Below are 72,089 nucleotides of genomic sequence, written 5' to 3'. Positions count from 1 at the left end.
GTTTGGGTATCGTTCTTTCATCGAGCTCTCGGTCTCCCAAGTAGCTTCCTCGATCCCGTGTTTGAGCCATAACACCTTTACTAGCGGAACTCTTTTGTTTCGCAACTCCTTCACTTCACGAGCTAGGATACGCATCGGTTCTTCTTCATAGCTCATGTCGACTTGAATTTCAACCTCTGATGGGCTAATTATGTGCGATGGATCAGATCGATAGCGTCGAAGCATCGAAACATGAAAGACGTCATGAATCTTTTCAAGCTCCGGGGGCAAAATCAATCTATACGCAACCGGACCAACTCGTTCGGAGATTTCGTACGGCCCAATGAATCTTGGGCTCAACTTGCCCTTACGGCTGAACCTGAGTATCTTTTTCCAAGGTGAAACCTTAAGGAACACTTTGTCTCCCACCTGATACTCGATGTCTTTTCGTTTCAAATCTGCGTACGACTTCTGACGATCCGTGGCTACCTTTAGACTTTCACGGATTACCTTTACTTTCTGTTCAGCATCTTTAATCAAATCAACTCCGAAAATTTTACTTTCACCGAGCTCGGTCCAAAACAATGGTGTACGGCATTTGCGACCGTACAAAGCCTCGTAAGGTGCCATCTTAACACTTGATTGAAAACTATTGTTGTAAGCGAATTCAATCAAAGGTAAATACCGTTCCCATGAACTACTGAACTCGAGGATGCAACATCTCAACATATCCTCAAGTATCTGAATTATCCGCTCGGATTGACCATCGGTTTGGGGGTGAAAAGCAGTGCTAAAATGCAGCTTGGTACCCAGAGCTTCTTGCAATTTCTTCCAAAATCGTGAGGTGAATCTCGGATCTCTATCCGACACGATAGAAACAGGTACCCCGTGTAATCTCACAATTTGATAAACGTACAATTCAGCTAGTTTATCCAATGAAAAATTCGTACGTACGGGGATGAAATGAGCCGACTTAGTCAGTCTATCAACAACAACCCATATCGCATCCTTCTTACTTGCTGACAAGGGCAGTCCGGACACAAAGTCCATTGTGACTCGATCCCATTTCCACTCGGGTATCATGATCGGCTGGAGTAATCCTGAAGGCACTTGATGTTCCGCTTTCACTTGTTGACATATCAAACATCTCGAAACAAAGTCGGAGATGTCCCGTTTCATACCATGCCACCAAAATTGACGTTTCAAATCGTTGTACATTTTCGTACTCCCCGGGTGAATTGACATTCGGCTACAATGGGCTTCGTTCAGAATCATCGAAATGAGTTTCGAATTCCTTGGAACACACAAACGATTTCTGAACCTCAAACAATCATCATCATCAATTTGAAACTCCGATTCCTCGTTCGGAAAACACTTAGCCCGTTTTGCAACCAATTCATCATTGACTTTCTGAGCTTCACGAATTTGGTGAGTCAATAATGGTTTAGCTTTTAATTCAGCTACTAACACACTGTCTGGTAGAACAGACAAATGCACGTTCATCGCTCGTAAAGCAAACAATGACTTCCGGCTTAAGGCGTCCGCAACCACGTTAGCCTTTCCCGGGTGATAATCAATGACAAGCTCGTAATCTTTCAACCACTCAAGCCAACGTCTTTGTCGCAGATTCAAGTCTCGTTGAGTCATCAAATATTTGAGACTTTTGTGATCCGAAAATACATGGCACTTCTCACCAAACAGATAATGTCGCCATATTTTTAAAGCAAACACGATGGCAGCTAGTTCGAGATCATGGGTCGGATAATTCCTCTCGTGAGGCTTCAATTGTCTCGACGCATAGGCCACGACTCGACCTTCTTGCATCAATACGCAACCCAACCCAAGTAGGGATGCGTCACTATAAATGACAAACTCTTTACCTGATTCGGGTTGCACCAAAATTGGAGCTTCAGTCAAATGAGTTTTCAGTTGGTCGAAACTTTTCTGACATTTCTCCGTCCACTCGAACTTAACATCCTTTTGAAGTAGCTTCGTCATTGGTGTGGCTATCATCGAGAAACCTTTGACAAATCGTCGGTAATAACCGGCGAGCCCCAAAAAGCTCCGAACTTCAGTAACATTTCTCGGAGGTTTCCAGTCAAGTATGGCTGAAATTTGTTCGGGTCAACTCGAATACCCGACGCGGATACCACATGACCCAAGAAGCTAACCTCTCTTAACCAGAACTCACACTTACTGAACTTAGCATATAACTGCTTATCCCGCAAAATTTGCAGCACTAGCCTCAGATGCTCAGCATGTTCGGTCTCGTCTCTTGAATAGACCAAAATGTCATCAATGAACACCACTACGAACCGATCCAAATACGGTCTGAAGATCCGATTCATCAAATCCATAAATACTGCAGGGGCATTAGTGAGCCCAAACGGCATCACTAAGAATTCGTAGTGACCATATCTCGTTCTGAAGGCAGTTTTGGGAATATCTGAATCTCGGATTCGCAACTGATAATAGCCCGATCTCAAATCTATTTTTGAGAACACTGAGGCTCCCTTCAGTTGGTCGAACAAATCATCGATGCGCGGCAACGGATATTTGTTCTTTATCGTCACTTTATTCAGCTGACGATAGTCAATGCACAACCTCATGGTTCCATCCTTCTTTTTCACGAACAATACTGGTGCACCCCAAGGTGAGAAACTTGGTCGAGCGAAACCTCTATCCGTCAGTTCTTGCAACTGAGCTTTCAACTCCTTTAACTCGGTTGGTGCCATACGATACGGAGCTATCGAAATCGGCGTAGTCCCAGGTACAAGCTCAATACCAAACTCTACCTCCCGAACAGGTGGTAAACCCGGTAATTCTTCCGGAAAAACATCCGGGTATTCACAAACCACCGGCACAGATTCGGGTTTCTTTTCTAATTCTTTGTCACCAAGTACATACGCAAGGTATGCTTCGCACCCTTTTCTTACATATTTCTGTGCCAACATTGCTGATATTACAGCTGGCATCCCCTCCAAGTCCGCAGACTCAATTCGGACTACTTCGTTATTTGCGCACCTCAAATCAATAGTCTTGCTCTTGCAATTCACAATCGCATTATGCGCGATCAACCAATCCAAACCAAGGATAACATCAAATTCATCAAACGGCAAAAGCATCAAGTCCGCCGGAAAACAGGAACCTCGAATTTCCAGGGGACATTTCTTACACACTTTGTCGACAAGCACGTAACGACCCAAGGGATTTGACACCCGAATTACGAACTCAGTAGACTCAATAGGTAAAGTCTTACTGGATGCTAAGGTTTCACATATGTAAGAATGAGTAGAACCGGGGTCAATCAAAGCAATTACATTAGTATCAAAGAGAGTGAATGTACCGGTAATAACATCAGGCGAAGAAGCATCCTCGCGGGCACGTATAGCATAAGCTCTAGCAGGCGCACGGGCTTCGGATCTGGTTATATCATCTCTAGATCCTCTCTGACCACCACTAGCATTGCCCATATTTCCAGATGGTCTACCTCGAGCAGTGGTAGCACCCGGTCTCCCACTCTGATTTGCATTCTGTCCCGACAACCTCGGGCAATCTTTAATGAAGTGGTCAACTGATCCGCATTTGTAACAGGAGCGGTCAGGAAATCTACAACTCCCCGAATGCCATTTACCGCAATATCGGCATTTCGTCCTGTCTCGACGTTCATTCCCAACACTGGCGACCGAAGTGCCTCGTGTACCCACAGGGGGTCGATCACGATCTCGTCCAAAAAGGCCCGAAGTGCCTCTAAACTGGCCCGCATCATCTCGAAATCTCTTCGATGTCTGTTGAAGAGACCTTCCCGAGGATCTTTTACGAAACTCTCCAGTTCCCTCATCAACTCTTTGCTTTTCTTTTCTAAGCTCTTCGGCTTTACAAGCTCGTTCAACAAGTACCACGAACTCTCGTATTTCAAGAACGCCAACGAACATTTTTATATCTTCATTCAGCCCATCCTCGAAGCGTTTACACATAATAGCTTCGGACGAAACACATTCCCGAGCGTATTTGCTAAGTCTAACAAATTTTCGCTCGTAATCAGTAACCGACATGGAGCCTTGCTTAAGCTCAAGAAATTCCTTCCGTTTTTGAGCAACAAATCTCTGACTGATATACTTTTTCCGAAACTCAGTTTGGAAAAACTCCCAAGTTACTTGCTCTCGGGGCACAATAGAAGTCAGAGTACTCCACCAATAGTAGGCAGAATCACGTAGCAAGGAGATAGCACACTTTAGGCATTCATCGGGTGTACAAGATAGCTCATCGAGTACCCGGATAGTGTTGTCCAGCCAAAATTCAGCTTGCTCGGCATCATCGCTATCCATAGCCTTAAATTCAGTAGCCCCATGTTTTCGGATTCTGTCAACTGGGGGCTTATTTGACCTTATTTGGTCCGTTACCGGTGGTATTGTAGGTGCGGGGGTAGTATTTGTCGGGAATGGAGGTTGTGGAACAGCCATATTAGTTCGAATGTATTGGTTAAACCAATCATTCATCACGCTATAGAATGCTTGTCTAGCTTCATCATTCGGATTACTAGCATTAGGTTGAGAGTCTGCCGGCACTGTCCCTTGTGCGGGAGCAGGCGCTACACTCTCAAGATCATCAGCTACCTCTCGGTCACGATCGGGATCCATTACTATAAATAAACACATTTACAATTGTCAAAAATCACCACACTATCAAGTAATCACATAAAATGGCATGTATAGCTAGACCCAAAACATTACGGTAGTCCTAGAATCGACTAAACCGTAGCTCTGATACCAATAAAATGTAACACCCCGAACCCGAGACCGACACCGGAGTCGGACACGAGATGTTAACAAACTTTGAAAAATTTCCTTCCAGACACTGCCCAGTCTGAGTACTAGTCGCTTCAAAAATCATATCTTGAGTTTCACAACTCGAAAATCAGTTTGGTGATTTTTCCCTGAAACTAGACTCATGTCCCCACCTATGTATTTTTTTCTAGAATTTTTGGTCAGGCCAATTAGTACAGTTTATTAGTCAAAGTCTCCCATGTTACAGGGGTCGACTACACTGACCTTTTCCCATTACGACTTGGATATCTCTCTGCACAGAGCTTCAATACTGATGCCGTTTGTTTCTATGGAAACTAGACTCAGAAAGGAATCCATACATATATGGTATGACCCCTAATTATCTCTGATCAATTTATAGTGAATTTCCAAAGGCGGAACAGGGAATCCAGAAACTGTTCTGGCCCTGTTCCACAAGAACCCGAATATCTCTTACTGTACTGTCCATATGATTGTTTCGTTACTTTCCTATGAAAGTAGATTCTTCAAGGTTTGTTTACATAATTTATTCACTATTTAATTCCATTCCTACTATTTTTAGTGATTTTCCAAATCTACGTCACTGCTGCTGTCAGCATCTACCTTTAAGGTAGGCTTTACCTATTTCATGGTTCAACTAGCCCTTTTTGCATACATAGCACAATTTATGAAAGTGATTAACCATCCCCGTGGCCAATCCTTGTCAAGCATATCCACACTAAATGATTATAACATTATACTTAAACACATATAAGCCATTTTCACATGGCTATCCAAAACTTATACATCACATAAAGTACTCGAAAAACAACAATGGGTCGTCCTATACATGCCATATCAAAATTCAACCAAAAGAGTACCCATAAGAGCCTTTGATAGTGTGGGCGACTTCGACGTCAAGATCCCGAGTCCGATAGCTGGAGAACCAAAAAATCTATAAAACAGAGGAGCAATGGAACGAAGTAAGCAATTTATGCTTAGTAAGTTTTGAGCAAGAAATTCCAGCATAAACAAAGAATAACACACATTTAGCTAAATGGAATATTTCATAATACGCAATTTACCGATATCAAACTTGCTTCACAACATTCACAACCCTTATGTACATACACAATAGACTAACTTAGCCGAAGGCCGGTAGCTCGTTTATCAACTGAGCGAACATTTATTTGTAAGGGCTCGATTAAATTCAACACATACGTAACATATCCCCATATTGGGATGTTTTTCGAGTATTCGCTGGAATTTTACAGCAAGCTCATTCATTACCAAATCACGTACCTTCGGGATTTAACCGGATATAGCTCCTCGTTCAAATGCCTTCGGGACATAGCCCGGTTTTAGTAACTCACACAATGCCTTCGGGACATAACCCGGATTTAACAACTCGCACGAATGCCTTCGGGACTTAACCCGGATTTAATAACTCGCACGAATGCCTTCGGGACTTAACCCGGATTTAGTATCTCGCACAAAGGCCTTCGGATCTTAGTCCGGATATATTCACTTAGCACAAAGCCTTCGGGACTTAGCCCGGACAGCATTCAATTAATCATGCACATCTAACAATAATTCATGGCACATTCATATTTCATTTTCATTTGCGAAACTCAAACACAAGGCACATATCGTCCTTGCACATTCGGCTCAATAGCCACACATAGAGCATGATTTAATCACATCGTAATTTAAGCTCTCTTACTCAAGAACTTACCCCGGGTGTTGTCGAACGATTCCGCTAGCTATTCAACCACTTTTTCCTTCCCTTTATCGGATTTATTTCCCCTTTGCTCTTGAGCTTAATCAAACAAATAAATTGATTTCATCAATTAGGCATCAAAAAGATGAACACAAGGCACTTAGCCCATATTTATACATTAGACATTAAAGTCTCATACATGCAAAAATCATGCATCAACACAACATATTAGCTAATTTCTTTCCCCTTGGCCGAATATGCATGTCTATTTTTGGGGTCGATCTCAACACTTAATACACACATATACACACACTAGTAAAGCATCCTCCCCCTTTTCATCGATTTAACACATGCATTGCTCATCAACATGCAAAGTTACATTCGGCCTTAGCACACATCTTGCTAGCCGATTCTTCTCCATTTAGCAACCAATGCACATATGTGCTCACACAAAAATGCTAAAAAGGAGGTTCAAGAATCATCAAGCCATCATCACATGCATCATTAACAAGCCTCATATTTTGCATGCAATGGCATTAACACAACCTCCACCTAGGCCGAATCTTAACTCATCCTCATGCCTCATCACCACAACATCAAACACCAACCAAGAATGATGCATCCATGGTCAAGTGCCAATTCCATCACATAGCAAGATTTAGACCATGGGCCAAGTAGAACTCAAGCTAACAACTAAAACATGCATGCATCTCATGGAACATCATCAAACATACCTTAGCCTAGCTACATGCATGGCCGAATCTCTTCACCTTTCTTCTTCTTTCCTCCTTAAAATTTTTGGCCAAGGATGAACCAAAGGATGAGAAAATTTTTCTTTGTTTTTTCTTTCTAGTTTCGGCAAGCATGAAGATGAGAAAAGGATGAACAAAATTCTCTCCTTTCTCTTCTTTAGCTCACGGCAATGGGGGGGACAAACAACTACACACACATTTTTTTTTGTATTCTCCATACTCCTTTTTATTATTTTATTTGTTTTATCCCAACATTTTATGACACAAATTAACATATCTTATTTGTGCCATACTCATGCCATAATTTCCATAAAATAAATTGCACACTTGTGCATCATGCCCATCATGGCCGGCCACTACTAGTAGGGGGGAAATTTGACATGCAAGTCCCCCCTTTGTCCACATGCACTAATAGGTCCTCACACATTGACCTATCACATTTTTAGAATTTTCTCACATAAGTCCTATTAACTAAATTCACATGAAATCAACCAAATTGAAGCTTGAAATTTTCACACATTCATAATTACATATTCTAGACAATAAGTATCACATTCAAACATTTTGGTGACTCGGTTTAGCGGTCCCGAAACCACTTCCCGACTAGGGTCAACTTTGGGCTGTCACATGTGTGCTCTGCTTTTGTGATTAGGGTTGGGAGTTTGAGTCGCGTTGTTAATAGCTTTAGTATTTTTTTTTAAAAAAATAACCCTTTTCCAAGTGTTATGTAGTTAATTTCAATTTAGTGTAAACCTATGACAAGAATGAGCCTATTGGTTCACTGGTTAAGCATCTGCCTGTATTTTTTTAGTTCCAAGTTTGAATCCCAGGATATGCGATAGGGAACATTCTTTTTGCTAAGTGCTAGTATCTATGTAATAACCCAATTTGCCCGAGCCCGATTTAAATATAAAAACCAAGAAAAATAAATAATAAACGTCCATTCCATTTACAATAAAAGTAAGCCCAAACCTAATACAGTCTGAAACAACAAACGACCCAACACCAAGCCCAAATTACAAAACCCAAACCCCATACTCAATCTAAAAACAGTGGCCCAATTACAATGTGGTCCAAATGCCCAAAACAGTTTCCAGAAACCCTAGGGCAGCAACAGTAGCATCTAGCACCGCAGCCAAGCCCCTCCGCACGATCCGAGTCTCCACGCGCGCAACTTCTCCAAGCCTGTACCTGCATAACAAGAAAGGCAACAAACAATATAGGCAACAAAATGGCATGAAAATAAAAAAAAAATCGCAAATCAAGCAGATAATAGAATGATTTTCTCTTTATTTTCCTGTTTCATTACGGGTATAAAAAGCCACTGAAAATCTGTAAAAAGGAATTCAGAAATCAATAAAAAAAATATTTCATAACACCAGTCAGAAAAAAGAAAGAGAAAAATAAAAATTAAATGTAACAATCGATTTTGTTCATTTCTTCTTTTCTTCGATTTGACTTATTTTTTTAGTACAAAAAGTAAAGGGAAAGAAGAGGAAATTACCTTTGCCTTCAAATCTGTGTGACAAAAGAGCCAAAAAGCCCTCTAGGGTGAGGTTCCGACCACCGTTCACGGTGGGATCATGGCGGAGGCGCGATGGCATAGAAGCTAAGCCGAAACCCTAGCAGAGAAATATTGACATTTTTTTTTAATTTTTTAGGGCTGCAAATGTTATTTTTTGGGGAAAAATTGATCTGAATAGTGGTACCATACGGTACCGTTTTGAGCAGGGGCTATAGGCACTGAAACGACATCGTATTGGCCTTGACTAACGCGACCTGACCCGATCTGAAAGGGATCCAAGTGTTTTTGAGGCCTAAATGGGAAATTTATGGTTTTAGTCCCCTCACTTCTATAACATATACAATTTGATTTTTTTTAATTTTAATTTTGAACCTTCAGTTGTTTTTTGTTTCATTTTGACCCAGATTGCAGCGCCGCGTTTTGGAGGATAAGGGAATGTTTCCCACTAAGTCCCCCATGTTATTCGCGTGCTGCATTTTGGCCCTCAGTTTTATTTTATTTACATATTTTCCTTTTAATTTGGTTTCAAATTCGATTTAATCCTTATTTCAATTTACTCATTTTTTTAAAAAAATTTTAAATACTTTATTCTATTATTTTTAATACATTTAGTTTTAGAACTAATATTATTATAATAATTAAACTTATTATTATAAATTTATTATTGTATTATTATTTTAAAAGTTTTTTTTATATATTTTAGGTTTTTCATGTATTATTATTTTTAGTTTATTATCATAATTACTCTAAATTTATTATTAATATTATTTTAAATTTTCACACACTATCATTTTAATTGTTCATGTTTTATTACTTAAATTTAACACATACTATTTTTACATTTATGTCAATTTGATATAATTAGTGTATTTTTTTTAGTTTTATAATATTTCTCTGCTATATCTTTATATATAAAAAATCTATATGACAATATTTTATACTATACTATTATATGTGTATATATAAATTTTTATCAAATTATTTTGTTTTTTTATATGTATTATTTGTTTTAAATATTTTATACATGTATTTTGTTGTTGATATTGATGTTTTAGATTTCCTTTCTATTAGGATACTTATTAAGTTTGCTATATTTTATTTGCGTAATTTGCTTAAGTATTTCATTCAAATTTTTTACTCACTTGCTTTTGAATGTTAATTTTAGTATTCATATAATATATGATGTATAATTACCATTCTTACATGTTTCGTATTGCTTATCCGTATTTATTATTTTTTTAAATCATTCTATTGCATTTATGTCATTTAAGAGATTGCATATAACCAAAATATTGAAATCATTTTCATTCAAAGGTTTTCAAAACAACATATATTCGGTATTTAAAGTTCTCGAGAGAATGGAGCCTTAACTTACTGGGCTTCGATTTTCTTTGTTGAGTTTAAGAAACCAAGTATTTCTTTTTCAATTCAAACGTAAAATTTTCAAATCAAAATTTATTTTGATAGTTTGAAACATTATGTCCTAACGCATTGGATATGACATTTCGAAATTTCAAAACGATTTTTTTAAATAAAAGTAAATTTGTATATCGTCTTTGAAACTTTAAGGAATTGTTCCCTAAGTTATGGGGTTTCAATTTCCTCATTGAATCGGGATGATCAAACATTTTTACACAAAGTTTCAATAAAAAGGGAATTGTTTTTAAACTTTTTCAAAATTTTCGGCATTTGACTTTAAGACATTAATTAATCAATTAGGTACCGATTTTTGGGTGTTATGAGGGTGCTAATCCTTCCTCGTGCGTAACCGACTCCCGAGCCCATTTTCTCGAATTTTCTAGACCAAAATCATTATTTTTAATAAATCAAAATGTTTTATTAAAATGATTAATCTCAAGCTAACCTGATCACACCTCAAAAAAAGGATTGGTGGCGACTCCATTTTTGTTTTAAAAGTGTGCCCCGTTTTTTCAAAAAATTGGTTTTGACAATCTAATTGGAAGTTATTAGGAATTAAATTTTCGTTATCTTCCATTCGTTCTTTTTTTTTGTCATTGTTCTTTTATTTTCCCTTTTTTCTTGCTTCCCTTTTTCTTTTCTTTTCGATTCTTTAATTTTCTTCTTCATTTTGATCACGGTCGTAACTAAGTACAGGTATAGACAAAGTCATATGCTTTTAATTACATTGATCGAAAGGTTAGTAAGCAAGTTTCACTATCAATTTGTTAAATTTCGAGACTTATATTCTGAATTGGGTATCTAGAACGTATTGTGTAATCTCTAATAATTAGTCACTTTGTTTCCTCTTCGGCGGGGGTGTCGGGAGTAGAAAACCCAAACTCGACAAATCGAGTGACCGTTGTTGACTTTCTAGTAAGTTTGATTTCGTTGAAGGTTTGTGCCGAAATCTTCGACGTAAAGTATTCTGTGTAAAATATGAGTTATTGTCGATAAAGTTGGTTGATTGAGTTTATTGGATATTTGTTTTAGGCTTTGAAGACTCTCCTCGTTGTTGTTGCTTTGAAATCTCTTCAGGTGCGTGCCGAAAACCTTAAATTTTGCAAGTTTCTATTGCTGAAAAATATGGCCGTCGACGTCACACGGCCATATGCTAGGCCGTGGGGTTGGCCGTGTAACTCACTGTTTATCGATTTGGGGCCACACGGGTAAGGCACATGGACGTGTATCTAGGCCGTGTGTAGCCATATTAGTGTAGGGTTCACACGGGTAACGAACACGGGCGTGTGTAAGTCACTGTTTATGCTTTAGAAACGCACAGGCAGAGTACATAGACGTGTGACTAGGCCATGTGGCATGTTATTGGGGCCCGAAACCTATTTTTGAGGCCGTAAGTGTTGCTTAACACTGATACTAGCCTCTCCAATGTATGAATGATTGAATTTGATTATATGAGAACTGTTTGATAATCTAAGACTGATGTGTGAAGAGCATAATTGTATGTGTACTATGATACTTATTGTGATGTTGAAATGTCTTATCTATTTGTGAAACGATTTAGAATGGCTGAATACATGCTATGGATATTTGTAGTCTACATTTGCATGGGTTGGGATATTGTGAAGAAAGAAGTAATCTATTCTGAATTAGTGGCTAAGTCACAATGCGTATAAATTTGATTTTGGTGATTCGTCGCATTTTGATCTAGTACCTAAGTTTCATATTTGTAAAAGTGTCAAACGGACACTCTAAGGTTTGTAGGGTTGGTTGGGCATTGAATGTCCTTAACGGTGTGTTGGGATGGCCGAAGACGGTGTGTAGCAGATAGGGGTAGGAATATTGCATCTGAATCTAGTCTATATCGTTTATGAAATTGGAAATTTCTTATATATATAACTGATCTATTCTAAATCTGAACTGAAATTACTTCTGTACCAAACTGAATCTTTGAATTAAAAACTATTTTATAAATAAGCTCTAGTTGAACAAACTTACTTTATGCACTAAGTTCACAACTCATTTTTTTATTGATTGGATTTCAGATGATACTCAAACTTGAATAGGATGGCACCATGGGAGCTCAATCAAGCTTTTATCCTTCTTTAAATTATTACTAGTAGAAAATTTAATATTTTGTGGTATTGTGATGTTTGGAAAGACTTTATGCTTAGTTAATTATTGTGTGGATATTACATGATGAATGGGTCATTTTGACTACGTTATAAATGTGATGTCTTTAGTGTCCTTGATGTAATCCTCTGGACTTGGTCTGGACATCTAGCTTGGGTTTAGGGTGTTACATTTAGTGGTATCAAAGTCAGGTTTGTCAACACTCAGACTGTGTTTGGGCTCATAATGTGTGATACAAGTAATTAGGTGGTAAGTTAGTATTTGAATTAATCTAGAAACTGAGACTTTAATGAATGACTAAGCCTCCGACGCTGATCCTATAAGTATTTTTTTTCTATTTAATGATTGTATTACCTGAACTGTTGTCTGGTTAATTTTTTTGATGTGAATTAGTGAAATCATCCCATTGGATGTCTGAACTGATTTGTGCACTCTGACATTGTAGCTAGATTGGCATAATGAGTTCGCGTGGTAATGATGGATGCGGTATTTGGGGGCGTTGAGGACACCGAGTAGGAACTCGAGCGGAGTCATCCTCTATTGGTAGTATGCCTAACTTGGAGACCAAAGAAATAGTTGGCACTCCCACTATTGGGATGGAGTCCCTGGCTCAGACGGTTTAGGACAATTTACTATCCGAAGCCATGATTTGAGCACTGGAGAGGGTCGCAAAGACTCAATCAGAATTGAAAGGCTGAAGGTCGGTTACTGAATAACTCCGATCGAATGGGGTTGAATTGTTCAGGGGTGTCATAAGAGTTGCTCCTACTATTGTTGAATATTGGCTCGAGGCTAGTGAGCATATTATGACTGATCTTGACTGCACTCCCACTCAAAAATTGAGGGCTACTGTGTCCTTACTTTGGGACGAAGCTTATCAATGATGGCTGATAGTTGAGCAAGGTTCTCAGCCCGAACAGGTGAACTGGGATTATTTCAAGAATGCCTTCCAGGGTAAGTATGTGGGGGTGAGTTATGTTGAGGCTAGCGATGCGAGTTTATGAGCTTAGTTCAGGGCGACCGATCTGTGACTGAATATGAAGCCAAGTTTCTACAACTGAGTTGGTATGCACGGACTTTGGTAGCGTCTGACTACGACAAGTACGTGAGGTTTGAGGAGGGATTGAGATATGATCTATGGGTTCTGATAGCTACTCAGAGGGAGCGAGTTTTTCCGGTCCTAGTTGACAAAGCAAATATAGTGGAAGAAGTCAAGTGCACTGAGTGCGAATGGTGTGATCGTGAGAAGGATCAAAGCAAGATTAAAAAGGATTCGGCTCCCTCTGGTTTTGGGCAGCGCCCTAAGAAGCGCGCGAGATTTGAGAGGCCCCCGAGGGCTGAGGCACCAGTTGTAGTGACTGAGACTTAGCTGTGTAGTGATTGTGGGAAACGCTATCAGGGTGAATGCTGGAAGAAGTTAGGGGCCTGCCTCCGTTGTAGGTCGATGGAGCACCGAGTTAGGGATTGCCTTCATCGACCAGATCAAGAGCCAGCTGCAGCACAGACTCTGACTCTGGATTCTATTCAGCCTCTAAGAGTGGTTCGACAACCATCAAGAAGTCGTAGTATTGGTAGGGGTGGTAATGGATCTGGGAGAAGACAGAGAGTACTGGATAGAGGTGCAGGTTAGACTAAGGCTCGTTAGCTGACTCTAGTATATACGGCGCAACGCCGCGAGGACAGCGATGATGCTGATGTCATTGTATCTTTTTTCTTTATTCATTCTGTAATGTACTATGTTCTTAATGATATTGGCTCTACTCATTCATATATAACTAGTGTCGTTTCTACAAATCGAGGTTTAATTGCTGAAAATACTGCTAGAGAGTTTTCTGTAATTAGTCTTTTAGGATAGTCAATGCAGGTTGATATAGTATACAGGTGAGTACCTTTAGAGCTCCAAGGTATGGTATTTCTAGCTGATCTGATGGAGTTATCCTTTGATGAGTTTGATTTGATTATGGGAATTGGCTCGTAGAATATCAGGTCAATCTAGATTGTGCAACCAATAGAGTTACTCTGAGAACGGTTGAGAATGACAAGGTAGCCAGGGTTGGTAAGCGTCAAGATTACCTCTCTAATGTAATCTCTGCTCTTGTAGTAGATAAAGTAGTCCAAAAGGGGTGCGAGGCATACCCTGTCTAAATATTCGATTTTGTTCTCACAAAGCTTTCTGTGGGAGATATTCGCACCGTGAGGTTATTCCTAGATGTCTTTCCTAAAGAATTGTGCTGGGTACCTCCGGATCAAGAGGTGGAATTTGGTCTTAATCTGTTACCAGGTACGGCTCCAGTGTCTATTGCACCCTATCGCATAGCACCGAAAGAGATGACCGAGCTAAAAGCGCAGCTTCAAGAACTTCTCAACAGAGGGTTTATCCGGCCGAGCGTGTCTCCGTGGGGGGCACCTGTACTATTTGTTAAAAAGAAAGACGGGTCGATGAGAATGTGCATAGACTATAGACAGTTGAACAAGTTGACAATCAAGAATAAGTACCTGTTACCGAGGATTGACGACTTGTTTGATCAGTTTCGAGGAGCATCTGTCTTCTCCAAAATCAATCTACACTCTGGTTACCATCAGCTTAAGGTCAAAGAGACTGATGTGTACAAAACTGCCTTCAGGAATCGTTATGGGCATTAAGAGTTCCAAGTGATGCCTTTCAATTTGACGAATACCTCAACGACGTTTATGGATTTAATGAATCAGGTGTTTCAACCATACTTGAACCAATTTGTAGTGGGTTTTATCGATGATATCCTGATCTACGTTAAAACTAAAACTGAGCATGATAATCATCTTTGCATTGTACTTCATATACTCTGAGAAAAACAGTTGTATGCCAAGTTCATCATGTGCGAGTTTTGGTTACAGGAAGTTAATTTTCTGGGTCATGTGGTAATTGTGGAAGGATCCAAGTTGATCCCAAGAAAATAGAAGCTACTGTTGAGTGGAAACAACTGAAAAATGTATCTGAGCTTCGTAGCTTCCTGGGTTTAAGTTACAACCGAAGGTTCGTCGAAGGATTTTCTCTGATTGCGTTTCCTCTAACGAAGCTACTACGTAAGAATGCTCCGTTCATTTGGTCTGAGGCACAATAGTCTAGTTTTGATAAGTTCAAGTTCGTTCTAAAACAAGCTGTTGTCTTAGTTCAATCGAAATTGGGTCAGAAGTTTGTGGAATAAAGTGATGCGTCTCATGTCGGGTTAGGACATGTTCTGATGCAAGGCGATAAAGTGGTTGCTTATGCATCACTACAGCTTAAGACACACGAAGGTAACTACCCTACTCAGGATCTTGAGCTTGTTGCGGTAGTGTTTTCTCTGAAGATCTAGAAACATTACCTATATCTGTTAAATTAAAAAGAGTTAAATCTTCGATAACGCAGGTGGGTTGAATTTCTTAAAGATTATTATTGTAAGATAGAGTACCATCCGGGTAAGGCTAATGTGGTAGTTGATGCCCTTAGCCGTAGAGCGGTGACTGATTTGAGAGCAATATTAGCTCGTCTGAGTTTAGTTAAGGATAGTGGGCTATTAGCGGAAGTACGGGTGAAACCAATTTGGATTGAGCAGATTCGGGCTAAACAGATGAACGATAAATCCTTAGTTCAACGATTGCAACATGTTGGTTTGAATGAGACTTCCGATCTCAGCTTGAATAGCGATGATGTGTTGTGTTTTAAAGGTCAGATTTGCGTACCTAGTGATAAAAAGTTGAGACAGTCGATTTTACAAGAAGTGCATAGTAATCCCTATGCTATGCATCCTAGTGGGAACAAAATGTATCGGGACCTTTGAGAACTCTATTGGTGGACCGAATTGAAGTGGGAGGTAGTCGCTTTTGTGTCCCACTGTCTGACGTGCCAAAAGGTTAAGCCCGAACATCAGTTACCTTCTGGTCTACTTCAACCACTTAAAATTCCTCAGTTTGAAGTGGGAGTGGTTAATGATAGATTTTGTTAGTGGGTTGCCTTTAACCCCCATCAAGAAAGATTCGATTTGGGTCATCGTTGATCGGTTGACCAAATCCATCCACTTCATACCCATCCGGACAGATTACTCCTTATAGAAGTTAGCTAAACTGTACATCGCTGAAATTGTGAGATTACATGGAATCCCAGTCTCAATCATCTTTGATAGAAATCCGTAATTCACATTTCAGTTTTAGAAGAAACTCCATGACGCCTTAGGCACCTGACTTAATTTCAACACTACGTATTACCCTCAGACCGCCGAACAGTCTAAGCGAGTTATTCAGATCCTAAAGGATATGCTTTGGGGTTGTGTGATAGACTTCAAGGGTAGTTGGGAGGAGTACCTACCGTTGGCAGAGTTTGCATACAATAACACCTTTCAGTCTAGTATTCAGATGGCACCATCCGAGGCCTTGTAAGGTCGTAAGTGCCGTACTCTATTATGTTGGACAAAATTAAGTGAATGTCGAGTTCTAGGTCCTGTGATAGTTTCTGAAACTGAAAATACTGTAAAAGTAATTCGGGATCATCTGAAAGTCGCATCTGATCGACATAAGTCTTATGTTGATTTGAAAAGAAAGGACATCGAGTTTTCTGTAGGTGATCAGGTATTCCTGACGGTATCACCGTGGAAAAAGTCTTCCGATTTAGACGCAAAGGCAATCTGAGCCCGGAGTTCATTGGGCCTTACCGTATCTTGATGCGTGTCGAACAAGTTGTATACCAGTTAGAATTACCGCTGGAGCTGAAATGAATTCATGATGTGTTTTATGTCTCAATGCTAAGAAGGTATCGGTTGGATCCGTTGCATATTGTTCCTATTGATGAGATTGAATTACGATCGGATTTAACATTCGAAGAGAAACCTGTCTAGATTTTGGAACGTGATGTTAAGGTACCGAGGAAGAAAATTGTTCCTCTAGTAAAAGTTTGATGGCGGAACCATGGTACTAAGGAGGCCACGTGGGAGCTTGAAGAATTGATCCGATGGCAGTATTTGTATCTGTTTGAGTCAGGTAAATTTCGAGGTCGAAATTTCTTTTAGGGGGAGAGAGTTGTAATGCCCCAAAATTTTTAGAATTTAATTGTGAGAATTTGTCGTAATTAAGTCTTTGTATCTGTGTTTGTGTGCTCTGCTTTTGTGATTAGGGTTAGGAGTTTGAGTCGCGTTGTTAATAGTTTTAGTATTTTTTTTTAGAAAAAACAACCCTTTTCCAAGTGTTATGTAGTTAAGTTCAATCCAGTGTAAACTTGTGACAAGAATGAGCTTGTTGGTTCACTGGGTAAGCATCTGTCTATATTTTGTTTGGTTCCGAGTTCGAATCCCAGGATATATGATAGGGAAAATTCTTTTTGCTAAGTGCTAGTATCTAACCGGAAGTTATTAAGAACTAAAATTTTCGTCATCTTCCATTCGTTCTTTTTTTTTCGCCATTGTTCTTTTATTTTTCCTTTTTCCTGCTTCCCTTTTCTTTTCTATTCGATTCTTTAATTTTCTTCTTTATTTTGATCACGGTCGTAAGTAAGTATGGGTCTAGACGAAGTCGTATGCCATTAAGTGTATTGATCGAAAGGTTAGTAAGTAAGTTTCACTCTCAATTCGTTAAATTTTTGGGTTTATATTTTGAATTGGGCATCTCGAGCGTATTGTGTAATCTCTGATAATTACTCCCTTGGTTTCCTCTTAGGCAAGGGTGTCAGGAGTAGCAAACCCCAACTCGACAAATCAAGTGACCGTTGTTGACTTTTCGGTAAGTTTGATTTCGTTGAAGGTTCATGTCGAAATCTTCGACACAAAGTATTCTGTGTAAAATGTGTGTTATTGTCAATAAATTTTGTTGGTTGAGTTATTGGATGGTCGTTTAGGCTTCGGAGACTCTCCTCGTTGTTGTTCCTTTGAAATTTCTCTAGGAGCGTGCCTAAAACCATAAATTTTGCAAGTTTCTGTTGCAGAAAATGTGGCGGTTGACGCCACACGGCCAGGTACAAGGGCGTGTGTCCCGGCCATGTGAGCCACACAACTATGTGCCAGGCCGTGGGGTTGGTCGTGTAACTCACTGTTTATTGATTTGGGGCCACACAGGTAAGGAACACGGGTTTGTGTCCAGACCATGTGTGGCCATATTAGTGTAAGGTTCACACGAGCAATGGACATAGATGTGTGTCTGGGCAGTGTAACTCACTGTTTGTGGCTCGAGACCACACGGCCAGGGACACGGGCGTGTGCCCAGGCCGCGTGAGTTACACGGACAGGGGCACGGGCGTGTGTCCAAGCCGTGTAACTCACTATTTATGCTTTAGAACCGCACGGGCATAGGACACGGGCGTGTGACCAATCCGTGTGGCATGTTATTGGGGCCTGAAACCTGTTTTTCAGGCTGTGAGTGGTTCTTAACACTAATACTGGCCTGCCCAATGTATGGATGATTGAATTTGATTATATGAGAACTGTCTGATACTCTAAGACTGATGTGTGAATAATATAATTGTATGTGTACTATGATACTTATTCTGATGTTGAAATGTCTTATCTATTTGTGAAACGATTTAGAATGATTGAATACATGCTATGGATATTTGTACTCTGCATTTCCATGGGTTGGGATATTGTGAATAAAGAAGTAATCTGTTATGAATTAGTGGCTAAGCCACAATGCGTATAAATCTGATTCTGGCGCTTTGTCGCATTCTGATCTAGTAGCTAAGTTGCGTCTCTATAAAAGTATCAAACGGACACTTTAAGGTGTGTAGGGTTGGTTAGGTATTGAATGTCCTTAACGGTGTGTTGGTATGGCCGAAGACGATGTGTAGCGGATGGGGGTAGGAATATTGCATTTGAATCTGGTCTGTATCGTAAATGGAACTGAAAATTGCTTATATATAAATAATTTGTTCTGAATCTGAACTGAAATTACTTCTGTACCAAACCGAATCTTTGAATTCGGAACTATTTTATAAATGAGCTCTAGTTGAACAAACTTCTTTTATGCACTGAGTTCACAACTCATTTTGTTATTGATTAGATTTCTGGTGGTACTCAAACTTGAATGGGACGGCGCCGCAGGAGTTCGGTCAAGCTTTTATCCTTCTTTAAATTACTACTAGTAGGAAATTCGGTGTTCTGTGGTATTGTGATGTTTGGAAAGACTTCATGCTTAGTTAATTGTTGTGTGGATATTACATGATGAATGGTTCACTTTGACTGCATTATAAATCTGGTGTCTTTAGCGTCCTTGATGTAAACCTCTGGACTTGGTCTGGACGTCTAGGCCAGGTTTAGGGTGTTATATCATCATTCAGTGATGATGATTAAAATTTAAATACTAACAATGCACCAAATATTATTCCTTTCTAGAACGCTTCGAAAAAGAAAATCCTTGTTTGAGTTTTTCATTTCTTGCCAGCCATCCATTATATTTAGCAATTAAAGAGTGTTGAATAATTAACACGTTTCTTTAACATATCTATAACAAGCATCGACCGGTTGAGAAAATAACTAGGTTTTATCTAATAATAACAAATACCCTAAAAGAAAAAGAATTGCACCCTCAAAATAGCATATAAAATTAGCTTAAATAGTAAAAAGAATTAATCTGAAACCCCATCTTGGTCCCTTTCCTTCTACTGGACAAGTTTAAACGATTCTCATACATTTATTTTCATTTTTGTCTTTTCTCAAGTTTTCGAAATGGGGTCCAAGGTCCGGCATATGTTCCTTCTCTTTGCCTTGGCAATGGTGGCTGAATGCACCAAATTTGACGAGGTCAATTCGGGTATTCACCATCGGGACAACAACAGTCGAGATTCGTGCATTGGCGAGCACTGTAACATTAAAGATGAAATATTCATGGACTCCGAGACAAATATTCGACTACTTGCTGCAAGAAGATACATTTCATATGAAGCACTTAAGAGAAACAATGTCCCGTGCTCCCACCAAGGACGATCTTACTACGAATGTTCCACTGGGAAACCGGTCAACCCTTACACTCGTGGTTGCACTTACACAACACGTTGCAGAAGGTACACTGCTTAGTTAAAAATATATCCTATCACTGATAATCAAATTTGTAAACATAATATATAAATATATATATAAATATAAAAGGATATGGAGTTGTAAAGCTTCCAATAGTTCTTATCTATATCTCCTTCGATTTCTTATTAATTTCTTTCGATCGAATATGTAAACTTATATTTGATAAATTTTCAATTCAAATATATATATATCAATGTTTTACTGTATTAGATCATGATATCATATCTTTAAAATTAGCTATGTATTATACAATTATATATACACTCTCAATATATTAAATATAAATTCATATTTTATATCTGTCTATTAGGATTGGTGCAAAAGAGCGTCAAGATGTTAATTTTGTATATGGCTCGAATCCATAGTCCTTCCAGCAAACTGTAACCATTAAAGGTTTAACTTCTGCTACTAGTTGACGCTTAATTGGTCTAATAGGTAAAATTTTAATAAGCAATTAATTTATTTATCCACAAAAATATTATTGATCAGTAAGATAATTTGGATTTTTATATCCCATATGAAATAAAGGAGAATAATAATGCACAAACAGAGTAAAAATATATTAAAAATATAACTTACTTGATGTGTCACGGAACTAACTAAAAATATAACAAAGAAAAGTACATCTATCGATAAATAGTACAGTTACGGTAAGTACAGATATCGTATCCACGAGGACTAAAAGTATTAGTAATTATCGTTTTCCTATTATTTAACCGACAACTTGGAGTGATTGATTTAAGCTAAAATTACTAAATTCATTTAACTAAAGAACTCAATAGAGAATAAATCAAAAACATAATTGAATAATAACCAAAAAGCGAAACAATACCCAGGAAAGAATTCACCTAGACTTCATCTATCATTATGAATCTGAATTAAACGATTTATTCACTTGGTATCTTGATCCATAGAAATCCTTAATTTATGCTAATATCTCTTTCGAGAGTAAGAGCAACTAACTCTAGGTTGATTAATTGAAATTTCTTTCTAATTAAAACCCCTATTGTCTGACTAACTCGATCTATGGATTCCTTTATTAGATTTGATTCTAACCCAGTAGATTTATGTCGTCCTATTTCTAGGATTGCATGCAACTCCACTCAACTATGCTAGATCTACTCTTAAACAAAGATTTTTCCTCCTCTGACTTAAGCACATTAAACATGAATTAATATCCTGAGAATATTAAAACAAAAGATAAGCACATATAACTGAGAACAAGAATAAAGTATTTATCATATAAGACAGAAATCAAATAATAGAATTCATCATAGGGTTCATCTCCCCTAGGTATCTAGGAAGTTAGTTCATAATTGTAAATAAAAACATCTTAAAGACAAAATAACCACAGGAAATAAAGAAACTCATAAAAACATCAAAAGAAATTAAAAGAAGGTCTTCGATCTTGATGGAAATTTGCTTCAGAGTTGGCTCCAATGGTGTTCTTCGAGTTATTTTCTTCAATACTCTCTGATGGCTCCCTCTTCCCTTATTCTATTTGGTATTTATAGACTATAGAATGCACAGAAAGCTTAAAAATTGTGTTTTTCCACGTATTTGGGATGTGAATCGTGAAATCGAAACAGTCTCGCACATGGCTATGTGTCCAGCCCGTGTTTAAGGTGTCTCCCCTTATTTAAGTAATTACCTTTAATTCAAAATCAATAAGAATTTACATCATCACTATGAAAATCATACGAAAATCATACGATGAGAAAATTGATTTTTAGTGAATAAAGGTCAGAACCGTCAGGTAGTAAAACAGGGGAGACTTTAATGAATAAACTGTAGTAATTGGCTAATCCAAAAATTCTAAATATTTTATGGTAAGATAATATATGAGTCTAGTTTCAGGCAAAACTTATAGATCTAAATTTTGAGTTTTGTAACTTGAGTTATAATTAAATTAGTGACTGCTGCGCAGGTGCATAGTATTATGGTGAACAGTGAAAGAAATTTTAAAAGCAAATTTTTATGCTCTGAATTGGTAAGTTAAATCAGATAACGCCTCGTGCTCGACTCCAGCAACAGTCTCAGGTAAGAGGTGTTACATTTATTGGTATCAGAGCCAAGGTTTAGCTGATTTTTAGAATACTCAGTATGAATAAAAGTCTAGCTATACATGCCATACTTGTATTTTGATAGTGTGACGACTCCTGATGATTTTAAAATGTTTTCTTTTATAGCTATGGATCCCGAACGAGCTGGTACAGATGATGTAGAGAGTAATGCGCCTGCTCCTGCAGAACGGATAGTGCCACAAGATGTTAGTGAAAGGCACATTACAGTTAGTCAGGGAGGAGGTGCTCGAGAAGCCTTCTTCCAAGCTATGAATGAATGGTTTAACGAGTTCGTTCATACGAATCTGGCTGTTAGACCTCCACCTCCTCATGATTGTCAGATCCCTCATGTAGCTCCCCCAGTTACAGGTACAGGTACAGTTATAAGAGAAAGGATACCAGTTGATAAGATTAGAAAACAAGGGGCTAAAGAGTATCGGGCTACTAAAGATGATGATGCAGAGAGAGCAGAATTTTGGCTCGAGAATACTATTAGAGTCTTTGATCAGTTATCTTGTACACCTGAGGAATGCATGAAGTGTGTAGTTTCACTTCTCAAAGATTCGGCCTATCATTGGTGGAAGACTTTTGTATCAGTTGTACCGAGTTAGAGAGTTACTTGGGATTTCTTTCAAGAGGAGTTCCGTAAAAAGTATATCAGTTAGAGGTTTATTGACCAGAAAAGAAAAGAATTCCTTGAGTTAAAGGTTGTTACTGAGTATGAACGTGAATTTGTCAAACTCATCAAGTATGCTCGAGAGTGTGTATCTACAGAAGCTATTATGTGCAAAAGATTTGAAGATGGGCTCAATGATAATATCCGACTGTCAGTTGGTGTTCTAGAGATAAAAGAGTTTTTTGTTCTAGTTGAGAGAGCCTGTAAGGCAGAGGAGTTGCTAAAAGAAAAAGAAAAGGGCAAAGCTAAAATTGAAGTTCAAAACATGAAGAAAAGGTAGATGAGCAGATCATTTTAGTCTACATCCAAGAGGCCTAGAGAGTTCTCTAATAGATCAAATTTTTCAGTCGGGTATCCTAGCCGAAACAGAGGTAGAGGATTTGTGGGTTCAAAAGCTCAGATTACTATAGTTGCAAGTGTGGGTAGTACTCGACCATCTAAACCAGAGTGTGCTTAGTGTGGTAGACGTCATCTCGGTGAGTGCCAAGCAAATGAAAATGTCTGTTTTAGATATGGTGCACTAGATCATTTTATTCAGGATTGTCTCGAAACAGGTAAAAGAGAAGTAATATCGACTGCAAGATCGGGAAATGCTCCCATTAGAGGAAGGCCACAGAGGAATCTGGGAGTTGGAGTAAGTAACAGGGGTATGTCCAGAGACTCAGTAGCTAGATCAGATGTTAGAACACCCGCAAGGACTTCTGCTATTTGCGCTCGCGAAGAGGCATCCTCCCTAGATGTGATTACGGGTACATTTTCTCTCTATGATACTAGTGTTATTACTTTGATTGATCCGGGTTTGACCCATTCCTATGTTTGTATGAGATTGATGCCTAGTATGAACATGCCCATAGAATCTACCAAATTTGTGATTAAAGTATTGAATCCATTAGGCCAGTATGTGTTAGTAGACAAAGTATGTAAAAATTGCCCTTTTATGATTAGAGGTCACTATTTTTCGGCTAATCTCATGCTATTGCCATTTGATGAGTTTGATGTGATTCTTGGTATGGATTGGTTGACTACCCATGATGTGATAGTGAATTGTGGAAAGAAATACATTGAGTTGAAATGAAAAAAATGGTGATATTATTCAGGTTAATTCAGAAGAGTTAGATAGTTCTCTCACCGTAATTTCTGTTATGTTTGCTCAGAAATGTTTGAGAAAAGGGTATGAAACTTACCTTGCTTTTTTATTGAATACTAAAGATATAGAGTTGAAAATTGAACCAGTGCCAGTAGTTTGTGAGTTTTTCGATGTGTTTCCGAAAGAATTTCCAGGTTTGCCTCCTATTAGAGAAGTTGAGTTTGGTATTGAGTTGATTCCAGGTACCACTCCTATTTCTATTGCTCCTTATAGAATAACCCCATTGGAATTGAAAGAATTGAAAGCTTAATTGTAGGAATTAACTGATAAAGGTTTATAACAAAATGACATGGCATAGAGAGGAAATAGAATGCTGTTAGACATGGTATGTTCAATGTTAAGTTATTCAAAGCTTCTAATCTCGTTTTGGGGATACACTGTACAAATGGCTTGCTACATTCTGAATGATGTGCCAACTAAGGCATCACCAAAAATCCATACAAATTGTGCAATTGTAGGAAGCTGAATCTTAATCATTTTAGGATTTAGGGATATCTGACCCACGTATTGGATAAAGATGCAAGGAAGTTGCAGTTTTACGAACTTTTCTAGGGGCCATTGATAAAGACCCAATAGAATGAGAACGTCTTGGTCTCCTCAAAGTCTTGGACAAAAAAATTAATACGGACTATAAAGCCCCTAACCTTAACGAGCACGTCCTCAAGTACACCTTTGGGGTGTATGAGAGACCTATCGGCTAATTGCAAAGTAATTTTCATATTTTTTAACTCCCCCAATCTGAGTTGCAAATACGTGGATAAGAGCATCAAATTTATGTTGGCCCTTAAGTCACAAAGGGCCTTGCTAACATCATTATTCCCTATCCCCACAGGTATTGTAAAACTTCCCAAATTTTTTAGCTTCGGGAGTAGTTTACAAGAAATTATTGCAGTACTAGAAGCGTCAAGTTTTATTTGCTCACATTTCTTCAGTCTTTTATGCCTAGGCATAATTTATTTTAAGTATTTGACATATCTCAAATAGTGAAAAATTTTTACTAAGGGATTTAAAAAGGTCTAGAAAACATACAAATTCTTCCTCATCCCTTTGTTGTTTCTCTTCGAACCTCAATGGAAATGATACGTTCTTTTTTACTAGCTCCAAGTGTGGAGTCATTTTTGGATCAGCCACCGATTCAAATCTTTTCTCTGTTTGGACCTCATCATTCTCTTTTTTAGAAGGCTTTTCCAAGTTTACAATTTGTTTACTCGAAGGGACTGCGAGTTCATTGTCAAGTCCTTGATCAATTGACAAGCTCGCTCATCTTTGTTCTTCATGAAAGCCCCGACTGATTAAGCTCCCATCCAATCCATTATAAAAAATTACAATTGAAGGCAGTCTTGCATACCATGGTGTGGGCACTTCCTAAGCAGCGACATGAAGCGTTCCCAAGCTTCATATAAATTATCGTCTTCAAATTGCTTAAAATTAGCAATATCACACCTTAATTGGATGGTTTGACTTATCAGGGAAGCTTTTAGGAATCAAGCCATTCATAAGCGTTGTCACAAAGTGAGAACGGAACCAATCAGAGACGAACCGCGTAATTGGTCATTCTGTTATATTTAAATGTTTCACACAAATGTAGGAATCTCTTTAAGTGCCAGTTTGAGTCTTCCATCATATTTCCCCGAAATTGCAATTTTTTTTGTATCATTTGAATGCTGGCTGTCTTAATTTCAAAATTTTTTACATTTATCGCAGGCCTCTCGATACTACCTTATACAACGTCTAAAGTAGGAAGCGTGTACTTGCCCAATGTCCTATTTTGTTTAGTCATCAGTGGCTCCTTTCATACTGATGCAGACAGATCGATGTTCTCCACAAACAATAGATTTCCTCACGGGAAGTTAGCCACTACAATTGGATTGTTTTGCATTTGCTGATGGCCTTACCTTAAAATTCTTCGCGGTTCAGGATCTGGCTCGATAGGAAGAGTTCCACTCCAAGTCATACTCTGAATCAAAAAGAAGTTAAAATCAATTAAAATGAAATAAAGTAATATAATAACAAAAATAAAAGTCTGCATCTATAACTCTAAATGTTATTATTTATCCTATCAAATGTAAAAAATTAACTTCAAGTCTAACGTCGAAACCTCCCCGAAAACGGCACCAACAACTTGACCGCTACCAGACATGCGAATGCTTGGACTGGAAATACTGCATCAAAATAGATAATTAATTAAACACCAATGTCCGCAAGTATATAGGTCAAATTTTAATATAGAAGAATGTTACAATGAAACACTCCGGGAAGTATTTCGAGGATGTACCCAAAGGCGATCGAATTAAACCAAAATTAATTCTCTCCACTAATTAGTCTAAATAGTACCAATTTAAAATTATATTATGAAAAATCAAAGAAACATCAATTTATCTAATCAACCTAAAAATTAATTAAACTAAAAATTAACTAATTTAAAAATTGAAAATAAACCAATAAAACAAGAAGGAGCTTAACCCACTCTAGTGATCCTAATTAACTTCAGAACTCGGTTTTTATTGAGTTGGCTATTAATTAACTAGTTAATACCACTAAGCTTCTGACTAATTAACTAATTGACCCATACAACCTTATCTGTTAGCCCCACTTTCTTGACCGGGATAAATTATGGGGTACTCTATATACTTATATCTCGATCTTCTTTATCCTAAATTACTTCCTAAGGGCGCTACTCCATAGGGTTTAATTGCACATAATTTAAACCAACTTACTTAGATTTCAACCCTCATTCATTCATTAAACTCCCTAAGGAAATTAGTCACGCATGGATTGAAATAAAATAATTCCTAAACTCATATTTAACATGCAAAAAATTAAATAAAAGCAAGAAGTATAGAAAGAAATTTCTTTTCGATATCGGTTGAAGCTTGAAAGTGAAATCTCCTTTAATAGTCTCGAAGATCACCTCAATTGGCATTGGAATCAATAACAAAATAATGAATAATTAATTTAGTAAAGCCTTGGATCAAAATCGAATCCAAGTTAAAAATAGTACAAAAAGTATAAAAAACACTAAACTAAAAATAAAATAAAACTAGACTAAAAATCCTAAAATACTAAAACGATTCACTTGGCCAAGCCTCCCCAAAGTGAGACTTAACATGCCTATTTATAGAGTTTATGCTCAGACCTAATTAGGGTTGCTAAAAAGCCAAAAATTTTGATTAAAATACATTCTGTGGATTAAAATACCCTTAATTAAGAATTCTTATCCATCACTTGGTGTCACGACACCCTTGCCTTCTAAGCCCGAAAATAGTGTCCTACATACTAGGTAGAATCATTAGATCATCCCTAGGCCCAGAATGGCCCATTAGGTAATAACTTAACTTGAAATTGCATAAAAACACTTATTTTGCATAAATTAAACACAAAACGATAAAAACTAAAAATAAAATAAAAACATATAAAAATACTAGAAAACAATCTCGTTAAGTACTAGAAAGTCCTTAATTTACCATAATGAATTCTGGCAAATCAATAGATGGCACTGGTAGAGCTATACACACAACTTTTAGATATTGTTACTCTACCAAAAAATAGAGAGAATTTATTCTCAACTATTAAATATATTTTTCCGGAATAACGAATATATCATTTTCTATTTGAGAAGAGAATTTTTCTTTCCACATAAAAGAGAAGAATTTCTACTTCTATGTTTTAATTCAATTGTATCAAGCCCACACTCGAAGCAGTTCATAGTAGGAGAATAGTGGAGAAGATCATATGGTTGAAACTCAAGAATAATAAGGGTCCATCTATCTGAAACACAGATATGATTTCGGTCTAGGGTCTATTGCTATAAATATCACAAACATGTTTGATTTTCAAAATTTTTATTATTCCGCTATGCAAGAAAACCATTTTCAAGGTGGATTTTTTTTCAAATAGGAAGACAAATATATTTTTTGGGAATCATTGTAACACCCATAACCGCTTCTATCGCTGGAATAGGGTTACGGAGTACCATTATACATTTCAAAACAATCAGTAACAATAGCATCTAGTTCACTAGAATAATTAACAATATTTTTTCTAAAAAAATAATAATTCAGATCGAAGCAAACATACACTTTTGGACCCTATATCCGGCCTATGAGGCCTTAAAATTAGTTTGGGAACAATCAGGGACCAATTTGAAACAAATCAAAAAATTTAGGGAAAATTTATAAATTTCTAAGATGGGACAATCAATAGCTTAAATGCAAATTTTTCAGCTTTTAATCTTTTAGCTTTCTCACTTCAAACATTGTTTTCTTGGCATTCGTCAATGTTTCGCCTTCCACTTGCAGCTTGAAGCCTATCTCAACAATTGACTAATACTTTTTTGATTGTAGAAATTCTCTATCAGCATACTCCAATTATCACAATGACCATTAAAACGAAGAATGATTGCTTGAACAAAGCCACTCTCTAATGCCATGGGTGATAACAAAAGAACAAATCAAAGTTATGGTTTTTTTGGGGGGATATTTGGATATAACATGTCTCTTGATGCTATTAATATGAAGCAGTTATGGTAATTGCATTCCCGCTCCACCTTGCTCCATTATATGAACTTACCATTTTACCCTTATATATAACTGTTATAAGGGCACAATTATAATAATGTGTTATAAAAAACCCATATCTTTTATGTCTACATATTGTTTTTTAAGAATTATGTTTAAATATCTACTTGACTTTTAAAAATTTGAATATATAAAATAACTAGTAAAAAAGAAATTAAAGTGGAGTGGGGTAGGGTAGGGTGAGTATAGATGCATCCAACATCCATTGAGGTGGTAGTATTTTTCAATATTACACATTCATAGAGGAGCAATGGACTAGTGATAGTGTATTTGGCAAGATCCATCTCCGCCTCGCTCCATCATGATCCCTAAGTAAAATAACTGCTTCTACATGTGCAAAACGAGTTAGATATCCAACAATATCATACTAATTTTATTAACACTTAATAAAATACTAGATTATGACATGCCCACAATATGAGTGAAAAATTATGTTGAAAATATATTTGTAAAAAATCTATATAAAAATTCAAATGAAGATTTGATTAAAAATCATAAAGTTAAAGATTTGGAATTCATAGAACACTGGACTCAAATCTGATTGTGTGTAGAGCTTTTATTGATTATATATAAAATATAAAAGGGTAATAAAAATTATCTATATAATAATATAATTTACTTTGTAAAAAAGAATTATTCAACCAAAATAAAATTAAGTTGATTTATTATACTAAATTAAGGATTTAATATAGAAGTTTAAATACAACATATTAAAATTCTTTTTCATGAAATATTAATCAAAAGTGATATCTAAAGTTAAAACCAAGGACATATAGCAGATCATACGTCAGTAAACTCGAGAACTTACCAATTCACAAATTTCTCTTCAAACTTTGCGGCGGAAACAAATCATTCAAAATGAAATGAATTTATATATCAACATTGATTATTCTCGTTAAGACAATTCGCTTAACATGTATTTCATAAATTATTAAAATATTTATTTTTTATTCTTTTATTTCTGTTTGATAATTATATTAATTTTTTATTTAATATATTTTAAAAAGAAAAAAAGAAAGTGTTGAATATGTAGATACTTCATTATCTCAAAAATATTAAATTGATTTTATTTTTTGAAATTTTATTTTTAAAATAAATGGCTTTCTAATTTTATTAAAAATTAAAATATTCAAATTTTTATCTTTAATTTTTATCCCAAACCATTCAAAATAAAATAAACAATAGTATATTAATAAGATTAAAATAAATCTTCAAAAGTCAAGATTAAATATTTTTAAACAAAATTATTATATTTTGTGCATAATTTTTTATTAATATATCAAACAATTTTATAATATATATTCAATATTAAAAATTCAAACTTAAATTTTTTTAATTTATCAAATATATCCTAAATATTATTTGCATTTATTTTTCTAAAAGAAATTAATGAAATATTTCAAAGAGAAATTATATGTTCAGCTAGATTAGAAAATAAGAAGATTGGAATCCACGCATTATTTAAGGCGAATGTATGAAATGCAATCCCAACTAAAATATTGACATAAATTTCAAAGAAGATGGTAGGATTTGATTCAATAATTGAGACCGTGTGAAAAGCAAGGTATGCTTGCTGTCTTCCTTGTTTGCAATTCCCTTTCAAAATGTTTATACAAGCCTTATCTGTTTGTCAACTCGTAATGACCCTAGATGTTATCTATGTTTTATTTTCTCTCAAAGCCTTTAGAAGGAAAGCACTAAGAATCCTTGCAAGTAATGATATGATAAATTAGTCATTATTATATTCTTCTGTCACATGAAATGTGTCAGTAGTATAAATAATATTGATCTTTCTGTTGACTCTACTTAAAAGGACATTTTGTCAAACCATCCACCATAATCAAGAGTGTACTAACCTTCTACTCTCTCTAGAAAGGTTAGACATCCACTTTTATGTGTGAACACTTTTCAAGTGTGAATACATTCTCGAGACCATTGGAGTCCACTTAGATATAACAATATTATATTAATTGAATAAATAACAGAATAAGACTTATCATGAATATCCTTTACACACTTGGTGAGACTGAGTATTTATCCTACCACATCACATTAGTGGATAATAGGACCTCTCCTATTAATACCTTCCCAACTATAAAAAATAGATCAATTTTCTAGCCTTTAAAGTTATTCTAAGTAGTTATCCTTTCTTCCAATAATCAACTTGCCTTATTAGGTAATCCATCTCCATAAAACTATCACTTACTCCTTCCTACTATCCTCCTTTCTTGTACGAGAGTTTGGACTGAAAAATTAATAGAGCCAAAGAGATTGAAATAATGCAATGCCTGATCATGTTTGTGAGAATTTAGATTACCTGATAATAGATGTTAATGTTATTTTTTCAAATTGATTTGGGATTAAGTTGTAAAATTGCAACAGTGTGGTCTACAAAAACAGAAATAAAAGAAGACAAGAAAAAACAAAAATAAGAGATGACCCCCAAAACCATTCAACATCAGGAGTCCCACTTTCTTCTTTTCCGCCTGCGTTTTCGCATGTCTCCATTCACTAAATTTTGGACGTTGGACTGTTTGGAGTCAAAAAGTGGGGACCCAAAACAATGTTTTAAGTGCAAGGTTCACTGTGATGAAACTGCCTTTGCATGATTACTTTTCCAAACTTTTCCTCTATATTGAAGTATCCTCTTGCTCAGGCTACTCAAAAGAAAAGAAACAAAATGGGGATCATTGTTTTCTCTTTCCATTCATTATCTCCTAATAAAATATCCTTCTATGGATGAAAGTGAATAATATACTATTTATATAAAATATTAAAATAAAACAAAATGTTTAAACTAAATTTATTTTTTTAAACAAATAACTAAATCTAAACCAATATAATTCATAAAAATACTAAGCAAAATATTTTATTCTTTATTAAAGTAAATATTAATATCATCTTCTCATTTTAAGTAAATTTCCACCACATAAAACCTTAATTACGAAAATTTAATTTTGATTTCCTTTAAGTTTTCTTTCAAAAACTTCCCATTTTATAAACAAAATTTCACTCGCTAAATCAAGCAAGAAAATAAATTTTAAAAATTTTAGACATAAATAGATTTCAATTTCTTTTTAAAAAAAGTTTTTAAGATTTTTAAAAATTGTTAGAAATTTTGAGTTAAAATTTGTAATTTGCTCTCAAATCTCCTCTAAAAATTCTCAAAAATTGAGATTTAATTTAACTTTTCACATAAAAATTATATTATCTTTTGAAGTTGATGATTTAAAAAAAATCATCTATCAGATTTTCATAAATTAAATTATCATTTATCACGGTGCTCATTCCACAATAATACATAGGTTTATAATTTAGGCATCAAATTAACATTTTCAAACTACAAATACCATGTTAGATTTTTTTTTTTTCATAACTAAAGCATCCAATAATAATGATCAATTCTATCGTCATGAATTCTCTTTAAAGAGATAAACAATTGATCGATCTTACGAACGTGAATCTCAATAACATCGTTAAAGTTAAAGGAAGAAATAAACAACCACCGCATCACATCAGAACTCATGTAAAGCATTTAATGAAACTAATAATACACAAACGGATCATTTAAATACCGCACTAAATATTTTCAAAATACAAATTCCACCTTATAACATCATCCAAAAGAAAATTAAGAAAAACTAGTAATAGTCACTCTTTTTTTTTTCCTTGGCCATTAATAGTCACTCATTGATTCCAATTCAAATCAGTCATTTCTCAATTTACCAAAATTTAAATTCCTCATTTGACTAAGATAAATCAATTGTTTTTAACTAAAATCAATTGTTTAAAATTTCCCAGCATCCAAGCATCGCAGAAGAAGTAAAAAAGCAAAGATTTCCTCTTGAAGTATCCAAGATTACAAATCATTTCTCGGCCCTTTTTTTAACATTCCTCATCTTCAGTGCCCAACAATATATAAAAAAAATCTTACAACAACATCAAAAGAAGCAAAAATAAAAATGATTTGTTTTTCTTAGTTTGAAGAAGTAGAAGAACCTGAAACTCTAGGTGAAGTAACTGGAAAAAGAGGGAGAAGCCTAGGCTCAGTATCTCGTGGCGTAGAGGCCGGCGATGGATGCAAATAAAAACCCTTTTCTTTAATTGCTTTCTCTTCAGCTTCCTTGTCTAAGTTGGTGATATTATTAATACAATCGGCGTGGTTTCCAGGTCCAGATCGATCAAAGGGGTCGGATATCAAGGGAGTAACCGGGCTAAGAGTCAAAGACGGGAAGTCAAGAATGCTAGGGGAGAGTATTTCGGGTTTTCGGGGCGAAAATCCTGAATTGCTAGAGTTGAAAACCGGGTTCAAGGGGTTGATCTTGAGGTTCTTGAGAGAGCTCCGTCGCTCGTAAAGTCTAAACCCAGAGTTTTGCTTGTTTTTGGGGATGGACTTGATCGGCGGGATGTGGGTTTTGAGGTTGGGATCGGAGTGAGGGGAGGAAGTTGAGTTAATGGAAGAAGCAAGCTTGGCGGTCTCGGAAGATCCGGTGAGCATCTGGACGACTTGCTTGAAAGACGAAGTGTCGGCTTGGACGAAAGTTGTCGGGTAAGGATTGGCGGATTCGGATCTGGTGATGAGTTTGGGTTGCTGAGGCGGCGGAGTCGGGGGTGTTGGGGCGGTGGTGTTGCTGCTGATGCTGCTGTCGGGACTGTGGGTTTTGGGAGAAGGAAGGAAATTGGGGTTTGGGCTCAGCCATGTAGAGGTTTCCATTTAGGGCTACCTTTTCTTTTGTGTTGATTTTCTGGCTTCTGTTTGGATGCTTGGGAAAAGGCGGAAAAAGGTTAGACAGTGATAGAGGTTTTGGTTTGGTAAGAAATGTTTTGGTGGATTGCGAGCTTTTGGGGTTCGGCTGTCGTTTTTGTTTTGTCTAAACCGTGTATTTATTTAATTATCAAGGTAGTATTTGGAAAGTAATCTGCATATAGATGTAAATATTTGAATAATATGATTGGGTAATTATTGGAATTTGTGGGTTTTATTGAATTGTAATTTATATTATAAGCATGAGCATGGATTGAATGTTTATAGTCAAAGGTTTATAATATTATAAATCCTAAAAAATGTATCTTAAAAATAATCTATAAATCTATAACAAAAATATATTATTTAAATTTTAAAAATTTAAAATTATGATAAAAATTTTATTATAAAAAATCATTTATATGTTATAAAAGTGTTATAATATATTTATTCATTTTTTATTATAACATTTGTAAAAAGATAACTTTCTAAAATCATGGGAAAAATATTTACTTATAAAAAATGTTACAAAAGTTATCAGACACTTCATAAAAGAATTTTTTATAGGGGTTATATATTATAAATTTTATATTATTTTGACTTACTTTACATATTATAAGAAAATGTTATAATTTAGCATAATTCTATTTTCAAATTAAGTTTATATAAGATTTTATTATTAAGGCTAAAGACTATTTGCATTGTAAACTTAAATATTTTATGATAAATGTTACAAATACAAAAAGTTTTCTTATATCATATTGCAGGGTATGATATCATTTCAGAAAATGGAGCATAAAAAAAAAAGATGGATCGTACTAACATGTTGCATAGTTTATAGCGTCACTCATAGGTGGATTTATAATGATCCATACTTCAAATAATATATAGAATAAAGAGATTTTGATCATCTTAATTATACAAATTCAAAATCAGATGATGATAAAGTCGATCAATGACCAACATTTGATGAAAAGGAGCATATGTTAAATATTAAAATGAGAATAACCTAACAAATATGGAACACTAGAACAATTATATAAAATTATATATAATGTTTATTTTTCTTGTTATTTTTATTAAAAATCGTATTCTAAATTACTTTTTTGGACTAACATAATACACATGATGATTTAATTTGAACTTTTGTTACTTTTTTAGAAATTCTTTTTATCATGCCAATATTTTTTATCGTAATTATTATATTTTAAAAAATATAAGTTATATAATTGTGTAATTATAATTTATACTGTTAAATGTGACATAGAGAATTACAATGCAATTGCACTATATCAACCAAACAGATCTAAAGAATTACAATAAAATAAGTTAAAATTTACTATTAGAAGAGTATTACAATTTGTACCATTTAAAGTATGGATGATCTCAAATTCACTTATAACTGAAGCTATGAAGTATGCAACATGTTAGTACGATCCAATCTTTTATTTTGTATGCTCCATTTTCTTCAATGATATCATACCTCACAATATGTTGTAAGAAAACTTTTTGCATTTGTATCATTAACATCTACCATATAATATTTGGGTTTACAATACAAATGGTTTGTAGCCTTAATCATAAAAACTGAAATGATCCATACACACCTAAAGAATTACAATTTATACTTCATAGCTTTATTCATATTATTATTGTAGCGACCTAAAATTTTTTGCACGGGCGATAGTCGAAGTGATTATTGAAAATTTGAAAATGGAGTTTTGATTTTATTTAAAAAAGGAGTCGTCACCGATCTTTTTTGTAGGTGTGATCGGACACCTAATAAAATTCTCTTTTTAGAAGAAAAATTTATTTTAAAACTTTTCTAAAAAAAAGGTAATTTTAGGTCTACGTTAAAATCCAGAGAAAATTAGGGTTCGGGAGTCGATTACGCCGAGGAAGGTATTAGCACCCTCGCGACGCCCAAAATTGGTATCTCGTTAAACGCACGTTGTCTTAATTTTCAAAAATCCGAGTTCAAATTAACATTTAATCGTGATCCGATTAAAATACGAGAATTTTTTTTAAACATGAAGATTTTTGAAACAATTATTTTTTGAAAACACGAAAATTTTTAAAACACAAGAAGTTTAGAAACACAAAATATTTTAAAATGAAAATTTTGAAACACGAGAATCTTTGGAAACACGAATTTTTTTGAAACACGGAAATTTATGATGCACGGAAATTTTTGAAACACGAAAAATTTAAAAAAAAAATTTTAGAACTCCAGAATTGTTGAAAACACGAGGATTTTTGAAACACGAAAAATTTTAAAAACAAGGAAGCTTTTGAAACACGGGGAATTTTTGAAAATATGAAAATTTTTGAAAACACGAAAATTTTTAAACACGAGAAATTTTTTTTGAAAAGAAGAAAATTTTTGAAAACACGAAAATTTGAAAACTTTTGAAACACGAGAAATTTTTGAAAACACGAAAATTTGAAACACGGAAATTGTTTTTTTTAAAAACACGAATATATTTTTTTGAAACATGGGAAATTTTTTATTATTTTTTTGAAACACGAGAAAATTTTTTGAAACACGATTATTTTTTTTAAAAAAAGTACCGTATTTGACACGAATCAACGATATTCACCCCTACATGGCGATGAAACCGTCGAATTAGTGTCAAATCGATAGATTTAATCGGGATTCTAATAAAACACGAGAATTTTTATTAAAGTACGATGAATTTTGAATATTTTCGATTTTTAGAAGGGCGTCCCGTATTTAACACGAGCCATCGATATTCACCCAACATAGCGATGAAATCAACGGCTCGATGCTAAACCGATTCGTTGCCTTATGCGTTAAAATGATTTATTTATTTATTTATTTTAAACATGCAAATAAATCATAATAATATTTCTAAAAAAAACTATTTTTAAAATACTAATTTAATTTAAATGAAACAATATTTAAATAAATGGATTAAATTAAAAAGATTAAGAAATTACCAAAAGCCCAAAGTTGTGGGCCCTTTTCTTTTTTCCTTTTTTTCTTTCTCTTTTTTTTTGCTGGGTGTTGGCCTAGGCCTGCTGGACAGTCAGCTGGGCCGAATCTGCTGCTGGTCTGCTGGGTCAACTGCTGTTGGGCTGGGCAGTGGCCTGCTGCGCAACTGGGCTGCACAAAGTGGGCCTGCTGGGTCTGGTTGCTGGACAGGCCTACTGTGGCCTGCTTCTATTTTTTCTTCTTTGCTCCCTTTTTGCTGCTTTGTTTTTTTTTGTTTTTTTTTGGGCTGCTCTTTGGGCTTGGGTCTGGAACGGCCTGTTGGGTGATGCTGGGTTGGGTCACTTTTGCGGGTCGGGTCAGTTGGGTCGGTTTGACCCGAGTGTAAGATATTTTTTTCTTTCTTTTTTCCTTTTTCTTTTTTCTTTTTTCTTTCTCTTTTTCTTCTCTCTTTTTTCTTCTCTTTTTTTCCTTTCTTTTTCTTCTTCTTCTTCGGGGTCGAATCCTAGCCCTTTTGCGCCGTCAACGATGCTCCCTCCCCCCGGCTGTGTGGTGGCCGGCGCACCTCCCTTCTCTTCCTCTCTCTCTTTTTCTTTTTTCTCTTCCTTCTTTTTGGCTGCTGTTTTCTGCTTTGCTTGTTGTTTTTATATTCTTTGCTTGTTGCTTTGTTTGTTTGTGTAGGTGCGACGGTGGTGGTGGTGTCACGGTGGCGGTACGACGATGGTGGTTGCGGGATCGACGGCGGGGTTGGCTTTTTCGCTGGCTACTGTTTGATTTTTGTTTCTCTGTTTTTCCCTCTTTTTTTGTGTTGCCCCCCTTTTTCTCTCATTTGCTTCTTTTTAATCTCATTGTTTTGTCCTCTTCTTCTTTGTTTTCAGGTGGCAGCAGAGAAGGGAGGCCATACATTGGGGGTGCCAGGCGTGGAAGGCGGTGCACGCAAGAACGCAGATTGGGGGCGGTCTTGTCATGCCCAGAAGGACCAAAATGTAACGGGTACAAAGTTTCTGGGGCAAAAATGTAATATTAAGAAAAATATGGGGCCAAAATGTAATTTATATAAAGTTTAGGGGCCCAAATGTAATTTACAAAATATTAGGGGTCAAGATGAAAATTTAGAAAATGTTAGGGGTCAAAATGTAAATTTGAAAAAGTTTAGGGCCAAAATATAATTTATATTTTTTTGTATTTTTCAAAATTTTAATATTACTATTTAATTAATATTTAAAACTATTATGAAAACAAAAAAATAAAATAAAAATAAAAATAAAAATAAAAATAAAAATAAAAATGGGCTAAAGCCCAAACAAGCTTAAAATCTAATTACTTAAAACCCAATTATCCAACCCCCACATGCCCAACCATTAGGCCCACATAGAGCAAGCCCAAAAAACAAAATTTTTAAATATATATATAAAATAAATAAAATAAAATACGAAAAATGGACCGGACAAAATTCAGTAATTACAGCTGCCCCTCTTTGCTCATCGCTAGGAAACAGTGATAGAGCAAAGACTTAAAAACACTGAATTTTGTTCGATTGTCCAATTTTTTGAAAAATCAAAATTGAAAATAGCTCAATATGCGATCCGAAACTCAACTCACCTCTCGGATTATGATTTGACTTTTGAAGAATAGAAATTGAAAAATACCTCGACGTGTGACCAGAGGCTCAACTCACTTCTCGCAATATGAGTTGATTTTTTAAAAAAAGACAGAAATTAAAAATACCTCAGCGTGACCCGAGGCTCAACTCACCTCTCGTATTATGAGTTGATTTTTTTTTAAAAAAAAGACAGAAATTAAAAATACTTCAGCGTGACCCGAGGCTCAACTCACCTCTCGTATTATGAGTTGATTTAAAAAAGGACAAAAATTAAAAATACCTCAGCGTGACCCGAGGCTCAACTCACCTCTCGTATTATGAGTTGACTTTAAAAAAAACATAAATTAAAAATACCTCAGCGTGACCCGAGGCTCAACTCACCTCTTGTATTATGAGTTGATTTTTGAAAAAACAGAAATTAAAAAATACCTCAGCGTGACCCGAGGCTTAACTCACCTTTCGTATTATGAGTTGATTTTTGAAAAACAAAAATTGAAAAATATAATTCTTGAAAGAAACAGGGTTTCAAAAAGATCAGGTGAAACTAAAAGCCTTCTTCTTCATTGATTCTGTGCAGCTTTCTCCCAAAATTCCTCGCTCTATTGGTATACCTGTATATGTCATGTATGATGTTATTATGGTATGCACATGTTCGCTCTAAATGCTTTTAAGCCTACATAATCATGCTATGCACTCTGGGTTGTTTGTCACATGCCCTATTTTTCGTGAGGGACTGTATTTATTGCTTCAATCTTTGACTTTCTCTCAGGTTTTGTACTCATCTTCAAGGTTTGCGAGTAATCCACATTTCTTCGTATATCACTCTCTTGCCCCCTATTGAAATTTGCTCTGCTTTGGGGCCCGCGTACTTATTAAATTCTCATCCAGGTAATGCTCAACATTCCTTTTGTTTAGAACATGTTATCCTACTATTTATCATTTAAATGAACAAGCACGAGATGCATGAAAAATGACAAAGTAGGCATGAAAGAAATACCTCATATTTTTAAAAGCAACAAAGAAAATTGACAAGGAATAGTTCAATAAAGAAAGCATCACAAAGAAAATAAAGTGAATCCAATGGCCACAAATGCTTTAGATATCCAACGCATGAACTTCTCCACGTTTCTTCGTCCTGGTTCTTTTCCGAGCACAGCTTCTCGTGTAAAAGATTTCGAGCTTCTGAGAATGCTTCAAATATTGCAACCTCGTCATTCAACTCCCTGTTCAAGTCACTTTGCTCTTACAAGCCTGAGTCCGCTTCATTAGGACGCGCTTTCGGGTTTTCATCCTAATCTTTTTGTTTATCAAGACGCCCTTTTCGGGTTTTCATATTGATTTTTTTCTTTTTTTTTGTTTTTTTTTGTTTTTTAGGCATAATATTTCTTCACAGCATCTGAATTCACTGGATTAGGTAATTCTTTCCTATCCATCTCAGTGAGAATCAAAGCCCCTCCTGAGAATGCCTTCTTTACAACGTATGGCCCTTCCCAATTTGGCGACCATTTTCCTCGAAAGTCTTTTTGTATCGGGAGGATCTTTCTTAGTACCAGTTCCCCTTCGCGGAATTCTCTTGGCCGCACCCTTTTATCATGGGCCGTGATCATTCTTTTCTGATACATCTGTCCATGACAAATTGCCTTCAAGCGTTTCCCTTCAATAAGGTTTAGCTGATCATATCGAGCTCGAACCCACTCTGATTCTTCTGACCTAGTCTCCATCAAGACGCGTAGGGATGGGATCTCTACTTCGATAGACAGAACGACTTCCATCCCGTAAACCAGAGAAAAAGGGGTTGCCCTCGTAGACGTCCGTACAGAGGTGCGATATGCGTACAAAGCGAATGGTAGCTTCTCATGCCAATCTTTATATGTCTCAGTCATCTTCCCAATAATCCTCTTAATATTCTTATTAGCCGCTTCTACTGCTCCGTTCATCTTCGGGCGATAGGGTGAAGAATTATGATGCTTTATCTGAAATTGCTCACATACTTCTTTCATCATCTTGTTGTTCAAATTTAAAGCATTATCTGAAATGATTCTTTCAGGCAGACCATATCGACATATGATCTCCTTTTTTAAGAACCTACAGACTGCAGCCTTCGTCACATTAGCAAACGAAGTGGTTTCTACCCATTTTGTGAAGTAATCTATAACCACAAAGATGAATCGATGTCCATTGGAAGCTTTCGGGGAAATTGGCTCTATAACATCCACGCCCCAGATAGAAATGGCCACGGAGAAATCATAACATGAAAGGGCGACGGAGCTACATGAATTTTATCGCCATAAATTTGACATTTGTGGCACTTTCGTGCGTAGTCAATGCAATCCCTTTCCATCGTCAGCCAATAATAACCAAGTCTCATAATCTACCTGGCCATGGTGAAACCACTAGCATGCGTTCCACAAATTCCTTCATGAACCTCCTCAAGTATCTTTCTAGCTTCAACAGCGTCCACGCACCTCAGGAGCACTTGATCTTTTCCTTTTGTATAGAATATCCCTGTCAAGAACAAACCCAATCGCCATTCTTCTGATTGTTCTTTTGTCATTCTCGTCTGCTTGCTCAGGGTACCTTTGATTCTTGATGTACTCTAGGATATCATGGAACCATGGTCGTCCATCTGACTCCCCCTCAATGCTAAAACAGTGTGCGGGGGTCTCATATATGCTCATTTGGATAGACATTATTTCAGTTTCTCTGTTTGCTTTGAACATTGAAGCCAGGGTGGCCAGAGCGTCAGCCAATTGGTTCTCTTCTTGTGGAAAGTAGTTAAAAGTCACTTCTTTAAATTCTTTGACCAATTCTGCAACGAGATCGCGATATTTGACTAATTTCGAATCCCTCACTTCCCAATCTCCACGAATTTGATAAATGACTAATGCTGAGTCCCCGTGTACCTCTAAAATTTTGATTTTCCTCTTGATAGCTGCACAAAGTCCCATGATGCAAGCTTCATATTCGGCTATATTATTTGTACAGAAGAAATTCAATCTGGCAGTAAGCAGGTAATGGTCCCCTTCAAATGACACCAAGACTGCTCCTATCCCATGCCCCAATACATTTGATGCACTATCAAAGCTCATCTTCCACGACTTCTCTTTTGATGACTCACCCTCTTTTCTGAAATGCACATCAAATCTTCATCTGGGAAATCAAATCTCAAAGGTTCGTATTCCTCTGTTGTTCGACTTGCCAAGAAGTCAGCTATTACGCTTCCCTTTATCGACTTTTGGCTCACATATACAATGTCATACTCAGTCAGTAGGATCTGCCATCGTGCCATTCTTCCTGAGAGTGCAGGTGACTCCATCATGTACTTTATTGGGTCCAGTTTTGAAGTTAACCATGTCGTGTGATACAGCATGTATTGCTTGAGCCTTCGAACCGTCCAAATCAATGCACAACAAAACTTCTCAATTGAAGGATACTTTGCCTCGTATTCTGTGAACTTCTTGCTGAGGTAGTAAATTGCCTTTTCTTTTCTCCCTGACTCATCATGTTGCCCCAGTACGCAACCCATTGAGTTCTCAAACACGGTCAGGTACAATATTAATGGTTTTTCAGGGGTTGGCAGTACTAGCACGGGAGGATTAGACAAATACCGTTTTATCTTATCGAAGGCCACTTGGCACTCATCGTTCCATTCTCCCGGGTTATGTTTTCGAAGGATTCGAAAAATTGGGTCGCATTGATTGGTAAGTTGAGCAATGAATCGATCAATGTAATTCAACCTTCCTAAAAATTCTCTGACTTCTTTCTGTGTGCGCGGGGGAGGCAGTTCTTGTATAACTTTTATCTTGTCCGGATCAACCTCGATACCTCTCTCACTGACAATGAAACCTAGCAGCTTTCCTGAGGTAGCCCCAAACATACACTTGGCCGGGTTAAGCTTCAACTAGAACTTTCTTAGCCTTTTGAACAACTTCTTGAGATTTCCAACATGCTCTTTTTCTTCCCGAGATTTGGCAATCATATCATCGACATAAACTTCTATTTCTTTGTGCATCATATCATGGAACAATGTCACCATGGCTCTCTGATATGTTGCCCCAGCATTCTTTAATCCGAATGGCATTACCTTATAGCAGAAGGTTCCCCACATTGTTATGAATGTAGTTTTCTCCATGTCCTCGGGAGCCATCTTTATCTGATTATAACCTGAGAAGCCATCCATGAATGAAAATAGAGAATGCTTTGCCGTATTATCCACCAAAGTGTCGATGTGTGGTAAAGGAAAGTTATTCTTAGGGCTTGCTTGATTCAGATCACGATAATCTACGCACATTCGCACCTTGCCATCTTTCTTCTGCACTGGAACTACATTAGCTACCCATTCTGGATACTTGGAGACTTGTAGGAAGCCAGCGTCAAATTGTTTCTTGACTTCTTCTTTTATCTTTAACAGCATTTCGGGTCTCATCCTTCTTAATTTCTACTGAACGGGCTTGCATTCTGGTTTTAGTGGGAGCTTATGGACCACAATATCTGTGTTCAACCCTGGCATATCCTGATAAGACCAGGCAAACACATCATTGTACTCATGGAGCAAGGCGATCAAATCCAGCTTGGTGTTTTCTGAAATGGAAGTCCCAATCTTCACTTCTTGTTTCTTGTCTTCATTCCCCAAGTTCACTACCTCAACAGATTCTTGATGGGGTAGGATCTGTTTCTCTTCTTGTTCTACCATTCTCAGTAAGTTAGGAGATGAGACATAATCTTCAACATTTTCGTCAGCTTCGAATTCTCCTAAACAAACAGCCTTCTCAAAATTGATTTCAGGATTCATAACGGGATTCTTCATGCCATTGATATCTGAGCACCTGAAAGGTGAATGGAAAAAGCTATAGAAGAGCATTGAGGTATTGGAATCAACACACAATGATATGAGATGATATGAGACATATGTCAGAAAATGATATGAATAGAAGGAGTAGTCGCGAAGTTAATGGAAATGAAAAGAACATGACAATATAAAACAAAATGCATCTTCATTAATGTTCATTGAAATGATAAAGAGCAACCATAAGCTCTTACAAAAGGAACCCTACTGTTTAAGGACACACAAAATGAAGGGTTAACATTGGGCATTACTCTGAAAGGGACTTAAAAACTATAAGGAGGTCCAGAGCAGTCCAGTTGTTCAAAGCAAATCCAGGAGGACAAGGGCGTATCATTGAAGCCTTCTTAATTTCATCATTCTCATTGTCAATAGCATTTAGGATGATATTCTGAAGACCCCTTTCAATTAGTAATGTGATTTGTGGATTGTCCTGCCCTAGGTACATCACTCCTGCTAATGTAAATGTTCTTGACAAAGAAGGATACGCCGACGGTTCCCATTCTAATTCCCAGCCTAATGCTCTCGTAATTCTTCTTTCTCGATCTTTTTGCAATTGTTTTCTCCTTTGATGTATATCTGGCTTGAACCCCAAACCGTATCGACCCTTGTGGTGCGTTGGTTTCAAAGCTCTAACCATCTCTTGTTGATATTTTCCCAAGCCTTTCCTCGCTCGAGCTCATTTTCCTACAGTCAGCTTAATTCCCATCTTGGTATTCCTCGACAGTTTGGGAATGGGGATCTTATTCTCTTCGGCAACAAATACAGCATTAATAAATTCCAACGAGCGAAAAGAACATTCTACAGCATCTTCGCTTATTTCGATGTAGGGTGTATCAGCAGAGATAGATGCGACGATGTCTTCCTCACCAGCGACAGTAATCAAACGGCCATCCATGATGAACTTTAATTTTTGATGGAGAGATGAAGGAACTGCCCCTGCAGAATGGATCCAAGGTCTTCCTAAGAGGCAATTGTAGGAAGGCGTAATGTCCATGACCTGGAACTCGATATCGTATACACATGGTCCCACTTTTAGAGGAATTTCGATCTTTCCCATGACCTTTCGTCGCGTCCCTTCAAATGCCCTTACTACAGAATGACAAGGCCTCAAATAGGACATATCAACCGGCATCCTAGAAAGCGTGGCCAAAGGCATAACATTGAGTGCACATCCATTGTCGATGAGCACATTTGGTACTATGTAGCCCTTGCAATTGGTTGTGATGTGCAATGCTTTAATGGAGCCCTTACCATTTGGTGGTATTTCGTCATCACTAAAAGAGATGAAATTATTTGCATTTAGATTATTTGCCCACCTATCAAGCTTTTCCACAAATACATTGTTCGCCACATAAGCTTGATTTAACACTTTTAGCAAGGCATTTCGATGTGGCTCCGAGTTCAACAATAGAGACAGTACCGAGATTCGGGCCGACTGCTTGTTTAATTGTTCTACAACGCTATATTCACTGTGCTTAATAAACTTTAAGAACTCATGTGCTTCCTCCTCATTCACAGCCTTTTTAACTTTTTCCTCAAGCTAGGGTTCAACATCATCCTCAACCTCATACATTGGTGCTTTTCCTTTCTGGCTCGGGCTAGCAACTTTCTTCTTTGGTTCAATCGTCTCGGGAGAATAACATCTCCCACTGCGAGTAAAGTGTCCTACTCCGCTAACACCTTCACTCACAACCTTGGACTTTTTACCCTCAGGTACAACGATATTGACATCATAATTCCACGGTACTGCCTTATTGTCCTTGTAAGGGAAATGAGTAGGTACTTCAATTATCAAACTTGGTTTAACTTCTTGACTAACTTCTCCCTTCTTTGCCTCGTAATAAATCACCAAAGGTCTATCGACGCTATAAGGGGAAGCCATCAATTGATTACCAGAGGCACATATTTCTCCTTCCTCGACCCCTTCTACCCTATCAAAGACTTTGACCTCATTGTTATCCATCATGTCCTGAAGTAATTTTCTAAATTCCTTGCAAGATTGGATGTCATGCCCTTTGATGCCATGGAAATCACAAAAACCTTGGTCTTGTATACTTTCTTCTTTGAGAATTCTACTAGACGGGCAGAGCAAGCCATTTTCAACCATCATCTCCCATACCTTCCACAAAGGTGTCCTTACTTCGGCAACATAACCTTTGGCCCGCCAACCGTCTTCATTTGCCACTGCATTTACATTCCCACTAATATGGTTAGGAAGAGGATTTCCAGTCACATTGCTAACACCATCGAATCGCAGAATGCCAGCATCAATAAGACCTTGAACCCTCTTTTTAAAAGCAAGGCAGTTTTCTGTAGAGTGTCCCTGATTCCCAGCGTGATACATGCAACTAGCATTAGGATCATACCACTTCAGGTATGGAGGCTTCAGAGGTGCCATGTAATATGGGGATATTGATTGTTTTTCCAACAGCTTCGGGTATAATTCCCCATATGATACAGGAATTGGTGTGAACTGAGGTCTTTCGGGATTGGGTTTCACTGGTCTTTGTTCAATTTTGGCTTGGCTTTGTGTAGGCATGGTGTTTGGTAGGAACACAGTGAATGGTCTTTGGTTATTCATGGCATACACGGGGTAAGAGGGAGGTGTTTGATAGTAAGGACCTTGAGGAGGAAAGTAGAAGTTTGAAGGTGGACAATAACGAGGTCGTGATTGGGTGGGATACGGATTGGGGGTACATTGACTCTCGGTTGCAACCATATGGGCTTCTGCCTCTTTTTTCTTTGCGGGTACTGCCCTCTTCGAACTCTCGGGGCCTTTCATTCTCCCACTCTTGACGGCGTTTTCAATAAGCTCCCCGGATATTACAATATCCGCAAAGTCCTTTGTGGCGCTTCCTACCAATTTATCATAAAACGGTGCTTTCAGAGTATTGATGAAGAGGACCGTTATCTCTGTCTTAGTTAACGGGGGCTCCACCTGAGCAGAGATATCCCTCCATCTTTGTGCATATTACCGAAAAGTCTCTGTCGGTTTCTTTTCCATCATTTGTAAAGTTAGTTGATCAGGCACCATATTCGATACGTGCCTATATTGCTCACAGAATGCTGATGCCAAATCCTTCCATGATCAGATTCTCTCTCTATTGAGCTGATTATACCATCGAAGAGCTGAGCCAACCAAACTATCTTGAAAGTAATGTACCAACAATTTATCATCATTTACATAACCAGTCATCTTTCGGCAAAACATGATCAGATGCGCCTTTGGACATCTTGTTCCGTCATACTTCTCAAAATCAGGTGCCTTAAATTTTAGGGGTAGGACCAGATCAGGTACCAAACTGAGTTCTTTAGCACTCAAAGTAGAGAAAACTTCGGCACCCTCTACTGCCTTGATCCTCTCTTCCAAGATCCTATACTTATCCTGAGCGTTATTGTCATCAATTCTCAGCCTTGCTACTTCTACATGATCATCTAGGTCTGGAATAATTGGATCTGAAGGATTAGCCCCAGGGTTCGATACAAACATTCCTTGTCCTAAATGAGCAGATGGAATAGGATGTTGTTCCAGGCCTGTAGGTTCTCTTTGGGGGTATCCTCTTTGCATTGCGTGGACATGAGGTGGAGTAAATCCCGAGGGATAAAGTGGATCTTGATTAGCTCTTGACTGAGGCTGTTCTACGATATTAGGGCTCTGCATAGGTCACTTTCCTTTGACCAAAGCCGTCATCATTTCCATCATTTTGGCCATTTGATCCTTTTGCTCGAGCGATTCCTCTCGAGATCTCACCATCAAATCTCTCGCCTCTTGCTGCGACTTGGCCAGTTGCTCCTGCAACTCTCTTTGGGTTCTTTCCATCCTTTCCATCCTTTCATTGAGTTTGACATCCATAGCTCTAGCTCTTAAGCGCGTCCTATAAGAGTGACGTGATTTCAGACTCGTAGTGTAGTAACTGTGGATTAGATGGTTTTAACCTTAGCGAATGATTAGGGTGATATGAGCATGCAATGAATAAATGAATGAGTAACTAATGAATGTTAATCATGCATAAATATGCAAAGATAGGTGTTGATTCCAAAATGGCCCCATACTTGGGCGTTTCATTTATCAAAAGAGTCTGTTACAAAAAATTTTGCCATATTAGTCAGTTACACAAACTTCTTAGCCACATCGCCTTGTTTCTTTATACGTTCTAGGAAGTCTGATATGCTTGATCTATGGCTAGGAGGGTATTGGCAACTGAGAACTTCCGCTTCATCTGATAATTGTACTACATGCGCAGCCGCCTTACGAATTTCATTGATCAAACTGCCAAGATGCATATCCTTTTCTTGGAGGGCTCTTTCATAGGTGTGAATGTCTCTGTCATGCTAACTATTCTTCTCTTCTAAAGCTCTCAGGAGGTCATCCAAATGTCACTGATGAGCTTGCAGTGTACTTTCTAGACTTCGAATTTTTCCTTTTAGCTCTTGATGCTCAGACTGACTAGCTGTTAGTTCTGCAGACACAGTTTCGTATTCAACATTCTTCTTCCTCAACTCTATTATAGTACGTGCAGCTCTTTCCTCTTCTTTCTTCACTTTGGCTTTCCAGAATTCCATCCCACCTTTGATATTACTTAGTTCCTCCTTCCATTCTACTGATGATTTGCCCAATCCACTATTTCTTATAGTGCCTCTTAATTTCTTGTTTTCTAACTGAAGGTTCCTTAAATCCTTTCTCGTAACTTCAACTTCTTTTTGGACTTTCTCGGTTCTAGATTTTTCAATTTCGACATCAATCTTCAGCTGGTAGTTTTCCTCCTGGAGAGAACTAATATCTCGCAACAGTTTGACTTTTTCACGTTCAAATTCATGTCTTGCAATTTCTAGCTCGGATGGTACTTCCTCTGAGAATGGGTTCTGGTGAGCAACGTCAATCGACGGGTTTAATTGACTCTTCACTCGTCATTGCCTCCATATGTCATAATCTACAGTGACAGTACCAACATAGAGAGCTAGTTCTATTAGGTAGATTTTCCTCTAAGAATTCGTAGTATCTCGCACCTTTTTCATGTAACCCTCACCCATAAAGGCAAACTCTGATTGTGCCAATCCATCAGTAACTGGTACAAACTGTCGCGAAGTGAACTATCTCTGAACCATCAGTGGAGCATATCCAACTCCTCCCCATAATCCTAACAAAGGCACCCAGTCTTGGTTCTCACACTTGTATAACAAGACAGAGGGACGAATCCAAGGTGCTCTCCAAGTTATATCTTCAGCACAGAGGTTCTGAAAAACCGAGACCCCGTGTTGTTCAGTGACATCCCTCGGCCAATCCTTTTCAAGGTGTGCTTCTAACGGAGCAAATGTTTTTGAGAACATATGGAAATGTTTGCGCTCCACTTTCTAAAGTGGCTAAAAATCCAAACATTAAGTAACTGAGCGCATCCGATAAAACGTCCTTTCCCTTTTTTCCTACAAGCATTTAGGGATCTAAAAGTCTCGACCAATATGGTTGGGACGGGGTTGATTCCTTGCCTTAACTTTTCAAAGAAATCTACTACCGCGACTTCAATGTGTCCGAGAACCTTTGGGAAGATGGCTAGTCCGTAAATAGCCAAGGCTAACAGATCTATCCTTCTCAAAGTATCTGGATGATTCTGAACTAACTCTCGAAGAGAAAACCACAGAACACAACTGACTTCATTCTTCTTCTTTATTTGTTTTTCAGCTCATGTATCAGTCATCCCCGTCAACTTCATTAGCTTTTTCTTGAAGGTCATTGGTTTAGGCTCCTTCACATATATCTTGTTGAATTGTACATTGTCAATGTGAAGCAAAGCGGCATACTCTTCTATGGTCGGAGTCATGTCTTCCTGATTGAAAGTGAAACACTGATAGGCTGGGTCCCAGAATCGAACCATGGCTTGGATCAACTGCTCGTTCACACTGATTACTATCAAGTGAGCTATATCTCCATACTTTTCAGTGAAGATGGCTCTAGTATCTGAGTCCCACTGTTTCCAAATCTTTGTTAAGTCTTCAAGATCATTCTGACGCACATTCAAGGTCACACGCTCGGGAAGATCAGAGGTGTATCCTTCCTTCAAACTACCCCCTTTCGCTTTTTGAGTCCGCAAAGACCAATCTCGGACTACAGCATTTTTCTCGGTTACTCGTGTAATTGACTCCTCCATCAGAAACCTGTTTTTGGCAACCAATCTCTAATCAACACCTTCCTAATGAGATGTCTATGATGCATGATGAAAAATAAAATGAAGAACAAATAAACTTAGTTAGTAATCATGACATATATAAACAAAGAAGAACTATGAAAAATCTAACAAATCGACCTATTTTTTTACTTCTTCATGCTTTACAAAATAAAATTACCCCACATGCTCATCAATTTACCCGACCCAATTTATTAAACAGACCCGATTCGATCGCAAATAAATGTAAATGTAAAAGAAATACAAGGTAAGAAGCGTTTCTCCCATGTACTTATTTTGGTGACTATTCAACGGACAGAGGTTCGGCATGGCTCTAATTAGGTGGCTCGTACGGTTCACTATATGTGGTTTTGGTTCTAGAAAGGTACTCAAATTGTCCATACTGTCACCTACTAAGGTTAGTACGGAGCCTCGGTTATTGCCCGTCATGGGCTTGCGAGCTCAATTCGAGGGATTACATTTACTTATGCCTATGCAGAGGGACAAGTTAACTCACGAAAGCATAAGTCATATGTAACCCGAAAGTAATTCACTAGCTTGTGCGGAGGGACGAGTTAACTCACGAAGGCGTAGCATTTACTTCCACTTAAACGGACGAAGCCCGGATAGAGAGCTCATGTTATGCAAGAATGCAAGAGCACGGTGTGTGGGAAGAAACTCACAAACCTTTTTTTTATTTTTTTAATCTTACTAAAAAAAATAAACTAAAAAAAACCGTAAAACTTAAAGCTGAAAAAGAGCAGAACAATAAAATGAGTTAGAAAAATATTAATTTGAAAATTGGATGCAGATGCATGAATTTTTTTTAAATAGAATTCAAGGATCACGATTAAAAATTAATTTGAACAAGAAAATTTGAAAATTTTGACAACACGCGTTTAACATCAGACTCGACTCTCAAAAATAGTTCCCCAGTGGAGTCGCCAGCTGTAGCGACCTAAAAATATTTGCACGGGCGCTAGTCGAAGTGATTATTGAAAATTTGAAAATGGAGTTTTGATTTTATTTAAAAAAGGAGTCGCCACCGATCTTTTTTGTAGGTGTGATCGGACACCTAATAAAATTCTCTTTTTAGAAGAAAAATTTTTTTTAAAACTTTTCTAAAAAAGAGGTAATTTTAGGTCTACGTTAAAATCCAAAGAAAATTAGGGTTCGGGAGTCGGTTACGCGCGAGGAAGGTATTAGCACCCACGCGACGCCCAAAATTGGTATCTCGTTAAATGCACATTGTCTTAAATTTCAAAAATCTGAGTTCAAATTAACATTTAATCGTGATCCGATTAAAATACGATAATTTTTTTTAAACACGAAGATTTTTGAAACAATTATTTTTTGAAAACACGAAAATTTTTAAAACACAAGAAGTTTAGAAACACAAAATTTTTTAAAATGAAAATTTTGAAACACGAGAATCTTTGGAAACACGAATTTTTTTTGAAACACGAAAATTTATGATGCACCGAAATTTTTGAAACACGAAAAATTTTAAATTTTTTTTTTGAAACACTAGAATTGCTGAAAACACGAGGATTTTTGAAACACGAAAAATTTTAAAAACAAGGAAGCTTTTGAGACACAGGGAATTTTTGAAAATACGAAAATTTTTGAAAAAGCGAAAATTTTTAAACACGATAATTTTTTTTGAAAAGAAGAAAATTTTTGAAAACACGAAAATTTGAAAATTTTTGAAACACGAGAAATTTTTGAAAACACGAAAATTTGAAACACGAAAATTGTTTTTTTAAAAAAACACGAATATATTTTTTGAAACATGGGAAATTTTTTTATTATTTTTTTGAAACACGAGAAAATTTTGAAAACATGAAAACTTTTGAAACACGATTGTTTATTTTTTTAAAAAAGTACCGTATTTGACACGAATTAACGATATTCACCCCTACATGGAGATGAAACCGTCGAATTAGTGTCAAATCGATTCGATTTAATATTTAATCGGGATTCTAATAAAACACGAGAAATTTTATTAAAGTACGATGAATTTTGAATATTTTCGATTTTTAGAAGGGCGTCTCGTATTTAACACGAGCCATCGATATTCACCCAACATAGCGATGAAATCAACGGCTCGATTCTAAACCGGTTCGTTGCCTTATGCGTTAAAATGATTTATTTATTTATTTATTTTAAACATGCAAATAAAATCATAATAATATTTCTAAAAAACTATTTTTAAAATACTAATTTAATTTAAATGAAACAATATTTACATCAATCGATTAAATTAAAAAAGATTAAGAAATTACCAAAAGCCCAAAGTTGTGGGCCCTTTTCTTTTTTCCTTTTTTTCTTTCTCTTTTTTTTTTGCTGGGGGTTGGGCCTAGGCCTGCTGGACAGTCAGTTGGGTCGAATCTGCTGCTGGTCTGCTGGGTCAACTGTTGTTGGGCTGGGCAGTGGCCTGCTGCGCTACTGGGCTGCACAAAGTGGGCCTGCTGGGTCTGGTTGCTGGACAGGCCTGCTGTGGCCTGCTTCTATTTTTTCTGCTTTGCTCCCTTTTTGCTACTGTGTTTTTTTTTTTGCTTTTTTTAGGCTGCTCTTTGGGCTTGGGTCTGGAACGGCCTGTTGGGTGATGCTGGGTTGGGTCACTTTTGCGGGTCGGGTCAGTTGGGTCGGTTTGACCCGAGTGTAAGATATTTTTTTCTTTCTTTTTTCCTTTTTCTTTTTTCTTTCTCTTTTTCTTCTCTCTTTTTTCTTCTCTTTTTTTCCTTTCTTTTTCTTCTTCTTCTTCGGGGCCGAATCCTAGCCCTTTTGCGCCGTCAACGACGCTCTCTCCCCACGGTGGTGTGGTGGCCGGCGCGCCTCCCTTCTCTTCCTCTCTCTCTTTTTCTTTCTTCTCTTCTTTCTTTCTAGCTGCTATTTTTTGCTTTGCTTGCTGTTTTTATATTCTTTGCTTGTTGCTTTGTTTGTTTTTGTAGGTGCGACGGTGGTGGTGGTGTCACGGTGGCGGTGCGACGATGGTGGTTGCGGGATCGACGGCGGGGTTGGCTTTTTCGCTGGCTACTATTTGATTTTTGTTTCTCTGTTTTTCCCTCTTTTTTGTGTGTTGCCCCCCTTTTCTCTCATTTGCTTCTTTTTAATCTCATTGTTTTGTCCTCTTCTTCTTTGTTTTCAGGTGGCAGCGGAGAAGGGAGGCCATGCATTCGGGGTGCCAGGCGTGGAAGGCGGTGCACGCAAGAACGCAGATTGGGGGCGGTCTTGTCATGCCCAGAAGGACCAAAATGTAACGGGTGCAAAGTTTCTGGGGTAAAAATGTAATATTAAGAAAAATATGGGGCCACAATGTTATTTTTATAAAGTTTAGGGCCCAAATGTAATTTACAAAATACTAGGGGTTAAGATGAAATTTTAGAAAATGTTAGGGGTCAAAATGTAAATTTGAAAAAGTTTAGAGGCCAAAAAGTAATTTATATTTTTTTGTATTTTTCAAAATTTTAATATTACTATTTAATTAATATTTAAAACTATTTTGAAAACAAAAAAATAAAATAAAAATAAAAATAAAAATAAAAATAAAAATGGGCTAAAGCCCAAACAAGCTTAAAATCTAATTACTTAAAACCCAATTATCCAACCCCCACATGCCCAACCATTAGGCCCGCATAGAGCAAGCCCAAAAAATAAAATTTTTAAATATATATATAAAATAAATAAAATAAAAAAATAAAATACGAAAAATGGACCGGACAAAATTCAGTGATTACAATTATATTATCTATGTTTAATAATAATGATATAAGTTAAAACTTAGTATGATACAATAAAATATCTGGGGCAGCAATTAAAAATTTATCAAGCCGTAAAGCACAAAACCTAGAAATTTGAGGAACTAAAATAAAAATAAAGTCATTAATTCTTTTGAGTACATTTTTAATACGAAAATATTTTAAAATTTACTAACATTATTATTTAAAAAAATTAAGATGACCAATAATTTCGATGCTAAAAACACTGAATAAATATTTTTAAATAAAAATACTAGTCATTAATAAAACAAACCCTACAAAAGCAAGGCAAGGCAACCAAAGTTAAATTTAACATAAACAAGGAAACTAGATTCCAACTTTGACATCAGCACATCTCCAACTCCAAGAAATCTTTAGCCGTTTCCATTTCTCTCCACACGTCCCAACCTTCACCACCGCTCCCTTCCCTCGCACTTCTCACTGTCGATCTCACCACAAATGTCTCAAAACCTTCTCCATCCTCCTCCTCATCATCATTAACGTCCAGTCCATCTCTTATAGCCCTCATCAGGCTTACCACAGCCGCAACCAGAGGCTTAAACAAATACAACGATTAATCATGAGCGTTACGTCCGTGATCGGATTTCACAATCACGGTCTCAAAATCTCCGGCATCGTCATCATTGTCAAAGTGTGTAGGATCGCCACCAAAGTCTTTAAGAAGATGTTTGAGGAGAGGAATGAGTGAGGAGTCATCTTCATATTCTTCAACGACGTCCTTGTAAATCATTGTGGCGTAAAGGTCTAATATTTTCGACAATTATGCCTATTTACAAAAGACAATTTCATCAAACACCCAAAATTCTATGCAACCAAAAAAATAAAGAAAAAGAAAAAAGAGGACTCACTGTTTTCACCCGTTTTCAAGTATAGCTTGTTCTTCTATAGTCCAACATGGAAATACCAAAGCCAAATCAAACTTTGCCAGCATAAAACCACTAATCAACCTCCCTTAACTCTTCCAAAACATAACTGAAACCTCCAATAATGAGAAAACAATGCTCAACAAAAGCCTCCTCTCTATCGTTTTGCCTTCTTAAGAGAACCCAAAACGAAAACAATAGGAAATCGACTTAGCTACTACTAGATCTAACATAAAAAAGAGAGGAAAATAAGGATTAGAAATCTATGACTATGGTTTTCCTCTTTCAAACACTATAATAATAAAAAACTAATGTGAAAATCTGATCGATTGATGGTTGTGCACAACGACGACAATGGAAACAAAATGAAAAAAAATGTGAAAGAATTTTTTTATAAATGACATCATCTATGACATCGTGCTTATGTGGCACGCCACATAGGCTATTTCGTTGACCTACGGTTTGATTGACGGTCAACTAACATTTACTGTTATAATTGGGTTGAATTTTGAAAAAAAATCGTAATGTTGAGGTGTCAATCCAGAAAAAAAGGTTAAGGGCTCAAACCTAAAATCCTATAAACGTTGAGGGTATTTTTTACAATTATACCTGTAAACAAAAACATTTACATTTAATTCATATGCTACAAGTAGTGCTTCCCACTGTATATGTAACTTCAAAAAAATCACAAAAAATCATATTATTATAATATTTCATCATCAATTAAAATAGACTTAAGGGTACTTAAATTGTCAAAATGCATAAAAAAGACCCTCAAAATTTTTTTCAAAAGAGTAACTAAGTCCCTGCTTCTTTTTGCACTCAAATGTCAAAATGCATAAAAAAAATGCCCTTTGACTATTAACATTAACGGTTAACTGTTAAAGCTAACCGCCCCTATTTTTTAGTTAAAGTCATCACATGTCACAATCACAACATGACATGTGGTAAAAAATGATAAAAATAAAAATAAATAAAAGTTATAAAAATTATTAAATTTTAATAAAAAATATAAGAAATATTTAATTTTTATTAAAAATTAGAAAAAATTATAAAAATCATAAAAATTATAAAATGTATAGAAATATAGAAAAAATATATATAAAATTTTATAAAGTCATAAGGAAATAATAATAAATGCAAAAAAATATAAAATTTGTAAAAGAATTATAAAAATTATCATACCAAAAGAAGCATTTTATAATTTTTCTATAACTTTTATTTATTTTTATTTATTTATCATTTTTCATCACATGTTACGTTGTCTTGCGACAGATGATGAGTTTAACTGAAAAAAAACTGGGGATTGTTAACTTTAACAGTCAACAGTTAAAGTTAATGGTTAAAGGACCCTTTTGATGCATTTTATATTTTTCTAATTTTTGGTAAAATTTAAATTTTTTATATATATTTTATTAAAGTTTAATAATTTTTATAATTTTTATTGGTTTTTATTTTTTTATAATTTTTTGTCACAAGTGACGTAGTGATTGTGACACACGGTGGCTTTAATTGAAAAAATTAGAGACAGCTAACTTTAATGGTAAACTGTTAAAGTTTATGGTCAAAAGACAATTTTGATACATTTTGACAAATTGAGTGAAAAAAACGAGGTGGGGTTTAATTGCTTTTTTTTTAATTTAAAGGCTTTTTATACTCTTAAGCCATTAAAATAATATTTCATCTGTTTCTAATATTGTTATTCGAATATGACTTAATATTTCCTTTTTTGAAGAACCATTGCTTTTTAATATATATATATATTTAGAATATCTAACTTAACAATCTTATTTTTTTTAAGAGATATACTTTTCCAATGATTTTACTTACATACTATTTGATTGAAATGTTTAATGCTATTTATAATAAATTTTAATTTTAATTAGTATACCATTTAAGGGAGGATAATCTAAACCAATTGTAATTTATTATTGTTTGTTTAATTATCAATTATGTTTTTTACGTGATAAACTATTGTATCCAAAGATTTTTTTTATGTTCAATTATCAATTAATGTAGTTTAATGCTAGTAAAACTTCTTGCATCTAAAACAATATAACATGCACCATTCTTCCAAAAATATATATAATTTTCATATGAGATTCTTTTTCTTTAATAAAACCATCCTCATATATTATAAAATCAATTCTATTATTAAAAATGCATGGATTTGATGGTATGTATCAATTAAAATATATTAATATATATATATAAAAATATATACTACAAAGTCCTAAGGTCCTAGATGACATAATGGTCTAATTTTTTCACATGTGATATACTTATTTTATTGATACATAGCAACACAATGTATTTATGTATCCGTTTTCTAAAATTAATAGAAAATAATATTTTAAAATTATAATCAATTTTACACCCCACCTTACTTGGTATTTCAACTATTAATTATAAATAAATTTCTCTTATAATTACTTTAAATAATTACAATATTTTAATATTTATGCAAATAAATTTAGAAATATATTCAAATGAAATGCAATAAATTTAGAAATCAAAACCTAAAATAATTATATAATTTGTGAAATCCCTTTAAATATTTCTAACGGCCCTAAAATTAAATGGTTTAAAGAATACAAATAAACTCTCAAGTGATACAAATATAATTTGATAAAAGCTTTATAAAATTATTATAAAGTTATACATATAAACAGATGATAGTTGCGGTTCTACTCAAATTTAAATGAAATCATTAATAATTTGAAATAACGTTGAAGCCTATAAGTTCAAATATAATAACTTCATTAAACATAATGCAATAATTCAAATCCGGACATTAATACTTAATAAAAATCTCTTAAAAACAAAATTTTATCAAAATAGAAGTTCTTTATACAGTTCATTTCCAAAATACACTTGTATGCCACCTCCAAGAGTCATGCATAATACATAACAAAACAGTCAGCTCACAATTAAGGGTGAGCAAAACTCGATTCGATTAAAAACAATCGAAAAATATTTTGAATTTTGAGTCATTTGAGTAAACCTAAATAAGTAATTCGAGTTTCGAGTTCGAATCAAGTTGAATTTTACAATTCGAACAACATATTGGTGTAAATACCCTTTTAACCTCTATAAGTTAAAAAATAAGCAAATTGGTCTATTTCTCAACAAAAATTACAATAAAATAAAAAAATTTTCAAAAATTCAAAATAAATTTTAAATTCAAAATAATTTTTAAATTTAAAATAATTTTTAAAATTAAAAATATTTATAAAAATTCCAAAATTTATATTTTTTAAAAAATTCTAAAAAATATATAAAGAAATTAAAAAAAAATTCTAGAATAATAATTTTGGGGACCTAAATTAGTTAATTAATAATTCAAGTTTATCATACTAAAGTATTTATTATTATTATTTTGCTTTGAAAAAGTTTTCAAATATATATGGTTTCAAATTTATGTGCTCTAACATGGAATTAGTTATACTGTTACAAGATTTTAATTTAACATGTTTAATTTCTTAATTTAACTCGAACATTTCACTTGATTCAGAAAATATTTAAAATTGAGTTAGGATGATAAAATAGGACTTGTCAACTCGATTAACTCAAAAAAATTTCACTAGATTTGACACTATTTATTCGAACACACACCCCTACTCACAGTAGTAATAACACTCTGGCATAGTCCTTCTAACAAAGTCTTCCTTCAATCAGTAAGCCTAAGAAGGAAAACGTAACGGAGTAAGTTCATATGAACTTACTGAGTTCCAAAAAGATATTATACATATCTTTACTTACAATACAAGTGAACCTTTCAGAGGAACTTACTTATCACTTGGGAGTATATTCTATGCCAATTTAAGATAACTTAGACAACTCATTTTCATGCCAGCCACATACCCAGAATTCAAAATCAGAAGCATATCATATAGTTTTTTTCACATACATTCTCCCCCCTTAACTCTTCATACCATTTTCATTCAGAATAGCATATTTTATTGTGATTCGTCAATCCGATTTGCAATATAGCTGCCCTAATAGAGGCTACACAAACATATCTCTTCAATTCCATCACCACATATAAGATTATGTTATACATATCAAAAACATATAGTAGTGGTTTAAGCATGAAGAATGACACTTAGTTCATACCACAGACAGAAAAAACTCAGACTAACGACTTTGGATAATCATTATCCACATATACACCTTTCATCCATTACAGAGGAGGATTACTTACCTTATATGAATTATATAAAAAAGAAATTTCAACACATGGAAGTAAGAAGGAACTCACTAGAAATTTTAGCATAATCTACAAAGCAGATCCCTTGCCTTTATCACTTGGACCCTTATTAGCTTTTAGATCTAAAATAAAGATATTTATACATCTCAGATCATCAATCTATCAAATCTGAGCATGCATGCAAGAATCAACAACACTTAATCCAGAATTAGGAAGTTTCCTTCCTCACACACCATTCTAACATCTATGTATATAGTACGAAAAAGACATAAATTACTTCAATGACAATGATAGATTATAATTATATATACTTTGTTGTGTTTAATTCGCTCATATTCTAGTTATATTGAGTGCTTAACTGTGGAAATTGTGTTGATTTTGATGTAGGAGCCGCAGATATTGAACTTAATTGCCAAATTGCTAAATTTTGGTTAAATCAGTGCATCGAAGGAATTTTGATAAAATAGTGGACTTGTGACATGGGCCGATTTGGGAGCTATCAACTTTAAAGACTAAATTAAGGATGCCTGAATTTATAAAGGACTAAGATGACAATTATGCCAATTTGAATTTGAATTTCACTCAAACATTAACTTGTTTTGTTTTGCTAGGATTTCTTTACTATGATTAGCAATTACTTTTGAATTTTTATTTCACCATGTGTGGCTAAGCTTATTATTATTATTATTATTATTATTATTCAAAAGGGTGAATTAATTCAACTGTGATCTTGTAAGGCTTGTGCTAAACCAAAATTTCTTCTTAAACCCAAGTAATCTTTATTTCTTATTTTTATTAGTATAATTTTTTTATATTGATTAAATTGACGCCTTAATTCTATATTAAATTTTCTATTTCTATCCACGAGTTTGTGATCCTTAATTGTCATAAATGGTTGATATAAGTAGAAATGAGTTGGCTTATGTGTGTGTTGTTGTGGCTTCCTCAATTTCATAGCTTGCATGATAAAAGTTAGGGAAATAAAGGTATAAGATTAATTTAATTGTAGCTATCTCAATTAATTGATTTTGGTTTAGTCCTTCTCACGATTCTTAATGCTCTTATTGGATTTAATATGGAACGCTACCATGGCTAGTTGTTCAATGGTAAAGTCTGATTTGAATGCTTGATTTGTATAAATTATATCATGAGAATTATTCTTTTTGAAGCTTTTTTGAATTAGTAGACTAAGTATTTGAGTATGAAAAATTGATTTTTAAGCCTATGATTAGAATTACAGTTGGATGGAACTTACACATTTGGATTGGAAGTTTATTAAGAATTGATTTTCATTAATTTTAATATTCAAGTTTTCATTAATTTCTTGTTTATCTTTAATTATTAGTTCAGTAACTCAAAATTCCCCCTTTTTATTTTTTTAAACTTTGAGACTCTAATAAATTTAGCTCTATTGGGATTCGATCTAATTAAACTATTTCTACAAGTTAGTTTAGGAGAATCAATGTTTATTTTGAAGGGCTTCGACAACCCAATCAATTTTGGTGCCATTTTTGAAGAGCTATTTTAGTTTCTCATTGTTTAATTTATCTGTTTATTTTATTTATGACTCGTTCTTCTCAGACTAATGGTTTGTAGTATAATCTTGAAATAGAGAAGACAATACGTAGATTGAGAAAAGAAACTAAAGAGAGAAAAAGACATCTTAAAGAAGAAGCTGAGACAAATTTGACTATTTTGGCATATTTATCGTTGAAGAATTTGAAAAAAGCATGGCAGATAAAATTCTCAAGGAGTTAGTCGAACCAAATTTGAATCAACAACATTTATGCACTACGTTTCCTAATACAGAAGGTGATTTTGAATTAAAGTCTGGTTTAATTCACTTACTTCCCTCTTTTCGTGGATGTGCAGGTCAAGACCCTCATAAGAAATTGAAAGAATTCCATATTCTATGCTCCAGAATGAAACCACATGGTGTGACCAATGAGTAAATCAATTTTAGAGCTTTTCCTTTTTCTTTAAAGGATCAAGCAAAAGATTAACTATATTATCTTCCCTCCAGATCAATAAAAACATCGAATGAGATGAAAAGATTAATCTTAGAGAAATTCTTCATTGCGTCTAAAGTAGCCAACATTAGGAAGGAAATTTATAGCATAACGCAGCTTACTGGAGAGACTTTGTATGAGTATTGGGAGAGGTTCAAACGATTGTGTGCCAGTTTTCCCCATCATCAGATTTTAGACCAGCTCCTAATCCGATACTTCTATGAAGGATTGTTACTAATGGATAGAAGTATGATAAATGCAGCAAGTGAAGGAGCTTTAGTGAATAAGACGCTTGAAGCAGCCAAGCAATTAATTTCAAACACGCTTGAAAATTCCCAACAATTGGGAACAAGAGCAGATGGAGCCATTACGCGAGTTAATGAGGTAAGTTTTAATACTTTCGAAAATTAAATTTCTGACTTAAATGCTTTGGCTCGTCAAATGAATGTAAGGTAATTGCAAATGGAAAAAGCTTGCGGAATATGTTCAATTCAAGGACATTCTATGGATATATGCCTTACATTGTAACATGATTCAGTGCAAGCAGCTAATGCTTTGGGTGGAGTAAACCTTAAAAGAAGTATGATCCTTTTCTAATCATTACAACCCTAGATAGAGAGATCACCTAAATTTGAGCTATGGAAATCAAGGAGGACAAGAAAGAGATCCCCCTCAGAATTTTGTTAGACCACCTCAAGCTCCCACACAAAAACAAGCTTCAAATTTTGGTTTGTCTTTAGAAAATATTGTTAAGAGCCTTGCTAAAAGTACTCATCAACTTCAACAGGAAACAAAGGCAAGCATTCAAAATTTGGGCAATCAAATTCCTCAACTGGCCATGTCAGTTAATAAATTGGAGACTCAAAATTCTAGAAAATTACCTTCACAACTGGAGGTAAATCAAAGGAGAATTATAGTGCAATATCACTAAGGAGCGAGAAGGAAATCCCCTTGGGAACAATTCCACTTCAGGAAGCCGAGATGGGCAAGGGAGAGGGTGAAATCAAAGTTCCATCCTGTAACACCCCAAACCCGGCCTAGATGTTATGGCTAAATCTGGAGATGTTACCGTAAATCATTCAAAAACCCAAAACATGTTACACTTAAAAAGGTGTTTTTTGCTTTTGTTACGTAGAAGTCTGACTTATTAAAAACGTTGTTTTTACATATGCATAATTTATAATCATCTAAGTTTGCAGCAAAAAAATCATATTTGAGTCCAATTTTAAAAACATGATTTATTATTATAAAATTAAACATTTCGCAAGTAAAATCTAAAAATACAATCTAAAAATTTAAAACAGTCCCAAACAGTCCATCAAAACCAAAATACTAACTGTCAAACCAAATAGTATATTTTATCAACATTTATTAACCGAGCTTACATCGCACCAACCCACCCTAAGTATGAGGGTTACCTGAAAGTAAATAGACAAACCGAGAATGAGTTTTGAAACTCAATGTCCAAATTTAAACAAAACAAACTTAATTTCAAACATAATCATGATAGAGCAGATACAGAAAATTTATCTTATATTGATTCAGAATCAAAACCTGATATAAATTTACAATCCTATCCCCTATCTGCTACATACCATCTCTAACCATCCTTACACACCATATAGGGTAAAAAAAATACTCATCCAACCTTAGACACCACTTAATGTCGGTATAAAACTTTTCAGAATAATTCCAGCTTAGCTGCCAAATCACTAGGCGAATTATCGCCTCTTTCAAAAATATGTGTGGCTGTGCCACCAAATACTCAAAAACATATACTCGCTCACACTTCCTCCATATATACAATCCCATCCCAAATGCACATACATGCATATATAACAGATGCTAGAATGTATATATCATACATGCTTAATATCAGACTCAAGTTATGCTTACCGAAAATCAAATCATACTGTAACAATCCATTTTCAATGAAATCAGAACAGTGGTTTTGGGACCACAAATCTGATGAGTAAATTATTATTTTAATGTCTATGGGATATTAGTAAGGTAGCTTTAAAATTTTGATAAGAAATTTTGATATTTGTATGAGAAATTAAGTAAAAAGGACTAAAAAGTAAAAAAGGGTAAAAGTGGTGTTCTAATAGCTAAATGAGTCAAATAGCTATGGAATCTTAAATTAAAGGACTTAAATGGTAATTAGACCATTTAATGAGTTACTAGATATACATGGCATGGTTTTATTGAAAATTTAATGGTTTTAAAAGGTTAATTTAGTCATTTGGTAATTAAAAAGAAATTAAATAACAAAAGACAAGAAATCATTGTCATCTTCATCTTTTGCTCATCCAAAAACCTAAAAACACCATTGCAGAAAGGGGATATTCAGCCAAGCGAACTTTGAGTGCATGGTATGTAATTTTGGCCCTTTTTTAATGATTTTTATGGTCTTGAATCTTTGTTGATACATAAACCAGTTTTGTAAAATAAGTTTTGATTAAATTTTTATTTAGGGATCGATTTGTAAAAATGGTAAAATTCATGTTAAATTTATGAAATAATGGTTTATTTGGGTTGATATAAGTCCCTAATAAGTTCGGCTAGGTTGAATGTGGGATTAAAATTTTTAGATTTCAATTTATGACCTTAAGGACTAAATTATGAAAAAATAAATTACTAGGGGAAAAATGGTAATTTTGCATAAAATGAAATATGGATTAAATTGATATTTAAAAGTGCTCAATTGAATGAAACTATAATTTTAGGTCATGAACGAGTTGAAGATTGTGGAAAAGAAAGGATTTTAGATTAGTTCTTGTGCTTTGGAATTAATACAATCTAGTCTTGTAAGTTCATTTTACGTTTATGTAAAGTTGAATTAAGTCCCTTATTAATGATTTAAATCTTTATAGCCTGTTATAGAATGATGTTTAAATTTTGAGTTACACTGTTATTTAGGTTTTGTGCCTAGCAGGCTTAGTGTCGGTGTTATTTAGGCTTTGTGCCTAGCAGGCTTAGTGCCGATGTTATTCAGGCTTAGTGCCTAGTAGGCTTATTGCCGGTGTAATTAAAGTTAACATCCTTGGAAATTCGTTATTTTATAGCAAATGAGTTTACTTATCAAACTTACTAAGCTCCTTTGTGCTTATTAGTTTGATTTGTTTTTGTAGGACTTTCGGAACCGTTGCTTTGATTGGATTGACTTGGAAGCACACACTATCATCATCATCTCGGTAGCCATTTTGGTACTTGCTACTAGTTGGTTAAGTGGCATGTAATAAGAAAAGTCCTTAGTATTATGACTTTTAGTGAATATGTAAATGTTAAAGTTGGTATGTTTATGCTTGTTGTTAACAAATAGTGTTGGACTTATAATGAATGGGTAGATAAGTCCTTTTAGAACACTTTAAATAGTAGATGTATAAAGCATTTTGGTGCAAAGTATTGGATCATGAATGCTCAGTTGTGTTGTGTTTATAAGCTTAGTATGGATTGAGATATGATATTTGGATTGGTGATAGGTTTTGACATCTTTAAGTAAGTATTATTTGTATGTGTTTGAGGTGGCTATGAGTGGAATATTTGTTGAATGTTAGAAGAATGATTTAGCATGTTTTTGGCTTGATTTTTGGTCCCTTTAAATAGGTCCTTTATATGGAAAAAGGTTTACTTAGGTTGCAAGGAAGCTTGAAATGGTAAACTTGTTACTTAAGGTTTATTTTGGGTTTATTGTCAGTGAGTTACACGGCCTAGCACACGGCTTAGCACACAAGTGTGTGGGGCTATTTCGAGAGTTACACAGCCTGGCACACGAGCGTGTGACACGGCCATGTGACCCTACTCAAAGAGTTACACGGGTGAGGAAATAGGCTAGGACACGACCGTTTGTCCTTAGTTCGAAGGTTACATGGCCTAAGACAAGGACGTGTGTCTCAGCCGTGTGAGGCACATAGCTTAGCCACAAAGCCGTGTGACCCTTATAGTCAAAATTTTGTAACTTTTTCTTAAACTTTCCAAATGATTTAAAATGGGTCCCGGTTTGATTCTAAGGTATATTTATGACCTCGAAGGCTAAATTTAGGGGCAATATGTATGTGAATGACATTTTATTAATGTGATTATGATAATGATTGAAATGTAAGTTCAAATGTTTTGTTTGTTAGGTAATGCTCCATAAACCTAATCCGGTAACAAATATGAGTTAGGGGTGTTAAATTTAGTTGTATCAGCGCTTTGGTTTAGTTAGTTCTTGAATTGAATGTAGCATGTATAGAGTCTAGAATTACACACCACTTTACTGACTGATGATTGTGTGATAGCTTTTGATTATTTTTGAACTGTTTGTATATAGATAAAAGATGTCGTTAGAATCCAATCGAGTAGATTCTGATGAGATAGAAATTTTTATTCCACTTACTAATGAGGAAAGTACGTGGAATAAAATTTGACTGCAAGGATCTAGAGAGGTAGCACCTAATGCGTTTCTTCGTATGATGCATGACATGTACGATGCATACTTAAAGGTAAATTCCACAGTTCCACAAACTCATCCTTCTCACCCTCAAAGTTCAAGCAAACAATGTGTCCGTAGAGTTACCATAGATAAATTTAAAAAGTGGGGAGCCATTGAATTCTATGGTAATGTAAGTGATGACCCAACCGAGGCTGAGTATTGGTTAGAACATACTCAAAGGGTACCTGACGAAATGTTGTGTTCCCTTGAAGATTGTTTACGGTGTACGGTATCGTTGTTAAATGAGGAAGCATTTCGATGGTGGTCCATATTAACGGTAGTAGTATAGAAAGAAAGAATCAACTATGACTTCTTTAAGTCAAAATTTCGAAAGAAGTATATCAGCAAACGTTATCTAGAGTGAAAGAAGAAAGAATTTTTTGAGTTGAAGCAAGCAAGTAGAAAAATAGCAGAATATGAGAGACAATTCGTTCACCTTAGCAAATATGCTCGTGAGATAGTGCCTACCAAGGAAGATATGTGTGTAAGTTTTGAAGACGGACTAAAAGATGAGATCAGAATGTTAGTAAGAGCTATGAAGATCTGTGAATTTATGGTATTGTCCGATCGAGCTCAGAAAATAGAAGAAATTTGTGAAAGTAAGAGAGGAAATGAAGAAAAAAAGGCACAAATTCGGCAAACATTGTGGGTCGAAAGCTTTCTCAGGTTTTCCACAGAAGAAGATGAATGAATCAAGTAATAAGTTCTCCAGCTCCTTCAGTAGCTAGTGTGGACAATGTGCAGAATACGAATAGAACAGAGTGTAAGCAATGTGGACGGTTTCACCTTGGTGTTTGCAGAGTTAACGACGGGATGTGTTTTAATTGTGGATCTCCAGACCATTTTAAACGAGAGTGTCCAAATCGAAAGGAGCTTAATAAAGAACACCATGAGAAATCTATAACCACTCCTACCCAAGGTAGAAGACTTAGAAATAGTAACTTAGCTGGGGTTAACAGAGGTGGGGTTAAAGAGACAACGGGCAAATCTGAAGCTAGGGCTCTTGCTAGAACATATGGCATTTGTGCGCGAGAGGAAGCCTCGGGCTTACGCATGCATTAATTAACCCAAGGTTGACGCATTCATATATATGCACTACATTAGTGACGGAAAATAATTTACTTGTAGAATCAACTTATTGTGTTGTTAAAAACACGAATCTCTTAGGCCATAGTGTTATAGTTGATCTGGTTTGCAAGCAATGTTCACTAAAAATTCAAGGCTACAACTTTCTTGCCGATTTAATCTTCTTACCCTTCAATGAGTTTGATGTCATCTTAGGTATGGATTGGTTAAATATGCATGATGCTGTGGTTAATTTTCGTAAAAAAAGATTCGAGTTGAGAGGTTAAAATGGTGAAATAATTTCTATTGAGTCTGGTAGATCACATGGTGTTCCAAATATAATCTTGGCAGTGAAAGCACATAAGTTAGTACGGAAAGGCTGCGAAGCATTTTTGGCTTACATTTTGGATTCCATAATGTTAGAAAAGAAAGTGGATCAAGTGCCGATAGTCTGTGAATTTTTTGATGTTTTCCCTGAAGAATTACCGGGTTTACCACCTGAGCAAGAGGTTGAATTTGTCATTTAATTTGTGCCTAGTACTGCTCCAATTTCGATTACGCCATATTGAATGACTCTAGCTAAACTTAAAGTGAAGTTGCAAGAACTAATAGACAGAGGTTTTATTAGACCAAGTGTATTTCCTTAGGGCACACCTGTGTTGTTTGTTGAAAAGAAAGATTGATCGTTGAGGTTGTGCATTGACTATCGGTAATTGAACAAGATGAATTAAAGAATAAGTATCTACTACCTCGTATAGATGAGCTTTTTGATCAATTGAAAGGAGTTTCAGTGTTTTCAAAAATTGACCTTCGATCGATATTATCAATTGCGAGTGAAAGATGTTGACGAACCAAAGGCAGCGTTCCGAACTCGCTATGGACATTATGAGTTCTTGGTTATGCCGTTTGGGTTGACTAATGCTCTGACAGTATTTATGGATTTAATGAATTGAGTTTTTCAGCTACATTTTGATCGATTCGTTGTTGTCTTTATTGATGACATTTTGATTTATTCTAGAAGTTAAGATGAGCATGTTCAACATTTAAAAATGGTATTACAGACTTTGTGGGAAAAGAAATTGTATGCTAAATTTGGTAAATGTGAATTTTGGCTTAATGAAGTCGGATTCCTTGGTCATGTGATCTTGAGAGATGGTATAAGAGTATATCCGAGAAACCTTTCAACTATTTTGAATTGGAAAAACCCACGAAACATATCTAAAGTACGAACCTTTTTAGGGTTGGCTGGGTACTATTGTCATTTTGTAAAGAATTTTCGATTATAGCTTCACCTATGACGAAACTATTGCAAAAATATGTTTGTTTCATTTTTTCAGATAAGTGTCAGCAGAGTTTCGAAAGATTTAAGAGTTTACTGACAGAAGCTCCAGTGTTTATGCAACCTGAATTAGGGAAAGAATTTGTTGTTTATAGTGATGCCTCTCAATGTTTTGGCGTGCGTTTTAATCCAGGAAGGAAATGTCATTGCGTACGCCTCTCGGCAACTAAAATTTCATGAAACCAATTATCCAACGCACGATCTAAAATTAGCGGCGATTGTGTTTGCTTTAAAAATTTAACGTCGTAATTTGTATGGCGAAAAGTGTCATGTGTATATTGACCATAGGAGGTTGAAATATTTGATGACCTAAAAAGAATTGAATCTGAGACAGCGAAAGTGGTTAGAATTGTTAAATGACTGCAAACTTGTGATTAACTACCATCCGGGTAAAGCAAATGTGGTTGCTGATGCTTTGAGTCGTAAATCTCTTTTTGCCCTTCCAACAATGAAGACTGAATTGCAGAAGAAGTATGATGGTTTTATCTTAGCTGAGCTCAAGGTTAAACCTTTGTTTTTATAGAGCATACATGAATTAGAGCCTGTTGATCTGAAGTTAGTAGCCAAATAGAAGAAGGTTGAGACTGGTCAGGACACTGAATTTAACATTCGTGATGATGGTAATTTGTACTTGCTCAAAAAAGTTGTGTGTACTTGATGATCTGCAAATTAGAAAAAAATTGTTAAAAGAAGCTCATAGTAGTGTGTACTGTATTCATCCGAGAAGTACAAATATGTATGCTGATTTGAAATAGTTTTATTGGTTACCAGGAATGAAACGAGAAATTTTTGATTTTGTATGGAAATGCCTAGTGTGACAGCAAGTAAAAGTTGAGCATCAAGTCCAGTCTGGGTTATTACAATTGATCATGAGTCTAGAGTGGAAATGGGACAAAGTTACAATAGATTTCGTCATAGGATTGTCGTTAATGTTGAGAGAGAAAGATGCAATTTGGGTTATTTTGGATCGATTAATGAAATTTGCACATTTCATGCCTGTACAAATGGATTATTTGTTGGAAAAACTAGCCGCACTCTATGTTAATGAGATTTTTAGATTACATGGTGTTCCGTTATCTATCATTTCAGATCGTAATCTGAGGTTTACCTCAATATTTTAGGGTAAGTTGCACGAGGCGTTGGGTACAAGATTGAAGTTTAGTACTACTTTTCATCCACAAAAACACGGTCAATCTGAACGAGTAATTCAGATTTTAGAATGCTTCGGTGTTGTATAGTTGAGTTTAAGGGTAGTTGGGAAAAATTTTTGTCATTGGTTGAGTTTGCTTACAATAATTGTTATGAAGTGAGCTTAAAAATGGCACCGTATGAGGCATTATATGGACATAAATGTAGAAGTCTGTTATGTTGGCCAGAGTTGAGTGAAAGGAAGCTAGAATGAGTTGATTTAATTCAAGATACTGAAGATAAAGTAAGAACAAATCGAGATAACTTGAAAGCTGCGACAAATCATCAGAAATCTTACGCAGATTTGAAGCGTAAGTATGTTGACTTTGATGTGGCAATCAGGTGCTTTTAAAAGTCTCTCTGTAGAAAAAGATACTATGTTTTGACAAAAAAGAAAGTTGAGTCTTAGGTTTTTCGGACCGTATGAAATCATTGAAAGAGTTGGTCCTGTAGCTTACAGGTTAGCCCTACCCCCGAAACTTGAAAATATCTATAATGTTTTTCATGCTTCAATGCTAAGGCCGTATAGATTTGATCCATCACATATAATAACCCCTTGTGAGGTTGAGATTCAGCCTGATTTGTCATATTCTGAAGAACCGATTAAGATTTTAACTCGTGAAGTAAAGGAACTTTGGAACAAAAAGTTAAAGTCCTGTGGAATCGTCACGGGGTTGAAGAAGCTACATGGGAGATAGAAGAATTGATAAAATCACAATACCCAAATATATTTTTTGGTACGATTTTTGAGGACGAAAATTCCTTTAGGACGGAAGACTTATAATAGCCCATTTTTAGTGAAATCACAACAGGGGTTTTGGGACCACAAATCTGACAAGTAAATTGTTATTTTATTATTATTTTAATGTCTATGGGATATTAGAAAGGTCGTATGAAAGTTTCGGTAAGAAATTTTGATGTTTGTAAGAGATATTAAGTAAAAAGGACTAAAAAGAAAAAATGGTAAAAGTGGTGTTCTATTAGCTAAAGGAGTCAAATGGCTATGGAATCTTAAATTAAAGGACTTAAATGGTAATTAGACCATTTAATGAGTTAGTGGATATATATGGCATGGTTTTAGTGAAATTTTAATGGTTTTAAAAGTTTAATTTAGTCATTTGGTAATTAAAAAGAAATTAAATAACAAAAGATGAGAAAACATTATCATCTTTATCTTTTGCTCATTAGAAAACCTAAAAACACCATTGGAGAAAGAGAATATTTGGCCAAGCTAACTTTGAGCGCATGGTATGTAATTTTTCTCCGTTTTTAATGATTTTTATTTTTTAAAGTCGTTTTAGCATGATCTAGCTAGCCTAGGGATTAATTTATAAAATTTTTAAAGGTTTAGGGTTATGCCATGAATGTTCTTGGATGATTTTTTATATTTAATGCTATATTATGAATCTTTGTTGCTAAATAAACAAGTTTTGTAAAGTTAGTTTTCATAATTTGTATTTAAGGATCGACTTGTAAAAATGGTAAAATTCATATTAAATTTATGAAATAATGGTTTATGTGGGTTGGTATAAGTCCCTAATCAGTTTGGTTAGCTTGAATGGGGGATTACAATGTTTAGATTTCAATTTATGACCTTAAGGACTAAATTGTGAAAAGTTAACGTACTAGGGGCAAAATCATAAATTTTCATAAAAAAGAATTTTGGATTATATTGATATTTAGAAGTACTCAATTGAATGAAACTATTGCCTTAGATCACGAGCGGGTTGACGATCATGGAAAAGGAAAGATTTCGGAGTAGTTCCTGTGCTTTGTAATTACTACAATGTAATCTTGTCAGTTGGTTTTACGTCTATGTAAAGAGGAATTAAATTCCTTATTAATGATTTAAATATTTATAGTTTGTTATAAAATAATGTTTTCATGTTGAGTTATACCCTTATTTAGGCTTTGTGCCTAGCAGGCACAGTGCCGGTGTAGTTTAGGCTTTGTGCCTAGTAGGCATAGTGCCGATGTTGTTCAGGCTTTGTTCCTAGCAGGCTTAGTGTCGGTGTTGTTTAGGCTTTGTGCCTAGCAGGCTTAGTGTCGGTGTTATTCAGACTTTGTCCCTAGTAGGCTTAGTGTTGGTGTTATTCAGGCTTAGTGCCTAGTAGGCTTATTGCCAGTGTAATTAAAGTTAACATCATTTGGAAATTCGTTAGTTGATAGGAAATGAGTTTACTTATCGAACTTACTAAGATCCTTTGTGCTTATTAGTTTTATTTGTTTTTGTAGGACTTTTGGAATCATTGCTTTGATTGGATCGACTCGGAAGCACACACCATCATCATCATCTCGGTAGCCATTTTGGTACTTTTTTATAGTTAGTTAAGTGGCATGTAATAGGATAGGTCTTTAGTATTATGACTTTTAATGAATATGTAAATGTTAAAGTTGGTATGTTTATACTTGTTGTTAACAAATAGTGTTGGACTTATAATGCATGGCTAGATAAGTCCTTTTAGAACACTTTTAATTGTAGATGTATAAAGTATTTTGGTGCTAAGTATTGGATCATGAATGTTCAATTGTTTTGTGTTTATAAGCTTAGTATGGAATGAGATATGATACTTAGATTTGTGATAGGTTTTGACATCTTTAAGTAAGTTTTGTTTGTATGTGTTTGAGGTGGCTATGAGTGGCATATTTGTTGAATGTTAGAATGATGAATTAGCATGTTTTTGGCTTGATTTTGGTCACTTTGTATAGGACTTTCAGATGGAAAATGGTTTACTTAGGTTGCAAGTAAGCTTGAAATGGTAAACTTGTTGTTTAAGATTCATTTTGATTCCAGACGGCCTGAGGCAAGGGCGTGTGTCTCAATCGTGTCTGGCACATGGGCTAGCGGCACAGCCATGTGTCATCTGAGAATCACTTTATATGTAAGTTAGTGAGTTACATGACCTAGCACACGGGCGTGTGAAATGGCCGTGTGACCCTACTCAGAGAGTTACACGTGTGAGGACACAGGCTGGGACACGACAGTTTGTCCTTAGTTCGAAGGTTACACAGCCTAAGACACGGGCGTGTGTCTCAGTCGTGTGAGGCACAAGGTTATGTGAGCCCTGTAGTCAAAATTTTGTAACTTTTTCTTAAACTTTCCAAATGTTTTCAAATGGGTCCTTATTTGATTCTAAGGTACGTTTAGGGCCTCGAAGGCTCAATTTAGGGACAATATGTATGTGAATAATTTTTTATTAATGTGATTATGATAATTTTTGAAATGTAAGTTCAAATGTTCTGTTTGTTCGGTAATTATACGTAACCTTAATTCGGCAACAGATACAAGTTAGGAGTGTTACACATACATAACATATTACAAATTTTACTTATCGTAATCATATTCATCAAACATATGTTTATTTAATTTTATGATATCAGATGATCAGAATTCATGTCTTCTACCTTAATTAATCACATACCAACCCTACGGAAGGCCTAAATTTGATCCAAATGATGTTTACGCCCTTAAGGAAAAATTTAGAATTTTGGGCCCACATAACCCAATTGGCCTAGATCGTGTGTCTCATTTAGTCCAGCACACGACCTACCACACGGTCGTGTGGCATCGAGAGACTCAACTTTCGACTTTCACCATTTATCGTTTTCTTAAATTTTCGCTACACACCTAGATATTTCTTGATAGGAAGTCGACCACGAGATGTCAAAAGCCTAAATTCAGTAATAAAACAATTAATTTTAATATTGAAACACCAATTGCCAAAAACTCATTCAACTTAATCGGAGATTCTAAAACTTATCAAACCAAAATTAAGTATCCTAACGCTTAATTACTTACCCAAACAAATACGGAAGTTTCCCCGAACTCCTAAGTCACCAAGGGTAAAACATGCATTTCATCACTTTCGCCTAATCAACGATTTCAGAATGGTTAGACTTGTATCACAACGAGGAAAAACAACAGAACAATCAAACCATGAATACCCAAGGGAAATAATTATAATCACTACAAGAACCAGATAGCATATCAAGGTTTAACGATACACCAAAACCTAAACTTATTAAAATCCCAAAATTACCTGATGAAATAATGGCGACAACCCCAAC

The 72,089-nt window shown here is 35.5% G+C and overlaps 3 protein-coding genes and 2 non-coding genes across 5 annotated transcripts; 2 read left to right on the top strand and 3 right to left on the bottom strand.

Moving 5' to 3' along the window:
- Positions 1–19,973: 19,973 nt before the first annotated feature.
- On the top strand, positions 19,974–20,321 carry LOC107900142 (protein RALF-like 19). Its single transcript, XM_016825843.1, has one exon. It carries the CDS (start codon positions 19,974–19,976, stop codon positions 20,319–20,321), a length of 348 nt encoding a protein of 115 aa, XP_016681332.1.
- Positions 20,322–25,554: 5,233 nt separating this feature from the next.
- Positions 25,555–25,661, top strand: LOC121218965 (small nucleolar RNA R71). The gene has a single exon (XR_005915447.1). It is a non-coding gene; the product is annotated as a small nucleolar RNA R71 (small nucleolar RNA).
- Positions 25,662–32,610: 6,949 nt separating this feature from the next.
- Positions 32,611–33,788, bottom strand: LOC107901804 (VQ motif-containing protein 4). The gene has a single exon (XM_016827961.2). It carries the CDS (start codon positions 33,499–33,501, stop codon positions 32,764–32,766), a length of 738 nt encoding a protein of 245 aa, XP_016683450.1. The 5' UTR covers positions 33,502–33,788; the 3' UTR covers positions 32,611–32,763.
- Positions 33,789–39,182: 5,394 nt separating this feature from the next.
- Positions 39,183–40,765, bottom strand: LOC107900144 (uncharacterized). The gene is made up of 3 exons (XM_016825844.2): positions 40,553–40,765; positions 39,638–40,060; positions 39,183–39,278 (listed from the first exon to the last, which is right to left on the bottom strand). The coding sequence occupies exons 1-3, from the start codon at positions 40,763–40,765 to the stop codon at positions 39,183–39,185; spliced, it is 732 nt and encodes a 243-aa protein (XP_016681333.2).
- Positions 40,766–60,039: 19,274 nt separating this feature from the next.
- On the bottom strand, positions 60,040–60,146 carry LOC121218902 (small nucleolar RNA R71). Its single transcript, XR_005915385.1, has one exon. It is a non-coding gene; the product is annotated as a small nucleolar RNA R71 (small nucleolar RNA).
- Positions 60,147–72,089: the final 11,943 nt, after the last annotated feature.

Source organism: Gossypium hirsutum, chromosome D06, assembly GCF_007990345.1.
Source record: "Gossypium hirsutum isolate 1008001.06 chromosome D06, Gossypium_hirsutum_v2.1, whole genome shotgun sequence".
NCBI lineage: Eukaryota > Viridiplantae > Streptophyta > Magnoliopsida > Malvales > Malvaceae > Gossypium > Gossypium hirsutum.
The sequence above is the reverse complement of the archived record's forward strand: the minus strand, read 5'-3'. Positions and strand labels throughout refer to the sequence as shown.

What these genes read in the sequence shown, in the direction of transcription:
- LOC107900144 (XM_016825844.2), bottom strand. Translation starts at nt 40,765, where the DNA reads ATGAGCATATATGAGACCCCCGCACACTGTTTTAGCATTGAGGGGGAG. An exon ending in AAAGATCAAGTGCTCCTGAG is followed by an intron (nt 40,061 to 40,552) that starts GTGCGTGGACGC and finishes GAGCAATTTCAG; the next exon opens with ATAAAGCATCATAATTCTTC. An exon ending in AATTCCGCGAAGGGGAACTG is followed by an intron (nt 39,279 to 39,637) that starts GTACTAAGAAAG and finishes CAATATTTGAAG; the next exon opens with CATTCTCAGAAGCTCGAAAT.
- LOC107901804 (XM_016827961.2), bottom strand. Translation starts at nt 33,501, where the DNA reads ATGGAAACCTCTACATGGCTGAGCCCAAACCCCAATTTCCTTCCTTCT.
- LOC107900142 (XM_016825843.1), top strand. Translation starts at nt 19,974, where the DNA reads ATGGGGTCCAAGGTCCGGCATATGTTCCTTCTCTTTGCCTTGGCAATG.